This window comes from Loxodonta africana, chromosome 24 (assembly GCF_030014295.1).
Source record: "Loxodonta africana isolate mLoxAfr1 chromosome 24, mLoxAfr1.hap2, whole genome shotgun sequence".
NCBI classification, from domain to species: Eukaryota; Metazoa; Chordata; class Mammalia; order Proboscidea; family Elephantidae; genus Loxodonta; species Loxodonta africana.
The window spans coordinates 58464721-58533584 of NC_087365.1; the positions used below are offsets into that span (position 1 = coordinate 58464721).

Here is a 68864-nt window from a genome sequence, read left to right on the forward strand (position 1 = left end):
AGCCACCCGTGTCTTTACACAGGTAACTAAGAATAAGTTGTGGTCGCTACCTACCCCCAAGACTAAGCAGGAGGCCCAAGGTTTGGTTGGTTTATCTGAGTTTTGGAGAATGCATATTTCAGATCTGGGAATATTGTTGGCCTCCATCCATAAAATCACTCGGAAGAAAACTGCATCGAAATGGGGGCCAGAGCAACAGCAGGTTATGTCTGAATTACAAAAAGTGGTTTCACTCTCCTTGCCTTAAGCCTTTATGATCCATATTCAGACATGATTTTGGAGGTGTCTGCCACATGTGCTTATGCAAACTGGAGCTTACAGCAAAAACCTGGGAATGCTGCCCTATGGCAACCACTGGGATTCTGGACTAGAAAGTTTCCAGATGCTGCAGCATGATACACGCCATTTGAAAGGCAATTACTCTGCTGAAATTGGGCCTTGATTGAGACTGCCTCAATGACAGAGGGACATAAAATCATCATGAGACCTGAAATACACATAATGTCATGAGCGATGTCAAAAAAGAAAAAAAAACACTCTCTAAGGAAGGCAGTGCCCAAAATAGTTCCATAATAAAATGGGAATGGTTCAGATAAGAACAAGCTACTTGGGGAATGCAGGGAGGTGCCCACCAATTCCACTAGCAGGTAGCCTCTTTTCCCACAGGTCCTATGCTGGAACCACCTGAGAAGCTGCCAGGGCACATTGCTACATGGACAGTGCCCTGTGAACAGTTTTCTGCTGACTAGCAGAAGGCTGTTTGGTTCACAGATGGCAGTTCCAGGATACATGAAAAACATGTGATGTGGAAAGCTATTACAGATGGAAAGACTCTAATTGAAGGAGGTAAGAACAGGTCAGTCCAATGGGCTGAACTGCGTGCTGTCTTCCTAGCTGTGATGGGAGAATTGCGCAATGATGAGAGCCCATATGTTTGGATTTTTACTGATTCATGGGCAGTTGTCAATGGCCTGGCTATTATATGGTTAGGCAAATGGGCAAAGAAAAATTGGACTATTAAGGGGGCACCTGTGTGGGGCATGAACCTATGGAAAGCACTCTGGGAACTTAGAGGGTGCATCAGAGTAGGACACGTAAATGCCCTTCAGAAAAACTCCCTTCCCGGATCAGAAGGCGACTGGAATCAGCAAGTGGGCCTGTTGGTACACTCACTTCAGTTGGCTAATTGGGTCCATGAAATGAGCAGACATGGGGGTGCTAAAGCAATGCAGAGATGAGTTGAATCTAGACACATCCCCTTCGTACCCTCTGAGGTATAAAATGACAACAAGGATTGCTCTGTCTGCCAGCAAGAAAGACAGAGGTTGCAGATGGCTATGGGACAGACTCTTTAGGGCGAGGACCCTGCACATAGCTGGCAAGTTGATTATATTGGACCAATGATGCTGGTGGCACCAGGTGGCTACCAATGTGTCCTCACAGGAATAGATATTTACACTAGACTGGGGTTTGCATATCCCATGATAGATACAAAAGCTAAAAACACCGTTAAGGGATTGGATCAAAAGATACTGTACCAATTTGGGCCACCAAGTTATATTTCATCAGACCAAGGAACACATTTTACAGCCCACAGGGTTCAGCAATGGGCCAAGAAACATCATATTAAATGGACATACCATGTTGCATACCACCCTCAGAGTAACGGTTTGACAGAGAATTGGAATGGGCAAATGAAACATTTGTTATCTAAAAAGGGGGGAGATAAAGACATGAAGGGCTGGCTCACATGTCTTCGTGAGTGTGTGCTCACACTCAACATGAGGGGGACAAAGGGAGAATCACCATCGGACAGACTTCTATGGGGTATCTGGGGAACAGGAGGTGGGGGAAGATGCTGGTGCCACTGTACAGTTCTTTCCCACATCACCTAAAATTACTTTTTTCCTGCTGGATGCTGCAGTTCCAGGACCAGGGATGCAGCTGTGGGTGCCAGAAGCAGGGGTAATCCCTAAACGAGAGATGATAACTATATACCTCAACATGTGTGCCAGAATCCCCAAGGGCCTGATGGGATGAATTGTACCTTTCCCCCATCTGGCAAAATTGGGATTGACAGTGAATACTGCTGTATTGCCTAGTGAGCATGATAGCCCACTAGTGTTGTACTTATGTAACCCTACCCAACATGAATAAGAGTGGACTGAGAGGGAAGCACTTGCTAAAGCTGAACCTGTTGTCCTTTCCCAAGGTAGAAAAGTTTGGGTGAAAATAAATGACAAACAGAAGGAAAGAAAAGTAATAGCTGAAGGTTAAGGAGTAAATAAATGCGTTACGCAGCTGGGGAAACCTAACTTTATGCTGATAACTCAAGAGAGACTCAGAGCACGGGAATAATCTTCTCTCAGTTAAATTTTATCAGAGGCCAGAAAGGATGAAGATGAGACGAACTATTGGAGAACCTGACCAAATCAGGTGGATACCTGCCACAGACCTGAATGGCTAGTATCCAAGTAACTTCACCCTTAGGACTCGGGACTAATTGTTAATAACTATTTTGGCCTGGTAAAATGATTGGGAGGGGAAAGTCAATCTTTCAAGTATGAAAGTTTCAATGGCTAAAAGAGCCAGGGGGTGGCCTGCAGCGTAATGAACTGCTTAATATGGCCCTTTTAACCATGGTCTCTGTGACTTACACACAATGATTGAGTGCGACAATGCACTATTCATGCCTCTGTCAGTTCGTTATACTGTTGGGGCTTGTGTGAGGTGCTGTGATGATGGAAGCTAAGCCACTGGTATTTCAAATACCAGCAGGGTCACCCATGATGGACAGGTTTCAGCTGAACTTCCAGAATAAGATAGATTAAGAAGAAAGATTCAGTGGTCTACTTCTGAAAAGAATTAGCCAGTGAAAACATGAATAGCAGCAGAATGTTGATATAGTGCTGGATAATGAGTACCTCAGGTTGGAAGGCACTCAAGACATGACTGGGGAAGAGCTGCCTCCTCCAAGTAGACTCAACCTTAATGACGGATGGAGTCAAGCTTTTGGTATCTTCATTTGCTGATGTGGCACAACTCAAAATGAGAAGAAACAGCTGCAAACATCCATTAATAATTGGAACCTGGAATGTCAAAATATGAATCTAGGAAAATTGGAAATCTTCAAAAATGAAATGGAATGCATAAACATCGATATCCTAGGCATTAGTGAGCTGAAATGGACTGGTATTGGTCATTTTGAATCGGGCAATCATATGGTCTACTATGCTGGGAATGACAATTTGAAGATGCATGGTGTTGCATTCATCCTCAAAAAGAACATTTCAAGATCTATCCTAAAGTACAACACTGTCCGTGATAGGATAATATCCATATGCCTACAAGAAAGATCAGTTAATATGACTATTATTCAAATTTATTCACCAACCACTAAAGCCAAAGATGAAGAAATTGGAGATTTTTACCAACTTCTGCAGTCTGAAATTGATCATACATGCAATCAAGACACACTGATAATTACTAGTGGTTGGAATGCAAAAGTTGGAAACAAAGAAGGATTGGTAGTTGGAAAATATGGTATTGGTGATAGAAACCATGCTGGAGATCACATGACTGAATTTTGCAAGACCAAAAATTCTTCATTGCAAATACCTTTTTCACCAACATAAACGGGGACTATGCACATGGACCTTGCCAGATGGAATACAGAGGAATCAAATTGACTACATCTGTGGAAAGACACAATGGAAAAGGTCAATATCATCAGTCAGAACAAGGCCGGGGACTGCCTGCAGATCAGATCATCAACTACTCATATGCAAGTGCACATTGAAACTGAACAAAATTAGAACAAGTCTACGAGAGCCAAAGTACGATCTTGAGTATATCCCACCTGAATTTAGAGACCATCTCAAGAATAGATTTGACGTGTTCAACACTAATGATCAAAGACCAGACGAGTTGTGGAAGGACATCATACGTGAAGAAAGCAAGAGGTCATTAAAAAGACAGTAGAGAAAGAAAAGGCCTAAATGGATGACAGAAGAGACTGAAACTTGCTCTTGAACTCCGAATAGCTAAAGCAAAAGGAAAAAATGGTGAAGTAAAAGAGATGAACAGAAGATTTCAAAGGGCGGCTTGAAAAGACAAAGTACTATGATGACATGTCCAAACACCTGGAGATAGACAACCAAAAGGGAAGAACACACTTAGCATTTCTCAAGCTGAAAGAACTGAAGAAAAATTCAAGCCTCAAGCTACAGTACTGAAGAGTTCTACAGGGAAAATATTAAACAAAGTAGGAGGCACCAAAAGAAGATGGAAGGAATACACACAATCACTATACCAAGAAGAATTGGTCTATGTTCAAACATTTCAGGAGGTAACATATGATCAAGGATCGGTGGTACTGAATAAGTCCAAGCTGCACTGAAGGCATTGGTGAAAAACAAGGCTCCAGGAATTGACGGAATATCAATTGAGATGTTTCAACAAATGGATGCAGTGCTAGAAGTGCTCACTTGTCTATGCCAAGAAACTTGGAAGACAGCTACGTGGCCAACTGACTGGAAGAGATCCATATTTATGCCACTTCCCAAGACAGGTGATCCAACAAAATGCATAAATTGTTGAACAAAATCATTAATATCACATGCAAGCAAAATTTTGCTGAAGATCATTCAAAAGTGACTATAGCAGTATATTAATAGGGAACTGCCAGAAATTCAAGCCAGATTTAGAAGAGGATGGGCAACTAGGGATATCATTGATGTTAGATGGATCTTGGCTGAAAGCAGAGAATACCAGAAAGATGTTTACCTGTGTTTTATTGACTATGCAAAGGCATTCAACTGTGTGGATCATAACAAATTATGGATAACATTGTGGAGAATGGGAATTGTGCTTAATTGTGCTTGTGAGGAATCTATATATGGATGAAGAGGCAGTCTTTTGAACAGAACAGGGGATACTGCATGGTTTAAAGTCAGGAAAGGTGTGCGTCAGGGTTGTATACTTTCACCATACCTATTTGATCTGTATGCTAAGCAAATAATCCAAGAAGCTGGACTATATGAAGAAGAATGGGAGATCAGGATTGGAGGAAGACTCGTGAACAACCTAGGTTATGTAGCTGACACAACCTTGCTTGCTGAATGTGAAGCGGACTTGAAGCACTTATTGATGGAGCTCAAGGACCACAGTCTTTAGTATGGATTACACCTCAACATAAAGAAAAAAAAAAAAATCCTCACAACTGGACCAATAAGCAACATCATGATAAACGGAGAAAAGATTGAAGTTGTCAAGGATTTCATTTTACCTGGATCCACAATCAACACCCATGGGAGCAGCAGTCAAGAAATTAAAAGATGCGTTGCATCATGCAACTCTGCTGCAAAAGACCTCTTTAAAGTGTTGAAAAGGAAAGACTCACCTTTAGGACTAAGCTGCGCCTGACCCAAGCCATGGTGTTTTCAATTGTTTCATATGCATGCAAAAGCTGGACAATGAATAAGGAAGACTGAAGAAGAATTGATGCCTTTGAATTGTGGTGTTAGGCAAGAATATTTGGACTGCCAAAAGAACGAACAAATCTCTCTTAAAAGAAGTACAACCAGAATGCTCCTTAGAAGCAAGGATGGTGCGACTGCCACATGGGTTGAGAGAAGCCTATACCTAACCCATGGATTTGGGACTTGTCAGCCTCCAAAACCATGTGAGCCATTTTCTTTATACAGTTCGTGAATTCTGTGAGACTTTGCAGCAAATTAAGGAGCTCAAAGACAGGAGGGAGAGTATTGAGGGGACAGGAAGTAGTTGATATTAGAGATGAAGGAGTGGTACAGCAGTTTGGAAAAGCTGGACATTTGGGACATCTTTAACTTCTGCCTCACAGGAACCAGCTTTGTGCTGATCCTTCTAAAAGAAATTATTCATTTAGCAGCTAAGCAAGAAATCCAAGAGAGTGAGGTAGAAGCTGCAGGGCTTTCATGACCCTGTCCGCTGAAGTCCCACACTGTCACTTCCTCATTAGAAAGGAGTCACAAAAATCCAACCCACACTCAGTGGAGGGAAATTAGGCTCCACCTCCTCAAGGGGGGAGTATTAAAGAACTTGAGGGCATATTTTAAAACCATCACACTCAACATGTGGCATGGCTTTATTTTTGCCCTGAAATATCCAGCTGCAACTGAGTTCCAGAATTTTATCAGTTTGACATTTTGTTCTTTACCGTCTGCTTTTCACTTCTTAAAGACCCTAGCCCTCCCTTGGTTCCCTCTTGGCTGGTGATTTTTCATCATTAAAAATCTCCTTTAGTCAAAGAAAGACAAACTGGCCCCTGGTATTTCTGCCTTTCTGGAGGGGGGAAAAAAAAAGTTCCAACTCATGGCAACCACGTGTTTTAGAGTAGAACTGTGCTCCATGTGGTTTTCAATGGCTGATTTTTAGGAAGTAGATCGCCAGTCTTTTCTTCTGAGGCACCTCTGTATGGACTCAAACCTCCAACCTTTCGATTAGCAGCTGAGTTCATCAACTGTTTGTAGCACCCAAGGACTCCTTCCTGAAAGACACCACGTTTTTTAGAAGCTTAACCTATTTAAAGATTAATTTGGAAGCCTTGAGTCAACTTTAATAGAACAAATTATTAGAAATACGAAAAATTGAGAGCCATCGATAAAGATCTAGAAAGCTCTAACACTTTACGTGGACTGAAAATTGTTTTAGAAAGGAACTGAAAGGAGAAAAGATTCTCAGCTTTTAGAAGAAGTTGAGCTGATGGCTGACAATATGAGAAAGATCTAGTCTTTAAACGATGCTTCAGAACACATCCAATTTCAAGTAGCTGTAACCAAAACAACCTTCAAATTCCATCAGAAGAAAGAACAGCTACTTCAGATACAGCACTAAGAGATGTTTCGGAGGAAAATTTCCATGTCCAGGGAAGGATAAAGTTGCTCTCACAAGAAGCAGAAGGGTGGAAAGGGAAAAATGAGAAAACTCATTATACAGAAAAAAAATGTTAGAAAACTCTGAAGAGAGCCAAATTGAGTCTCTGAGTTGACACTTGCTAAAGATGAGAGATTGGGCTGCATGCTGTTCAAGGAGAAAATAAGAATGTTGGTGGGAAATTGGAGTTGGATATAATGCATGCATCAGGAAGTGGACATCCTGGAAGATGAATCAAAAGGAATTTTGAAAAAGCTGATTGATGTGGCTGAGTTAAATATTTATTTTTAAACTCTTGAAGAAGAAAGAAACGGTGTGTACATTAAATTAACTGAGGAAGATACAATAACTGATGCACCAAAAGATCATATTAAAAGTTTTCAAACTGAGAAAACCTCCCTGCAGTCAGATAAAACACTGTTAAAATGGGAGAGGGAATGGGTCCAGTGCAAACTTCAAGTCATTCCTGAGCTGCATCATGAAAATGGAATGAGTTTTCACCAAATATCTAACTTAGAGTGAATTTACCCTGAAAAGGTAAAAAATGATCTTTCCAAAGAAAGTGACAAGATCAGCCACGCATATGAAGAGCTGGATACCTATAAAATATAAGCCGAAACTTCTAGAGTTAATAGAGGAATTTAGCAAATTTTCAGGGTACGAGGCTAACAAAAATCAGTTGGGTTTCTATACATCAGGAATGAGAAATGAGAAATAGAAATTAGGGAAATAATTGCATTTACAAGAGCATTAAAGAGAACAAACTGCCTAGGAATAAATCTAACTAGAGATGTGAAGGATTTATACAACGAAAACTATAAAACATTGCTGGAAGAGATTAAAGAAAACTTAAATAAATGGAAAGATGTTCAATGTTCATGGATTGGAAGAATCAATATTGATAAGACTTCAATATTACCCAAAACAATCTATAGATTCAAAGCAATCCCAATCAAAACTCCAACAGCCTTCTTTACAGAAATAGAAAAACAAATCCTCAGTTTTATAAGGAATGGCAAGAGGTCCCAAATAGCTAAAGCAATGTTGAAAGAGAAGAACAAAGTAGGAGAACTCACACTTCCTGATTTTAAAACATACTATACAGTTACAGTAACCGAAAAGCCTGGTACAGGTATAACAATAGACACATAGACCAATGGAATAGAATAGAGAATTCAGAAATAAATCCACACATCTATGGTCAACTGATTTTTTTTTTTTATTGTGCTTTAGATGAAGGTTTATAGAGCAAATTAGTTTCTCATTAAACAATTGATACACATATTGTTTTGTGACATTGGTTGCCAACCTTGTGATGTGTCAACACTCTCCCCTTCTCTACGTTGGGTTCCCCATTTCCATTCGCCCAACTTTCCTGTCCCCTCATGCCTTCTCGTTCTTGCCCCTGATCTGGTGTGCCTATTTAGTCTTGTATTCATGGTTGAGATACGTGTATAATTGTTTTTTTTATGGGCCTGTCTAATCTTTGGCTGACGGGTGAACCTCAGGAGTGACCTCAGCACTGGGTTAAAAGGATGGCTGCTCACAAGCTTTTAAGACCCAGACGCTACTCACCAAAGTAGGATGTAGAACATTTTCCCTATAAACTATGTCATGCCAATTGAGCTAGATATCCCCTGAGACTATGGTCCCCAGCCTTCAACCCAGTAATTTGGTCACTATGGTCAACTGATTTTTGACAAGGGTGCTAAGGCCATTTGATGGGGGAAAGAAGAGTTTCTCTGAAAAATTGTATTGGGAAAATTGGATTTCCACTTGCAGAAAAATGAAACAGGATCCATGTTGCACACTATACACACAAAAAAATTCAAAGTGGATTAAAAACCTAAATGTGTAAACTAAAACCATAAAATTCTTAGAAGAAAAATCAGGAGCAGCACTGTCAGGCCTAGATTTTAACAATGGATTGTCTAATATAATAACAAAAGCACAAACAGCAAAAGACAAAATAAATAAATAAAAATTAAACACTTTTGTTCAACAAAATACATTACAAAAAAAGTGAAAAGACTATTATCATGGATTGAGCTGTGTCCTCCAAAAATATCTGTCAGCTTGGCTGAGTCATGATTCCCAGTGTTGTGTGATTGTCTACCATTTTGTCATTTGATATTATTTCCCTATGTGGCGTAGGTCCTATCACTGTGATGTCCATGGGATGGATTGGCGGCAATTGTGTTGATGGGATCTACAAGATTGGATGGTGTCTTGGGCCAGTCTCTTTTGGGATATGGAACAGGAGGGTGAGCACAGAGACATGGGGACCTTATGCCACCAAGAGGGCAGTGCAGGGAGCAGAGTACGTCCTTTGGACCTGAGGTTCCTGTGCTGAGATACTCCTGGACCAGGGGAAGACTCAAGATGGGGAGCTTCCTCTAGAGCCAACAGAGAAAGTCTTCCCCTGGTGCTAACACCCTGAATTGGGACTTCTAGCCTACTAGACTGTGAGAAAATAAATTTCTCTTTGTTAAAGCCATTCATTCATGGTATTTCTGTTACAGCAGCACTAGATGACTAAGACAGAATTTGGTACCCAGAATGGGGTGCTGCTCTAACAGAAACCTAAAATGTGGAAGCGGTTTTGAAACTGTGAATGGATAGAGGACCGGCAGCAGCAGAGCACCAGCAATAGCAGAGGACTGGCAACTTCAGAGAAGCAGCAGCAGCAGAGAACAGACAGCAGCAGAGAACTGACAGCATCAGAACCAGGAGACTGATGCAAAAAGGTACTGGAGCCAACCAACGGAGGGAGAGAGCTCAGTGCCTGTGCGCAGGAGGCTTCCTGGCAGAGTGGGGTGCCTCCAGGCACTTATTGGTGGAGCTACTGAGCTTTGGAACACTAGCCCCAGCAGGGCAGATGTGGGCGTAAGGCCCAAGGGCCTAGAGGCCAAGGAACTAGGAAGCTGAGCTGCCTCAGTCTCAAAAGTTATGGCCACAACCTCTGGGGCTTCAAAGGGTGGAGCCATGGCCTCTGGTGTTTCTAAGGGTGGAGTCACCACTCAGATGGGCTAGGAGGATGGTGCACCTAAAGCCGAGGGAACAGAGTTCCCATCCTAGTGGGCCTGGAAGGTGGAGCTGAAGCCCGTAAACAAGGGGCCTCCTCTCAGAATCTGGAAAGTGTGGCCCGTACCTGAGTCTGGAGGTCAGGGCTGTTGTGTGAATGGTCTCAGAGAACAAAGGATTATTTTCAAGCTTTGAGGGCTAATGTAATGTGCTCTGTTACCTTGCTTGGTGCCTGTTATGCCTTCCTTCCCTCCAGTTTCTCCCATTTGTAATGGAAATGTCTAGCTTGTGACTCCCTGTTGCACCGTTGTACCTTTGGAAGAAGAAAACTTGTATTCTAGATTTCACAGATGAGGAAGAATTTTTTTTTTTTAATTTTTATTGTGCTTTAAGTGAAACTTTACAAATCAAGTCAGTCTCTCATACAAAAATTTATGTACACCTTGCTATGTACTCCTAGTTGCTCTCCCCCTAATGAGACAGCACACTCCTTTCCTCCTCTCTATTTTCGTGTCCATTCAGCCAGCTTCTGCCCTCTCATCTCCCCTCCAGAAAGGAGCTGCCCACATAGTCTCATGTGCCTACTTGATCCAAGAAGCTCACTCTTCACCAGTATCATTTTCTATCCCGTAGTCCAGTCCAATCCCTGTCTGAAGAGTTGGCTTTGGGAATGGTTTCTGTGTTGGGCTAACGGAAGGACCCCTCTGGGGTCCTTCTAGTCTCAGTCAGACCATTAAGTCTGGTGTTTTTACGAGAATTTGTGGTCTGCATCCCACTGCTCTCCTGCTTCCTCAGGGGTTCTCTGTGATGAGGAAGAATTTTTGGATTTTGGACTTGGAGTTGATTTAAGACTTTTGCTTTGATATTATGGGGTGAATATGTTTTACATGTGGCAAGGACATGAATTTTGGGGGACCAAGTTTTTTTTTTTTTTTTTAAGGAGTAGAATGTCATGGATTAGTTGTGTCCCCCAAAAATATCCATTGGCTTGGCTGGGTCATGATTCCCAGTGTTGTATGATTGACTAACATTTTGTCATCTGATGTTACTTCCCTACATGTTGTAGGTCCTAACACTGTGATGTGATGGGATGGATTGGCAGCAGCTGTGTTGATGGGATCTACAAGATTGGATGGTGTCTTGGGCCAGTCTCTTTTAGGATATGGAAGAGAGGGGTGAGCACAGAGACATGGGGGCCTCATGCCACCAAAAGAGCAGCACTGGGAGCAGAGCATGTCCTTTGAACCTGAAGTTCCTGCGCTGAGATATTCCCAGACCAGGGGAAGACTGATGACAGGGAACTTCCTCCAGAGCTGACAGAGAAAGAAAGCATTCCCCCCGTGCTCACACCCAGAATTTGGACTTCTAGTCTACCAGGCTGTGAGAAAATAAGTTTCTCTTTGTTAAAGCCATTCACTTGTTGTATTTATGTTATAGCAGCACTAGATGACTAAGACAACAAGCTACCAACTAGAAGAATATATCTGGCAACCATATATCCAGCAAGAATCTAATAAGCAAAATATAAATAAAACTTCAACAACTTAACAACAAAAAGACAAATAACTCAATCATAAAATGGCAAAGGACTTAAATAGATGTTTCACCAAAAAGAACACTGAAATAGCCAACACACGTGAAAAGATGCTCAACATCATTAGCCATCAGCAAGATGCAGATCGAAACCACAATGACATACAATTTTACTCCAAATAGGATGGCTAGGAGCCCTGGTGGTGTAGTGGTTAAGAGCTTACAACAAGCTATAGCTGCTAACCAAAAGGTCGGCAGTTTGAATCCACCAGCCACTCCTTGGAAACTCTATAGAACAGTTCTACTCTGTCCTATAGGGTCGCTATGAGTCAGAATCAACTCGACAGCAATGGGTTTGGTTTGGTTTGGTTTAAGATGGCTAAGGTAAAAAAACAGAAAATGACAAATGTTGATGAGGATGTGAGGAAATAGGAACCTTTATCCATTGCTGGTGGGAATGCAAAATGGTACAGCCGTTGTGGAAAGCAGTGTGGCAGTTCCTCAAAAACTAAAAATAGAACTACCATAAAAATATGACCCAGCAATTCCACTTTTCGGTATATACACAAAAGACTTGAAAGCATAGACTCAAACAGATACTTGTACAAGATGATCATTGCAGCACTATTCACAATAGCCAAAAGGTAGAAACAACCTAAATGTCCATCAATAGATGAATGGATAAAATAAATTTGATACAAACAAACAATGGAATATTACTTAGTAGGAGAAATGAAGTCTGATACATGCTGCAATATGGGTGGCGTCTGAGTGAAATAACTCAGTTACAAAAGGACAAATATTGTATGACATCACTTACATAAAAAGACAAGAAAAGTCAAATGTATAGAGACCAAAGTTTATTAGTGGTTACCAGGGGTGGGAGGGAGAGGGAAAAGGGGGATTAACAGTGATGGGAAAATTGCATTGATTAAGGGTAGGATTGCACAGCAGATCATTTTAGCTGATGTCAATAAATTGTACTCCTGTAAAAAGTTGAATTGGTAAAAGTTGTGTGATAGATATATTTACAACAACAACAAAATAAAAACAAGTAGCTGCTGAGGTTGCTTATATACAACCCAAAACCAGTGGGATTTGGTTCCTTGGTTTGGAGGTTTAGGGTCATGGTTTCATGAGACATCCCAGTTAACTGGCCTGTTAACATGTTCAGTGCTTCTGTTCTACCCCCTAGTTCAATGGGTAGTGACTGAGATCTTGAAAGCTCGCAAGCAGCCATCTAAGGCACAACAATTGGTCTCTAGTCACCTGGAACAAAAAAGAAGGAGAGTCAGGAATAGGAGGAGGATATGGAATGTGTGGTTAACTGCCTCCAGGAATAATTGCCTGATTTTCCATAAGACCAGAAGAAGTGGATGGTGCCTGGCTACAATTCTGAACATTTTGATCAAAGATTCCATAGAAAAATCCTAATCAAAGTGGGTGGGGGGGGGGGAACTGTAGAAAAGAATTTCAAATGCTCATGGATTCCAGACATCCTAGAGCTATGAAAGTTGGATGAACCCTTGAAACTATTGCCTTGAGATAATCTTTAAAATTTACACCAAAAAATCCCTGAAAGTCTTCTCAAAACCAAACAATATTTTAGCTTCCCCCATGCGTCTGTCAGTTTGTCGTACTGTGGGGGCTTGCCTGTGGCTGTGATGCTGGAAAATATGTCACCGGTATTCAAATACCAGCAGGGTCACCCATGGCAGACAGGTTTCAGCTGAGCTTCCAGATTAAGACAGACTAGGAAGAAGGACCTGGAGGTCTACCTCTGAAAAACATTAGCCAGTGAAAACCTTATGGCTCTTGGCCTATGTACAGGTGCCACATGAGCACAATTAAGTGTGCTGGAGTTCCCATTCTTCTCAATGTTATTCGTAATTTGCTATCATCCACACTGTCGAATGTCTTTGCAGAGTCAATAAAACAGGTAAATATCTTTCTGGTATTTTCTCTCAGCCAAGCCCATCTGACATCAGCAATGATATCCCTCCTTCCACGTCCCCTTCTGAACCCAGCTTGAATTTCTGGCGGTTCCCTGTCAATGTACTGCTGCAACTGCTTTTGAATGATCTTCAGCAAAATTTTACTTGCCTGTGATATTAATGATATTGTTTGATAGTTTCCACATTCTGTTGGACCATCTTTCTTTGGAATGGGCACAAATATGGATCTCTTCCAGTCGCTTGGCCAGATAACTGTCTTCCAAATTTCTTGGCACAGATAAGTGAGCACTTCTAGCTTTGCATCCATTTGTTGAAACATCTCAATCAGTATTCCATCAATTCCTGGACCCTTGTTTTTTGCCAATGTCTTCAGTGTAGCTTGAACTTCTTCAATACCGTCAGTTCTTGGTAATATGCTACCTCCTGAAGTGACTGAATGTTGACAAATTCTTTTTGGTATAGTGACTCTGTATACTCTTTCCATCTTCTTTTGATGCCTTCTGCATGGTTGAATATTTTGCCCATAGAACCCTTCAAAATCGCAACTCAAGGCTTGAATTTTTTCTTCAGTTCTTTCAACTTGAGAAATGCCAAGAGTGTTCCTCCCTTTTGGTTTTCTATCTCCAGGTCTTTACACTTGTCATTATAATATTTTACTTTGTCTTCTCGAGCCACCCTATGAAATCTCCTGTTCAGTTCTTTTACTTCATCATTTTTTCCATTGCTTTCTCTATTCTACATTCAACAGCAAGTTTCAGAGTCTCTTCTGATATCAATTTTGGTCTTTTCTTTCTTTCTTGTCTTTTTACCGACCTTTTTCTTTCTTCTTGTGTGATGTCCTTAAGGTCATCCCACAACTTATCTGGTCTTCAGTCATTAGTTCTCAAATCTATGCTTGAGATGGTCTCCAAATTCAGTTGGGATATATTCAAGTTTGTATTTTGGCTTATTGTTACACAACTCAAAGAATGTAATCAATGTCATTGAATTGCACATGTAGGAACAGTGAAAAATATATATATAAGGCAAAATTCTTTCAGAAAAATTTTTAAGAATCATGGCTGTTCTCAAAGCCCATTTGTTGCCATGAAAGGAGAGGTCATGATAATGGGTTGAGAGCTGTGTTGGCTGAGAAGTACTCTGATAACTCAAGAGGTACTCTAATAACTCTCTCTCTCTCTATATATATATATGGAGAATTTAAACATTTTGGAAGTATCTTTATGTCTCTGATATCCTGAATGAAGCATTTGACAGAGGACCGCCAGGCATCCTCTGGTTGACCAGATGCCCGGGGAAGGAAGCATGTTTGGCTATAAATTGTGCTGGGATCCTGGGTCTGGTACCAGTGTAGACCAGATGCCACCCCAGGGTCAGGACCACAGGAGAAAGAGCCACTTATAGGCCACCACATCCTGATGTAACAATTCCTTCAGGAGAGCAAGAGCGAATATCCTGGTGCTTCTCACACAGGCTAACCTTGAGGACCTTCTCTGGAGTCAGCCTGAATGTTCCTCCACCTCATCCTCCCATCAGAGGCTGGATGTTACCAAGGCGCCCCAGTGTGCAGCTCCTGAGCAGAGGATACCTGTCCTTCACCCTATTCTGGAAAGTGAGGACATATCTCCCCAGGAATCTTTCTCACCAAGGGACTTTCCTGGCTTAGCATATCCTCCACAGGGGGCATTGTTGGCTTAGTGGTAGAATTCTCACCTTCCGTACAGGAGGCCTGCTTTTGATTCCTGGCCTGTGTGCGTGCCAGAGGAGGTTTATGTGTTGCTATGATGCTCTATGGGGTAGTTCTACTCTGGCCTATAGGGTCGCTATGAGTCGGAATCGACTCGACGGCATTGGTTGCATTGGGTTTATGATGCTGAACAGGTTTCAACAGAGCTTCTGGACTAAAATGGACTAGGAAGGATTGGCCATTTAATTCTGAAAATCAGTCAACAAAAAAACCCTATGAATCACAATGGTTCGATCTGCAACTGATCATAGTGATGGGCAGGACCAGGCAGTATTTCATTCATTGCACATGGGGTTACCATGAGTCAGGGGCCAACAATCAACAACAGCAACATATCCTGCACTGGTCTCCAGAAATGTCTACACCATGTGCTACATTCAATCTTCTGTCCACACAATCTTCCAAGTCGATCTAACCCTCCAATGAGTCTGCTTCTGATGGTCCACGACCATAGTGAGATGCCTTTTATCTTTGTACTAAAGAAATTTCGATTTTTTGCTCTTTTATTTTAGAGTTGCTATGAGTTGGAATCAACTCAATGGCAACTGGCTTATTTTTACTTTATCGTTATTAAGGGATTATACAAGAAGCCCTGGTGGTGCAAACAGTTAAGCACTTGGCTGCTGTCATGGATTGAATTGTGTCCTCCCCCCCACCCCCAAAATATCTGTCAACTTGGCTAGGTCGTGAGTCCCAGTATTGTATGATCATCTACCATTTTGTCATCTTATGTGATTTCCCTGTGTGTTGTAGATCCTATCACTATGATGTAATGAGACAGACCAGTGGCACATATGTTGATAAGATCTACAAGATTAGATAGTGTCTTAAGCCAATCTCTTTTGAGATGTAAATGAGAGAAGCGAGCAGAGAGACATGGGGACCTCATACCACCAAGAAAGCTGTGCCAGGAGCAGAGTGCGCCCTTTGGACCTGAGGTTCCTGCGCTGAGTTGCTCCCAGACCAAGGGAAGACTGATGCATCACAAGGACATTCCTCCAGAGCCCACAGAGAGAGAAAGCCTTCCCATGGAGCCAGCACCTTGAATTCAGACTTCTAGCTTACTGGACTGTGAGAGAATAAATTTATCTTTGTTAAAGCCATCCACTCGTGGTATTTCTGTTATAACAGCACTAGATGACCAAGACAGCTGCTAACCGACAGGTTGGTGGTTCGAACCCACCTAGCAGCTCTGTGGGAGAAAGACCTGGTGATCTGCTTCTGTAAAGATTGTTGTTGTTGTGTGCTGTTGAGTCAATTCCAACTCACAGCCAACAAAATCCTATGGGGCAGTTCTACTCTGTCACACGGAGTAACTGAGTCAAAAACAACTTGATGGCATCTAATAACAAGGGATTATACAATCGCTCGGTGGAAGATTGATAAGATCATAATTCTTAGGGTAATGTTATATTAACTGCAGATAATTTACATGTGACTTTTATAAGTTAATTGCTTCCATTTTACTCTATTTTTAGGTTACGGTAATTATAGTATTTTTGTTAGAGTTACCAGATGCACAAAAATAATCCAGAACCACCACAAGAATATTTTTATCCTTCTAAAATGATCTTGAATTTTTCCTCTTTTGGTTTTATTGCTGTTTTTAAGTAATCATCCAATAGTTCAAATGGAAGCTTAAAAGGATGTTTTATAAATACACATTATATAAATATGAATCTGAATAGAAAATTTTACCCTTCTTATTTGATTTCTAAATAGTGTCGATTTGTTGTTGCTATATAACAAATCTCTTCCATTGATCCAGAAACATGGCAATTTTTTTTCTCTGTCTTCTAAACAAATTTCGAATTTTCTATCATTTAATTTCACTTCTGTGGTTAAGTGATTATACAACTGCTCAAATGGAGGCCCAGTAGAATTATAATTCTTAGGGTAGTGTTTTATAAATGTGGGTTATTTAACAGTAAATTTCATGAGCAAACTTTTTCTTTTCTTCCATTTCTAGGTAGTGTGAGGCTAGTATTTTTTGTTGTTGTTGCCATTAAAACATCACCTGCAACATGAAGTTGAGTAAGAAACTCAACATTTATTTCGCTACAATAAGGGTTGAATTTGCTCTGGGTAAAAGACAAATAAGTTGAACTAAATAAATGTTGGTTTGAAAATATTAAACTACCCATACATGCAGACCCTTGACTCAGTCTCTGCTTTTTTTTTTTTTTTTTTGTATCCAGGGAAGAGAACTCAAGCCAAGACCGTGACCAGTTATTTTTTAGATATCATTATGAACTCATGGACTTTAATATGATGCAATTCAATCCATGGCAGATCTTCAACTATTATTGCTGAATTGTCTATTTTTCCTTTCAATTTAGTCAGTCAGTTTGGGCTTCATAAATTTTAAGGCTCTGTTGTTGGGTGTGCATACATTTATAACTGTTTTGTCTGGCTGATGTATTGACCCTAAAGTCTATTTTGTCTGATATTAATATAGAAACTCCAGATCTCTTATGGTCACTGCTTGTATGTTGTTGCTGTTAGGTTCCAAGTCTTAGAGGCCCTGCCATCTTCACAATTACTATGCTTGAGCCCATTTTTGCAGCCACTGTGTCAATTCATCTTGTTGAAGGTCTTCCTCTTTTTCATTGACCTCCACCTTACCAAGCATGATATCCTTCTCCAGGGATTGATCTCTCCTGATATGTCCAAAGTAAGCAAGATGAAGTCTTGCCATTTTTGCTTCTAGGGAGCGTTCTGGCTGTACTTTTTCCAAGACAGATTTGTTTGTTCTCCTGGAAGTCCATGGTACATTCAATATTCTTCGCCAACACCACAATTCAAATGCATCAATGGCTTGGATCAGGTGCATCTTAGTCACCAAAGTGACATCTTTTTTTTTTTTTTTTTAACACTTTAAAGAAGTCTTTTACAGTAGATTTGCACAGTATAATACATCATTTGATTTCCTGACTGCTGTTTCTATGGGCATCGATTACTGATCCAAGTAAAATGAAATGCGGAACCTATACATAGACCAAGACGCAGTCATTCTAAAAAACTGATTGCGTAATATATCTTTTTCCATCCCTTTACTTTCAACCTATTTGTGCCTTTGAATCGAAGGTGTTTCTGCTGTAAACATTATATAATTGTGTCTTGCCTTTTCGTCCAGTCTGACAATCTGTGCCTTTTGACTTATTTAGAATATTCACATTTAATGGAATTTTTGATATGATTGAATTTATGCCTGTCATTTTGCTACTTGTTTTCTATTTATCTCATGACTCTTGTTCTCCTTTACTGCCTCCTTCTTTGTGAACCATTTCGGTTCACCTTTTGAATCTTTTTCTTTTGCTATTTAGAGTTATGTTATTAGTGATTGTGCCAGGGTTTGCAATATGCATCTTAATTTAGCACAATCTACTTCAGGAAAATACTAACTTTAAGTAAAATATGGAAACTTTGCTCCAATATATCCCCTTTTCCTCTTTCAACCTTTGTGCTAATACAAACTCAATAATCCAACCCACTAGTGTTAAATTATCAGTGTTTGTTTTCCGTTTATTTCACCATCACTTTTGAAGGATAGTTTTGCTGGATATAAAATCCTTGAGTGAGTGTTTTATTTCAGCATTTTGAGCATGTCATTTGACTGCCTTTGGCCTTCCTTGTTTCTGATGAGAAATTAGTCATTAATCGTATTTCCCTTGTTGTTTTCAAGAATAGGAGCATACACAGGTTCTCACCTGAAGTTTAATGATACACATTAATAAGTGCTTCTCAGCTAAAAAAAAAATTTTTTTTTTTCTCAGCGGTTATTTTTGACAATTTTGTCCAGCTTGTTAGTTGCTTTTGGGGAGAAGGTTTTTTGACCTCAATCTGTCATCATGCCAAGTAGGAGAAAATGGATTGTTTTTTCCCAGGTGAAGTGGGAAGCCACTGAAGGACATGATCTGACTTGCATCTTTAAAAGAGCACCCTGGATACTTGTATTAGTTAATTATTGCTGCAAAAGAAATTACTTCCAATTTATTGGCTTAAAACAACAAAATATTTATTATCTTACAGTTTCTGTAGGTCACACATTTGGAATCAGCTTAGATGGGTAGTTCTGATTCAGGGTTTCTCACAAGGTTGCAATCAAGATATCACCTGGGATTTGACCAGGAGCAGAGAACCCACTTCCAAGCCCACTTACTTGCTGTTAGTAAAAAGCCTCAGTTCCTCTCCACATGGGTCTCTCCATAGGGTTTCTTTTGACATGGTGTCTTAGACTGGGCTCTCTAGAGAAGCAAAACTACACACATATATATATATAGGGTTGCTATGAGTCGGAATTGACTCGACAGCACTGGGTTTGGTTGGTTTGGTATAGAGAGAAAGAGAGAGAGAGAGATTTATCTCAAGGAAATTGCTCACACAGTTGTAGAGGCTGGCAAGTCCCAAGTCCAAGAGTCATGCATCAGGCTGGAGGTTCCTCCTGACTCAATTAGCTACAGAGGCTGATGAACCTAAGATGGGCAGGTCAGACGGCAGGCCACCAGCTCATTGGGTGTGGAGGCTGATGAATCCCAAGACTGGCAGGCAATACAGCCGGCTGCTGGCTCAAGTCCCAAGAACCAGGGGTCAGATGGTGATGAGCTAGATGCAGGATCCACAGCAAATGAAAGCCAGTAAGCTTTGCCAGAATGTCCATATGTATTGGGTGCAGGCTACACCCCCGAGGAAACCTCTTACGACTGATTGGCTGCTCATAGTAGAGCTCATCATGGAGGTGATTACATTATGGAAGAGCAATCAGTCCAACGTTTGCCAAATTACATCATTACATAACTGCCAAACCACTGAGAATCATGGCCCAGCCAAGGTGACACATAACCTTAGCTGTCACACATGCTATCTGTCTTCTTCCAAAGTGGCTGATCCAAAAGAGAGAGCAACCAAGATGGAAGTGCCATGTCTTTTTATGACCTGTCTACGCAGTCTTGCACTGTCACCACTGCAATATTCTATTGCTTAGAAGCGAGGCATCGAGTTCAGCCCACAGTCGAGAAGGAGAATTAAGCTCTACCTCCTGAAGATACAGTTATAAAAAAAAATTGTGGATATATTTTTTAAACTGCTGCATTGCTGTTTGGAGAATGGACTGTAATAGGGCAAGGATAAATGGAGTCAGATGTTTGAGACTATTGCATGTGTTCAGGTGAAAACTGGTAGAACCTGGACTAAGATAGTGGCCGTGAGGATGGAGACAAATGCATAGATTTGGAACTGATGCAGAAGTTGCCTTTGGATTGGTTGGGAGGTGGAGGCAGAAGTTAGGAGTGACTTCCAGGTGTCTGGTATTGGCAACTGCAGAGCTGACGGCCCCATTTTCTGAGACAGGAAGAGTGCAAAAGGAGCGTGAGCACTGTGCTTGTGTGCTCATGGAGAGTTTTGAGATAGATACCCATGGGGAAACCCAATGGTGAGATCAAGAGGCAGTTAGGTCAGTTAGACACAGAAGTGTGGAGATCAGAGACACCAAGGCTGGAGATACAAATTGGAGAGTTCTCAGCATATAGATGTGGGATAGATGAGCTCCTCTGGGTAGAAAGTGGAAGTAGGGAAGAGGTCCAAGCCTGAATCGTGAAGAAACTACAATATCTAAAGGCCACGTAGAAGAAGAACAAGGTAAGAAGTCTGAAAACAAAAGCCGATTAGGTGGTAGGAAAACGGGGAGAGGATGGTGCTGTGGATGCAGAGGAAGGACAGTATTTCAAACAGGATGGAGCTCTCATCTGTGTTAGTAACCTCTAAGAGATCAAATAGGATAAAGGCAGATATGAAAAATGGGCATGGATTTCATATAGGTGTGAACAAGTGGTAACACTGGCAGGTGTAGTTCAGTGGTGTGAAAGGGAGCAACGGTAGATGGGGGTGGGCTGAGGCGTGAACGTATAAGATGAAGAAGTTAAATATTTTTGTGCTTATTATACCCTTACTGGGTAAGCCTCTTTAAGCTCCATCTGACTGGCCTCCTGACCACTCCCAAATGTGTCCACTTCATCCTCATGTCACTGCCTTAATCTCGGTCACCATCTGTTTCACCTGGATGTCTCACCAACAGCATGCTAACTGGTCTCCCGACCTCTGCTTTCCTCCCTCACCTTTCTGCACATGGCAGCCAGAAAGGCCTTCTGGAAACCCCTTATCTGATCACATCCCTCTTGTATTTAAAAGCCCTCAGTGGTTCCCGAGACTACTGCCCTGAGATACTCTTTGTCTTAGTTATCTAGTGTTGCTATAATAGGAATACCACAAGTGGATGGCTTTAACAAAGACTAATTTATTTCCTCACAGTAAAGTAGGCTAAGTATCTAAATTCAGGGCGCCAGCACCAGGGGAAGGCTTTCTCTCTCTGTAGGCCTTCTCAACAATCTTTCTCAGACTAGGAACTTTTTTCCTCAGGGACCCCAGGTCCAGAGGATGTGCTGTGCTCCTGGTGCTGCTTTCTTCGTGGTATGAGGTCCCTCTGTCTCTCTGCTTGCTTCTCTCTTTTATATCTCAAGAGATTGCCTCAAAATACAATCCAATCTTGTAGGTTGAGTCCTGCCTCACTAACACAACTGCCGCCCATCCTCCCTACAACATATAGGAAAATCACAGAATACCAGGAATCATGGCCCAGCCCAATTGATAACACACATTTTTGGCAGGACATAATTCAGTCCATGACAGTCTTTAAGTCTTGAACGGAAACTGTCCCCTCAAGTCATCTTTTACCTAAATAACAGGTTAGCCCATAAAGTAGTGACTATCACCCTTGAATGCTGCGCTCTTTTAAAAAATCATCTATTTAGACCAAACAGTCAACAAATACTCTAAAGCATGAATGAGAAGGTTGGGGGGCTGTGAGACTGGGTTTATGGGAACAACTAGAATGTAAATAATGAGAACGCTGGCACAATGTGAAGAATGTAACCAGTGTTACTGGACAATACGTGTAGAAATTGTTGCATGGGAACCAATTTTGCTGTGTACACTTCCACCGAAAATACAATAAAATATTATTAAAAAAAAAAAAAAAACAACCTTCAATGGCTACCCATCACCCTGGGAATACAGTTCAAATCCCATGCAAGTTTCTAGGCTGCCTGGCTCCTGCGTACCTGTCTGGCACTTTCTCTCTCTCTCTCTTATTTTGCTCTCTGCCCTCCAGCCATTTTATTGTATTGTTATCTTTTATTTTCCCCACTGGGCCCAATTGTCATTGGTCTCCAGGTTTCTGTCTGTCTCGGCTTAAACATCATTTCCCTGGCAAGGCCTTCCTTGACCTCTCTTTTAGGTCAAGCCCCTCCTTGCATTTTCTCTATCGTCAGAGACGTTTTTCTTCTTTCTCTCCTGTGGTTAGCGCTAGATTGACTGTCTCCAGCTCAGGTCTGATTCCCAGCCCGTGATATTCAGTAAATATCTCCAGAAAGGATTAAATAAATGGAATTTTCTTAAACAGGAACATATTTTAACTGAGTATAGGGTGTTTATTTTAAGTAATGCAAGCTAATTTGGACATTCTATATAGGGTTTTTCAAAAATAATAGGTCAACAGTATCTCAGGAGGCAAGGCCAATAGACCCAATTATTCTAAATTGTTGTGACTTACAGCCTGAATGGAACACTTTCATGACGGGTTGTTTATTAATGCATTTAAATAATCAGTAAGCTTTTGGTTGGGGGACAGGTGAGTTAAGTAATCCCCAACTCTGTAGGAGCAATTAGTTATACATATATTCATTTGCCTGCTTTCAATTCAGACACATTTTTTTTTTAAATCTGAGTAGTAGGAGTTTAACAGCCATCCATTCTTTCAACATTTTCAGAAAGCACATGAAAACGAACTGTGAAACAAGCCAACAGCGGGGAAGTCATTAACTTAATACACTTGAATCTTGTGAATAGGAGCTGGAGCTCATTGCATCTGGAACCACAGACTTCCGCCTCCAACCACCTGTGAGGCTCCTCCGTCTGGGCCTTCTGTCAGCACCTCTGATGCAGCACATCCCAATCTGAAGTCCTTACCGTCCCCTGTGGGAACCTGCCCCTCTCCTAGGTCTCCTAACTCAGCAGTGCACCAGCCCCGATGTTAAGGACTAAATTGTATCCCCCCTCAAAAGTCATGTGGCGTCCCCCAAAAAGTTATGTTGAAGTCCAAGCCCCTGGACCTGTAAATATGACCCTGTTTGGCAATAGGGGATTTCTTTTGTTCTGTTAATGAGGTTATACCTGAGCACAGTGAGTCCTAAGCCTAATCCCTTCTGAGTGGTGTCTCATAAAAAGCAGGACAGACACAGAGATGCACACCTAGGAGAAGACAAAGGCTGTGTCAGAACAGGTCTGAAAGCAAAGGAGCACCAAGGATTGCTGGCAAATGCCAGAAACTAGGAGAGAGGGCCACAGAAGGAATTGACACAGCCAAGACTCAGATTTGGACTCACAGCCTCCAGAAGTGTGAGAAAATAAATTTTGTTCTTTAAAGCCACTACTCGTGGTATTTTTTGTTATGGCAGGCCTAGCTGACTCAGACACCTAGGTTTGCAGGCTGAAAGTCTCAGCAGTACCTTCCCCCCAAGGCCGCCACATCCTGCAGACTTGACCCCAATCTCACAGCCCCTTTCCAGCCCCCGTGAACTCTCACCGAGGCCCCTGAACTTGCGTTCCTGGCTCCTAGCTCTCCTCTGTCAGGCCTCCTGTGTCACCTATGGGAAGAGAAGCAGCTTCAAATAATCCATGTATGATCCTGTCATCCCCTTAAAGCAAGCAAACCAAATGCTTCATTGCCGTTCTAATAACTAATACTTACTGAGCACCTACTATGTGCAAGGAGCCCTGGTGGCACAGTGGTTAAGCACTTGGCTGATAACCAGCCGAAAGGTCGGCAGTTCGAACCCACCCAGCCACTCTGGGGGAGAAAGGCCTGGGTATCTGCTTCCGTAAAGATTACAATCTAGGAAAGCCCATGGTGCTGTTCTAGCCTGCCCTGTAGGGTGGCTATGAGTTGGAATCATAAAGATTACCATCCAGGAAATCCTATGGCGCAGTTCTAGCCTGCCCTATAGGGTCACTATGAATCGGAATCTACTCAACAGCAATGGGCTCGGTTTGGTTTTTTCACTACATGAATGCTTGGTGCTTTACACAGTTATTGTGCTTAAATCCTTCCTCCCCACCATCTGGCCCCGCCTGCCTCTCCCAGCTCAACCAAGCTTCTTGCTGCCCTAGCAGGTGCCAGTGCCTTTCTGTTCCAAGGACATACACCAAGCCTTTTCCCTGGCAGCTCCCCTCCTAAAAATACTCTCTCCTTGGCCCTAGCTTGCTTGAGTCTCTTTCACTGTGTGGACCTCAGATCAAATGTAGTTCCCAGAGAGGCCTTCTCTGACTGCCCCAAGTAGCCAACCAACTACTGGTTGCCGTTGAGTCAGTTCTGACTCATGGAGACCCCACATGTCACAGTAGAACTCTGCTTCATAGGGTTTTCAAGGGCCAAGTTTTCAGAAGTGGATCATCAGGAATTTCTTCTGAGGCACCTTTGGGTGGACTCAAACTGCCAATATCTCGGTTAACAGCTGAGCACATTGACCATTTCTCTCCTGCTAGCCCAGAATACTAGCACTGGTCACCGTCTGTCATTATTTTGTCGGTTTGTTTCCCATTCATCTCCATCGGTAGATTGTCGGTTCCACCAGGGCAAGGACCGTGTCCAGTTTTCTCACCACTGAGTTCCAGTGGGCAGAACAGTGCCAGCACCTAGGGGACTCTCAATAAACACTCGATGAAGGAACAAGGGGAGGAATGCAGGAAAGCACAGAGAAGCCCTCACAAATGGTAGCTATGATCAATGTTTTAGGGCTCCTCTCTGAAGCCCATTCCTTGCTGCCGTGGCTTCACCTGTCAAAGCATGCACATCTGATGCTGTTGGCCTCCCTGCTCAAAAACTCTCCCTGAGCATCCTGGCGGCTATGAGTTTTTGACCCCCCTACTACTTGGAACCCTGGTGGCAGAGTGGTTAAGAGCTTGGCTGCTAACCAAAAGGTCAGCAGTTCAAATTAACCAGCCACTCCTTGGAAACCCTATGGGGCAGTTTTACTCTGTCCTATAGGGTCACTATGAGTTGGAATTGACTCCATGGCAATGGGTTTGGTTTTGGGTTTACTACGTGTAGGAACTGTGCTGAGGGCTTTAAAAGCATCATCTCTTTTGTCTTTTCACAGACCTCCTACGAAGAAGCAGGTCCTCTCTTCCAGGACTGTGTTATGACTTTTGTGGGACCTAGGGTGGCACCCCCACCTGTCTGTTAGTTCGTCGTACTGTGGGGGCTTGCATGTTGCTGTGATGCTGGAAGCTATGCCACCGGTATTCAGATACCAGCAGGGTCACCCATGAAGGACAAGTTTCAGCTGAGCTTCCAGACTAAGACAGACTAGGAAGAAGTACCCAGCAGCCTACTTCTGAAAAGAATTAGCCAGTGAAAACCCTATGGATAGCAGTGGAGCATTGTCTGATATAGTGCTGGAAGATGAGCTCCCCAAGTTGGAAGGCACTCAAAAGATGACTGGGGAAGAGCCACTGCCTCAAAGTAGAGTTGACCTTAATGACATGGATGGAGTAAAGCTTTTGAGACCTTCATTTGCTGATGTGGCACGACTCAAAAAAAGAAGAAACAGCTGCAAACAACCATTAATAATTGGAACAGGGAATGTATGAAGTATGAATCTAAGAAAATTGGAAATCATCAAAAATGATATGGAACACATAAACATTGATATCCTAGGCGTTAGTGAGCTGAAATGGACTGGCATTGGCCATCTTGAATTGGATAATCATATAGTCTACTACGCCGGGAATAACAACTTGAAGAGGATGGTGTTGCATTCATCGTCAAAAAGAACATTTCAAGATCTATCCTGAAGTACAAAGCTGTCAGTGATAGGATAATATTAATACGACTATTATTCAAATTTACACACCAATCACTAAGGCCCAAGATGAAGACATTGAAGATTTTTATCAGTTTCTGCAGTATGAAACTGATCGAACATGCAATCAGGATGCATTGATAATTACTGGTGGTTGGAATGTGCAAGTTGGAAACAAAGAAGAAAGATGGGTAGTTGGAAAATATGGCCTTGGTGACAGAAACAATGCTGGTGATCGAATGATAGAATTTTGCAAGACCAATGGCTTCTTCATTGCAAATACCTTTTTTCACTAACATAAATGGTGACTATACACATGGACCTCACCAGATTGAACACATAGGAATCAAATCGACTACATCTGTGGGAACAGATGATGGAAAAGCTTGATATCATCAGTCAGAACAAGGCCAGGGGCCAACTGTGGAACAGGCCATCAATTGCTCATAAGCAAGTTCAAGCTGAAACTGAAGAAAATCAGAGAAAGTCCACGAGAGCCAAAATATGACCTTGAGTATATCCCACCTGAATTTAGAGACCGTCTGAAGAACAGATTTGACGTGTTGAACACTAGGGACCGAAGACCAGATGAGCTGTGGAATGACATCAAGCACATCATACATGAAGAAAGCAAGAGGTTGCTGAAAAGACAGGAAAGAAAGAAAAGACCAAGATGGATGGCAGAGGAGACTCTGAAACTTGCTCACGAACGTTCAGCAGCTAAAAAGCAAAAGGAAGAAACGATGAAGTAAAAGAACTGAACAGAAGATTTCAAAGGGTGGCTCGAGAAGACAAAGTAAGTATTATACTGACACGCACAAAGAGCTGGAGATAGAAAACCAAAAGGGAAGAAGTTCGGCGTTTCTCAAGCTGAAAGAACTGAAGAAAAAATTCAAGCCTTGAGTTGCAATAGCGAAGGATTCTACAGGGAAGATATTAAATGACACAAGAAGTATCAAGAGAAGTTGGAAGGAATACACAGAGTCACAATACCAAAAAGAATTAGTCGGTGTTCAACCATTTCAAAAGGTTGCATATGATCAGGAACTGACGTGAGAGAGCTGAGTGCCTGTGCGCAGGAGGCTTCCCGGCAGAGTGGGGTGCCTCCGGGCACTTACTGGTGGAGCTACTAAGCTTTGGAACACTTGCCCCAGCAGAGCAGATGTGGGTGTGAGGCCCAAAGAGCGGAGAAGCCAAGAAACCAGGAAACAGAAGCTCAAGAGACAAGGAACACAAGAAGCTGAGCTGCCTCAGTCTCAAAAGGTATGGCCATGACCTCAGGGGTTTCAAAGGGTGGAGCCATGGCCTCCGGTGTTTCTAAGGGTGGAGTTGCCACTCAGATGGACTAGGAGAATGGTGTGCCTAAAGCCGGGGCAGCAGAGTTGCTGTCCCAGTGTGCCTGGAAGGCAGAGCTGAAGCACAGGGCCAAGAGGCCTCCACTCAGAATCCAGAGACTGTGGCCAATACCTAGAGGCTGGAGGGCAGGGTTATTGTGTAAATCGTGTCAGAGAACGGAGGATTACTTTCAAAGCTTTGAGGGCTAATGTAATGTGTTCTGCTGACTTGCTTGGTGCTTGTTATCCCTTCTTTCCTCCAGTTTCTCCCATTTGTAATAGAAATGTCTAGCTTGTTCCTTGTATTTTGGAAGCAGATGATTTGTATTCCAGATTTTACAGATGAAGATGAATTTTCAGATTTTCGATTTGGAACTAAGACTTTTGCTATGATATGAGATGAGTATGTTTTGCATGTTGCAAGAATGTGATTTTTGGGGGACCTCCAGGAGGAATGTCATAGATTATGTGCCCCTCCCCCCACCCAAATCTGTGTATCAACTTGGTTAGGTCATGTGTGGTTGTTCTCCATTTTGTGATTGTAATTTTATGTTGAGAGGATTAAGGTGGGATTGTAACACCACCCTTACTCAGGTCACCTCCCTGATCCAAGGTAAAGGGAGTTTCCCCGGGCTGGGGCCTGCACCACCTTTTATCTTTCAGGACATAAAAGGAAAGGGAAGCAAGCAGTGAGTTGGGGACCTCATACCACCAAGAAAGCAGCACCAGGAGCAGAGCATATCCTTTGGACCTGGGGTCCCTGTGCCTGAAAATCTCCTCTACCATGGGAAGATTGAGGACAAGGACGTTCCTCCAGAGCCGACAGAGAAAGAAAGCCTCCCCCAGGAGGTGACACCTTGAATTTGGACTTTTAACCAACTTCACTGTGAGAGAATAAATTTCTCTTTGTTAAAGCCATCCACTTATGGTATTTCTGTTATGGCAGCACTAGACTAAGACACATACTTTGGACATGTTGTCAGGAGGGATCAGTCCCTGGAGAAGGACATCATGCTTAGTAAAGTACAGGGTCAGCAGAAAAGAGGAAGACCCTCAATGAGGTGGATTGACACAGGGGCTGCAACAATGGGCTCAAGCAAAACGATTGTAAGGATGGCACAGGACTGGGGAGTGTTTCGTTCTGTTGTACATACGATCACTGAGTCGGAACCGACTTGACGGCACCTAACAGCAACAACAGGGTGTCACAGACGGTTAAGCGCTCCACTACTAACCTATAGATTGGTGGTGTGAACCCACTCAGTGAAGGCCTCATGATCTGCTTCCCTAAACATAGTCACAGAGTAGAACTGCGCCATAGGGTTTTCTAGGCTGTAAGCTTTATGGGAGCAAATCACCAGGTCTTCTTCCCTTGGAGCAGCTGGCTGGGTTTGAACTGCCAAGCTTTCAGTTAGCAGCAGAGGGCTTAACCACTGCGTCACCAAGGCCCCTCCTATAAAGCTTACAGGCAAGAAAACTTTATGGAGCTTTCTACTCTTTCTGACACATGGGATCCACTCCAGGGCCAAACGGCTTGGTTTTTTTTTTTTTTAGGCCCTTTTGCCTTGTAGGCCTTTCTTCCATTATAAAAAAAACTGTATTTTATGACTTGTTGATATCCTCATACCAATTATATTTACACAATCTATGGTAGATTATTATATTACTCGTTTTTTCTTCCGATTTTATAAAAAATTAAAATATTTTCGTGGGCTCCACACGTGACAGGAAGAGCCCTGGCAGCTCTTGCCTACCCAGAAAAGTCAGCAATTTGAACCAACCAACGGTTCCACAGGAGAAAGACCTAGCGATCTGCCTAGATTACAGCCTAGGAAACCGTATGGGGCAGTTCTACTCTGTCCTATAGGGTCCCTATGAGTCGGAATTGACTCCCCTGCAATGGATTTTGATACTGGAAGGATAATGGCCCTGCGCTTGCTGTCCCTAGTAGTCAGACGACAAAACTGCCGTTGCAAGGGTCAAAACCAAAAAACCAAACCCGTTGCTGTCGAGGACACATAGGACTGGCCAAAGGCGCAGTGAAGAAGGGGCAGAGCTGGGAGTGAACCCACGCCAGACTGAGCTTAGTTCTAAACTTCTACCGGAGCCAAAGCTCCTGGAACCCCGTCAGGTTCCATTCGGACGTCCCCTTATCCCGTGCCCCGCCCCAAGCCAGCCTGAGCACGTGGAGCCACAAGTGACCGGTAGCCCTAGGTCCGGACGGAAGCTCGTTGACCCCACCCCCTCCGCCTAGAGCCTGGCGCGCGGCTGCGGTGGGCGGGGACGCAGGCCGCGCTTGCGCAGTCCGTCCGCCCCGCGCGCGCGCATGCGCCGTGCTCGCTCGCGAAGAGGGTGGCGGGGGCCGCGCCGGGAGCCATCATGGATGAGGACTACTTCGGAAACGCGGCCGAGTGGGGCGACGAGGCGGACGGCGGCCAGGTGAGGGGGGGCACCCCCCGACGAGGACTTCCGGTCTCCGTCGCCGGCGGGTCGGCCCGCGTGGTCACCGAGTGGTTCAAGCACAACCTGCCCCGCCCGGGAGACCGCGGCCCCGACCACACCCCCTACTCACACCCCCTCCGGCCGAATTGGTCCGGCTGCCCCCCGCACGCCGCTGTCCGCCCAAGGGCCCTTCGTTCCCTCACTTTACTATAGGGATGGGGGACCAAATGGGACCCACCCTGGCTTGCCGAGGAGGCCCGGGAGGTCCCTGACCGTTGGTGCCTCAGTTTCCCGTGCCCGGTGAGGGTCTGGGTCTCTGACTGGAGAGGTGCTGGTTACTCATGGGGACATGACCTGACCTATTGACCACTCACCTGGGGCCCGCGCACTTCTAGCCCCCAAGGCGGCTAGGCTACAAACTCCGGACGGTTAGGCTGGAAGCTGCACGGAACCAAACCCGTTGCCGTCGAGTGGATTCCGACTCATAGCGACCCTAAAGGACGGAGTAGAGGTGCTCCATGGGGTTTCCAAAGTGTGGCTGGTGGATCTGAACTGCTGACCTTTGGGTTCGCAGCCTAGCATGCCGCTCTTAACCGCTGTACCACCAGGGTCTCCAGAACCGCAGAGGTTCTTAAAATAATTTACTCTTTCAGAAAACTCCAAGTCAGCATCATGTGGGAAAAGTAGAGCTTTGGGCACTCTTGGAGCCCTGGTGGTGCAGTGGTTAAAAGCTTGGCTGGATACCAAAAGGTTGGCAGTTCGAATCCACCAGCCGCTCCGTGGAAACCCTCTAGGGCAGTTTTATTCTGTCCTGTAGGGTTGCTATGAGTGAGCATCGACTCCACGGCAACGGCTTTGGGTACTTTTACATGTGTGTTACTGTTTGTGAACTATAAGCTTTTCAGGGTTTGGGGCAGATTTAATTTATACTTTGGGCTAAATGGCTTTGAAAGGCTCTTCCAGCAGTGGCCTTCCAGGGTTTGGTGTGAGAACAGGGCAGCAACCGTTCTGCTCTTCCCTGAATATGTTGTTGGGTGCCCTCCAGTAGATTCCACTCATATACTCATAGTGGCCCCAGATGATAAAGTAGAGCCAGGCTGTGGGGTTTTCTAGACTATAATTTTTACGGGAGCAGATCACCAGGTATTATCTTCCTCAGAGCCACTGAGTGGGTTCGAACCACTGACCTTTTGGTTAGCAGCCAAATGCTTAACCATTGTGCCACCAGGGTCACCATCCCCTGAAGATAGGGGTTGGAAAGCATACAGCCTTATTCTAATGGTAAGACTCAGCTGAGTTCCATGTGTCAAGCTTCTTGGGCCCCTCACTTAGAGACGGTGATCCAGTCAGTCTGGAATGGAGCCTGGGAATTTGCCTTGTTCACATGAGTTTAAGATTAGTTACCTTTGGGAAATACAGGTAGTCCCTGACTTATGATGTACTCAAGTTAGGACCGTGCATCTTGTCATGAGTAATACGTACTACATACAGTGTTGCTGCATGTAATTTGGTGATGTCATTTTCATGCCAACCCCCAAAGACAAAGATTGGATTTATAAAGATACTGATAAAAGGCAATGATAATTTTTTAAAAAATGAAATATTCAATTTATGTCAGAACCGACTTATGATAGAGTCATTGGACCAGAACCCCATCATAAATTGGGGACTACCTGTACTGGGCTAATACTTTGAAGGAAGAAAGGATGAAATGGGGTTCACCTCATTGAAAGGGGATGGTGGTGAGAAGAGGGCACCACAGCCAAGGTACAAAGATAGAGGTGTATTTCTGGGACTGAAAAGTCCTGTGTGGTTAGTTGCCTTGTGGAGGCAGTGGCATGAGGTACGGTAGGGAACAGGTTCTGAAGGACCCCTGAAAGCTGCTGAAAAATGACATGTTGGAAAGTTAAGGGCAGGGGCGACACAAGTGGATTTGCATGTTGGATTGTTGTGCAGTGTTGGAAGATTACAGTGGTGTGGGTAAAGAGTCAGAGTTAGCTCATTGCGAGCCTGTGCTAGGTGCTTTCATGCATTATCTCACTCCACCCTCAAGTTTGGAGTTGGGTGTCACTTTGCACATTTTGTAAATGATGACAGTGAGGCACAAAGACTTGGTTATCTGCCCAAGGTCCCAGAACTCGTAAATAGGGGAGTGGGGCTCCAAACCCAGATCCTCTGTCTCCATTGCCACTTTTAACCCACTGCTGACCACCGAGATGGTCCAAATGAGAGAAACTTAGGGTCTTAGTGCTGGATTGGTGTTTGGGATATCCTGTTCAAAATATCATAGTACTTGTCACATTGAACCTTTGGGTCATAGAATGTTAGAACTGGGGTATGTCTTTAGGGTCATCTAGTCCAAAACCCAGAAAACCAAACCTGTTGTCGTGGAGTTGATTCTGACTCATAGCGACCCTATAGGACAGAGTAAAACTGCCCTATAGGATTTCCAAGGAGTGGCTGGTGGATTCAAATAGATGACCTTTTGACTAGCAGCTGGGCTCTTAACCACTGCACCACCAGGGCAGCAATGCCCTCATTTTAAAGACTGAACAGACAAGTTAGTTGCCCTAGCTTACCCAAGTGGGAATGGCAGAGCCAGGTCTGGGCCCCACTGATGGAGAACTTTAATCATGATTCTAATTTGGCTCAGTGATCCTAGTGGGCTGTCATTGATGAGAGGGATGGCCCAGATGTTCAGTTCACGTTCATTCTAACCGTGACTGCTTGGAGGAGCAAGAGAGTGTCAGGGGAGGTGACAGAGAAGGAGTGGCATGATCTGGATTTTGAAAGATAGTGATAGATCAGTCGTGTGTCAAATTCTGTGCAGTTGACTCCATGTTAGATGGCTTCTTGGAGGCAGGAAGATGTATAAAGAGACTGCTGTGAAGTTAAGCTCAGAAACCAAGAGCAACTGAAATGCAAGTAATTCAGTCTGGCTGCAGGTTGCGTATGGGGAGCAGCAAGAATGACACTGGACCAGTGAACAGTGGGAAGGACAAGGGTAAAGAGCTAGGATTTTTTTTTTCCTGAGGGAGATAGGAAACTTTAAGCAGGAAGAGTGGCATCAGATTTGTGGCTTCTGAAGATAACTGTGGCATCACCATGAAAGAAGATTGAAAGGAAGGCTGGAGGCCCTAGGGCACGGTTGCTACTGCTGCAGAAATGCAGAAGATGATCTGTGGAGGCAAATTTGGAGAAGGGGCCAAAGTGCGTGGATGTGTGGGAAGGAGAACTGATGGGTGTTCGTGACAAGATGTGGGGTGGGGAGAGGGAAGAACTAAGGACGGCGCCCAGGTTTCTGATTTGGAGTAGCAGGTATACGATGGGCTCCTTTACTGAAATAGGGACTCTAGGAAGAAGATCTGTTTTCAGGGACTAGATGATGTTGGTTTTGGATCTAATGAGTTTGGGGTACTAGCAGAACATTCAAATGGAATTGAGAACAGACTGTTGAGTATTTGATTCTGGAGCTTAGGAGAGAGACCTGGGGTAAATTCTAGGTTTATGAGCGGAGGGGGGGTGACATGACCCAAGAGAAGATGTGGTAATAGCAGCCGGAGAGTACAGACACGGAAGGATGAGCCTCTGGGTGAAGCCTCGCTCAAGGCTTCCCACCAGTGTGGTCTGGGAAGAGACTCCCAGTCTCCCCTTGAAGACATCATGTGCCATCTGCTCCCAAAGCACTACTTTCAGAATGTTAGTCTAGACCAGGAGCAGGCAAGCTTTTCTGAAAAGGACCAGAGTGTAAATATCTTAAGCCGTGCAGGTCTCTGTGGCAACTGCTCTTACTCTGCCATAGTAAAGGGGAAGCAGACGTTGTCACTGTTGTTGTTAGGCGCTTTCAAGTTGGTTTCGATTCACAGTGGCCCTGTGTACAACAGAACAAAACACTGCCAGGTCCTGCACCGTTTTCAGTCGCTGCAATGTTTGAGGCCATTGTTACAGCTGCTGTGTCAGTCCGTCTTGTTGAGGGTCTTCTTTTTTGCTGACTCTCCCAAGCATGATGTCCTCCTCCAGCCTCTGGTCCCTGCTGATAACATGTTTAAAATACGTGAGACAAAGTCATACCATCCTTGCTCCTAAGGAGCATCCTGGCTGTACTTCTTCCAAGACCGATTTGTTCATCCTTCGAGTAGTCCTTTTATATTCATTGTTCTCTTTATTGGTGTATAGGAATCCAGCTGATTTTCGTATGCCCCTATCTTTTATCTTATATCCTGCTCCTCTGCTGAATCTGTTTGTTATGGAGTCTTTGGGGTTTCTATGTATAGTATCATTTCATCTGCAAATAGGGACAGTTTTATTTTTTCATTACCATTTGGGTGCCGGTTATTTCTTTTCCTTGCCCTGTTGCTCTAGCTAGGACTTCCAGCACAGTGTTCAATAGGAGTGGTGGCAAAGGGCACCCTTGTCTTGTTCCTGTTCTCAAAGGGAATGTTTTCAGCCTCTCTACATTAAGAGCGATGTTTGCAGTTGGCTTTATATAGATGCCCTTTATTATGTGGAGTAATTTCCCTTCTGTACCTATTTTATTGAGAGTTTTTACCAGGAATGGGTATTGGACTTTGTCGAATACCTTTTCTGCATCGATTGAGATGATCATGTGGTTCTTTTGTTTTATTTATGTGGCGGATTATGTTGGTTTTCTAATGTTGAATCATCCTTGCATACCTGGTATGAATCCCACTTAGTCGTGGTGTATTATTCTTTTGATAAGATGCTGAATTCTGTTGGCTAGAATTTTGTTGAGAATTTTTGCATCTATATTCATGAGAGATACTGGTCTGTAATTTCTCTTTTTGTGGTGTCTTTGCCTGGTTTTGGCATCAGGGTTATGCTGGCTTCATAGAATGAATTTGGAAGTATCCCTTCCCTTTCTGTGTTCTGAAATAGTTTGAGTAATACTGGTGTAAGCTCTTTTCTGAATGTTTGATAGAATTCTCCAGTGAAGCCATCTGGGCCAGGGCTTTTTTTTGTTGTTGTTGGAATCTTTTTTTTTTTTTTTAATTACCTTTTTAATCTCTTCTTCTGTTACGGTCAGATTTTCAACTTCAGTTTGTGTTAGTTTGGGTAGGTAATGTGTTTCTAGAAATTTGTCCGTTTCCTCTAGGTTTTCAAATTTGTTGGAGTATAGTTTTTCATAGTACTGTGTTATGATCCTTTTTATTTCAGTTGGGCCTATTGTAATGTCCCCCATTTCATTTCTTATTTGGGTTATTTGCATCCTCTCCTGTTTTTCTTTTGTCAATTTGACCAGTGGTTTGTCGATTTTGTTGATACTTTCAGAGAACCAACTTTTGGTTTTGTTGATTCTTTCTATTGTTTTTCTAGTCTCTGTTTCATTTATTTCTGTTCTTATCTTTATTAGTTCCTTTCTTCTGATAGCTATGGGCTTCTTTTGCTGTTCTCTTTCTATTTGTTCCAGTTGTGTAGCTAATGTTTGGATTTTGTTCCTTCTTTTTTGATGTGTGCATCTCTTGCTATGTATAAATTGACCTCTGAGTACTACCTTTGCTGTGTCCCAAAGGTTTTTGGTATGATGTGTTTTCATTCTTGTTTGAGTCTAGGAAATCTTTTTATTCCGTCTTTGATTTCTTGTATTACCCAATGATTTTTAAGCAGGGTGTTGTTCAATTTCCATGTATTCGATTTTTGTTCCCTTGCTCTTTCTGTTGTTTAGTTTCTACTTTGATGGCATTGTGATCAGAGCATATACTTTGTATTATCTCAGTGTTTTGGATTTTCATGAAGGTTACTTTGTGGCCTAAGGATGTGGACTGTTCAGGAGAATGTTCCATGTGCATTGGACAAGAATGTATACTTTGCACCTGTTGGGTGGAGTGTTCTGCATATGTCTGTGAGGTCAAGTTGGCTGATTGTGGCCCTTAGATCTTCTGTATCTTTGTTGAGTTCATTTCTAGATGTTATGCCCTTTACGGAGAGCAGTGTGTTGAAGTCTCCAGCTGTTATTGTGGAGCTGTCAGTTTCTCTCTTCAGTGCTGTTAGAGTTTGTTTTCTGTATTCTGGAGCCCTGTCATTGGGTGCGTAGATGTTTATTATGGTTGTGTCTTCATGATGAATTGTCCCTTTAATCATTATATAATGCTCTTCTTTGTCTTTCATAGTGGATTTTGTTTTAAAGTTTATTTTATCTGAGATTCGTGTTGCCACTCCTGCCCTTTTTTCTATTTGCTTAATATATTTTTTCCATCCTTTGATTTTTAATAAATTTATCTTGTAGACAGTATGCTGATGAGTCCTGTTTTTTAAATCCATTGTATTACTCTGTCTTATGGTGGACGCATTTAGGCTGTTTGCATTCAGTGTAATTATTGATAGTTGTGAGTCTGTTGCTGTCGTTTTGTAGTGCCTTTTTTTTTTTTAATGTGGTGCTAACGTTTTCTTTGTTCCTCTTATTCTCCTGTGCTGAATTCCTTTTGTTTGTGGGTTTTTTTCCGTCATTTCTTTAGTTTTTGTAGATTTTGTGTTTAGTGGGACTTTGTTTTTCTTTATTTTGGTAAGTAGGTTTAATTTTCTTTGTGGTTACTTGAAATTTACCCTTATTTTTCAAAGTTTGAACCAGTTTTGTATTACTTGGTATCGCCTTGACTTCCTCTCCATTTGAAAGTTCTCTACCTACACTGTTTATTCCCTCTCTTATTGTTCTCACATTGTTGTCATTTACAGATTAACTTCTCTGGTTTTCTGTTGTAAATCTTTTAGTTTTGTTTTATCTTTGAGAGTTCATTACCTAGGTTGCTATCTGTCTGATGCGGTCTTGTGTCCTAGATTCAAGCTGTCGTCTGATGTCATTGGCTCTCTAACCAAAGAACTCCGTTTAATAATTCTTGTAAGTTTGTTTTGTTTTTTTCATATTCCCTTAATTTCTGCTTATCTGGAAATGACCTAATTTCACCATCATACTTGAACAAGTTTTGCAGGATACATCATTCTTGGTCAGCAGTTTTTTTCTTTCAAGGTTTTGTATATGTCATTCCATTGCCTTCTTGCCTGCGTGGTTTCTACGGAGTAAACAGAGCTTAGTCTTATTGTTTCCCTTCTGTATGTGACTTTTCATTTTTCTTGAGCTGCTCTCAGGATTCTTTCTTTGTCTTTGGTTTTGGCGAGTATGATTATGATATGCCTTGGTGATTTTCTTTTGGGGTCTCTCCTATATGGGGTTCATTGAGCTTCCTCCATGGTCAGCTTTTTATCTTTCATGATATTAGGGAGGTTTTCTGTCAGCAATCTTTCAGTGATCCTCTCTGTGGTTTCTGTTTTCTCCCCCTGTTCTGGAACTCCGAACACTTGTAAATTTTAGCTTTTGATTGTATCCCACATTGTTCTCAAGGTTTCTTCATTCTTTTCTGATTTTTCCTCAAAGTGATATCCAAGGGTTTATCTTCGATTTCACTTATCCTGTCTTTTATTGTTTCAAACTGCTCCTAAAACCTTCTGTGACACTGTCCATTTCTGAACTCTTGTTGTTTATCTTTGGGATTTCTAATTGCTGTTTTTATATGATTTCTAATTGTGAGTTTATTTTGACATTTTGTTCCTGTATTATTTTCCTGAATTCTTCCGTTGTTTTGTTTGTCTTTTCCATGATTTTGTCTGTATTTTCTATGATTCTATTTTTTCTTCATTTTTGTCTGTGTTTTCCTTCATCTCTTGTATCCCCTCGAATATTAGAGGTTTGAATTCCTTATCAGGTAGTTCCAGTGCCGTTTGTTCTACTGGAAGGCCATCTAGTGTTTTATTTTGGATGCCTACTGGAACCGTCCTGTCCTGTTTTTTCATATGTTTCAGTACTGTCTGCTGTCTTCGGGACGTTCGTTATTTTCTTTATTTATTGATTGTAGATTTGTTTCATCCTGCTCTTTTTGTTTTATTTGGTTATGTCTGAGCAGATGGGCTGGGCATTTGTTTTTACCTCATCTGTGTGTACAGTGCTTCTCACCACCTTGTCCAATGGGCAGGGCCAGTCGCTCAGCTATGGTGCAGCAGGGCAGGTCCAGTGGACGGGGAGGGTTTGGGATAGGTCGTTTGCAGCATGTACTGGGAACAATAGGGTGGGGCCTGGGGCCAGTGCGGGGCAGGTTCTGGTAGACTGTGCCTGTGCTGCTCTGGGATGTGATGCTCAGTGGACAGTGCAGATAGGCAGGAGGGAGTGGGAAGGATGTGATGTGTGGAGCTAAGTGGGTGTGGGAAAGAAGGTACAGAGAGACAAGAAACCAAGAAAAAAAAGATGACAGGTGGTTGGGAAAAAGGAAGACAGAGACAAGGAACTGAGGGGGAAAAAAAATGCCCCCAGGGAACCCACTGGGAGTGAGTCCCCAGCCGAGTGGCGCTGCACAGCCCATCAAGGAGCAGAGATAGCACATGGCGCCCGGTGTTCAGAAGGGTAGGAAGGAAGGTAGAGAGAGACAAGAAACGGAGAAACAAAGAAAAACCAAAAAGAAAAGAAATGCCCCCAGGGAGCCCACGGGTGTGGCAGTGCGGACCAGGGAAGTGGCTCCTCAGCCAGGTGGTGCTACGCAGGCTGTCAAGAAGGGGAGGAGATGGCACGTGGAGCCAGGTGTTTGAGAGAAAGGGAAGGAAGGAGGTGGGAGACAGAGATAAGAAGCCAAAAAAAAAAAAAAAAAGGCAACAAAAAAAAATGGCACTGAAGGATCTGAGTGTCTCCCCAGCTGAATGACCATGACCTGCTGGAAAGCCTCAGAGGCCAAGCAGGGGAAAGAAGGGTAGGAGGTGAGAAAGTGTGTATCCCTGGTTACCAGGTGCTCTGTCTCCTTCTGGAATCTCTGTGAAGCTGCCTTCCTATACTCTCTGTCTGCCATTCTTGGTGGCTGAGGGGTTCCAGGATGTCAAATCCATGCTGCGTTAGCTGATAAGGGACCTGCAGTTCCTATCTCTCCTCACTCTCTGTTCTGTGTCAGTTTCTTATTCCATTTGGTGCTTGGTTGAGTTCTTTATCCTTAGGTTTCCAGGATTGATGTTTGTCTCTGTTTTACATAGTTTTTTGGGTCCTTGCTGTGGAGGGACAGTGTGGTGCTTCTGTCTGTAGTGCCATGTTGGCTCTGCCCCCCAATCCATTCAGTATTCTTTGCCAACACCATAGTTCGGTCTTCCTTATTCATTGTCCAGCTTTTGCATGCATATGAGGTGGTTGAAAACACCATTGCTTGGGCCAGGTGCACCTTAGTCCTCAACGTGACATCTTTGCTTTTTAACACTTCAAAGAGGTCTTTTGCAGCAGATTTGCCCAGTGCAGTGTGTCGTTTGATTCCTTGTCTACTCCTTCCATGGGTGTTGGTTGTGAATGTAAGTACAATGAAATCCTCGACATGTTCGATCTTTTCTCCGTTCATCATGATGTTGCTTATTGGGCCAGCTGTGATGATTTAGACACTAGTAAGAGAATGTTTTTTTGTTGTTGTTGTTGTTTTTTTTAAGAGAATGGATGTGGCTGTGTTCCAGTAAAACTTTATTTACAAAAACTGGGGGTAGGGCTGGATTTGACCCTAGGCCGTAGTTTGCTGATCCCTGGCCCAGCTCTTAACTCCATTCTACTAGAGTAAGTCAGGTTTCTCTTACTAGCGTGTGAACTTTTTGGACAGACAAAGCTGTCTCATAGAGTTTTCTTGTGTTTCCTGGGGTGCTTGGTACAGAGCAGGTGCTCAAAAAGCATCTGCTTGTTAGAATGCCAGCATCAGAGCCGGACAGAACCTGGTGGATTTATAGATGAAGAAGCCTACCTGGCCCTTAGGTTCGGGGACTCGCCTAAGATTATTCAGTTGCCTATAAGCAGATTGGGACAAGAATCAGCCAGGCATGCTGAGTCAAGGCAAGCCAGCGATGTTTTGCTTTCTGATAGTAAACTTATGGCTGTGCCTTCAAGAATCACTTTGTAAGAATTTGATTACACATTGCTGTAATGTTAGTCCATTCTGACTCATAGTGACCCTATAGGACCCTATGGGACAGAGTAGAACTGCCCCATGGGGTTTCCAAGGCTGTAATCGTTACAGAAGCAGACTGCCACGTCTTTTTCCCATAGAGTGGCTGGTGGGTTCGAACTGCTGACCTTCCAGTTGGCAGCTGAGTGCTTAACCACTGCACCACCAAGGCTCCTTAAGAAGTTGATTAGAAAGTGTTAAAGTACATGTCTGAAATAATAGTAATGAGAACAATAGCTAACGTCTTTTGAGCTCTTACAAAATGTCATAGTATGCATAACACTGCCAAAATTTAGCTCACAGACTCCTCACAGCAGCCTAAAGGGAGTAGGTACTGTTGTTATGTGTTTGTTTAGCAGAGGAGGGAATGGATGTACAGAGAGGGAATGGATGCTGCTCCCAGCTTGCCCACTTGGAGTAATTCCAGAGGTATTTTCTTAGCCACTCAGTCCTTGCTCTGCCCACTTCATGAGATTGTTGTGAAAGACAGATAAGTAACGTGTGTGGAATACTTTAGGAACAGTGTTACACAGATTGAAGGTAAGATTAAGGAGCCCTGGTGGCACAATGGAAACCCTGGTAGCGTAGTGGTTAAGCGCTATGGCTGCTAACCAAAAGGTCAGCAGTTCGAATCTGCCAGGCGCCCCTTGGAAACCCTGTGGGGCAGTTCCGCTCTGTCCTGTAGGGTCGCTATGAGTCAGAATTGACTCGACAGCAGTGGGTTTTGGTTTGGTGGCACTGGCTGCTAACCAAAAGGTTGGTGGTTTGAACACACACTAGTGGCTCTGCTGGAGTAAAGACCTGGCAATCTGCTCCCTTAAAGATTATAGCCTAGGAAACCCTAAGGGGCAGTTCTCTGGCCTATAGGGTCGCTATGAGTCAGGATTAAATCTACAGCAGGCAACAACAGCAAGGTGAGGTTATTACATGATATTTATATTAACAAGAAATTGCATGGCTCATGGCATTTCCCAGCAGCAGGATGACGACTATGGAGAAGGAGAAGACGATGCAGAGGTGCAGCAGGAATGCCTGCATAAATTCTCTACCCGAGATTATATCATGGAACCTTCCATTTTTAACACTCTCAAGAGGTATGCGGGTATGCTTGTTTGTATTGGGAGGAAGGTCAGGGGGACGATTTAGGGAAAACTTTGTAACAGAGCCAGAAGAGAATATGTAAAAATAAAAGTAATGTGATATTGGGGTGCAGGGCATCTAGGGGGTTCTCCCTTTTAAAAACCTTAAGCACCCACCTGTCTCCCTCCCTGTCCCTCTTGTCAGCCAGCCTCATGCCCACCTGTGTTCACTGCAGTTTAATAGCTGCTCTCTTACTTTCTCTAGGTATTTTCAGGCAGGAGGGTCTCCAGAGAATGTTATCCAGCTCCTATCAGAGAACTACACCGCTGTGGCCCAGACAGTGAACCTGCTGGCCGAGTGGCTCATCCAGACAGGTGCTGGGGGGCCCCGCCCTCACTTGTCCCCCTTCCCACTTTTTAATAGACTGTTGGATCTTCGTAATGCTGATAAATTGGGAAGGCCTTCTCTGTTTCCCTGCTGTGTAAGACTTGTATACGTAGAGACTGAATTTCTTACCTGTCTTCCTTTGTCTGCTTGATTCTTATCTTGATTCAATAATTGAGGTTTAGAGAGCGCCTGCAAACTGATTCTCATTGAGCTGTTTTCCGTGATGTTGGAGAATTACAGGATTAGACAGTGGATGTTCAGTATGTCATTCTCAAGCAGTAAATGATGGATAGTTTAGGACCTGGGTACAATTATGGCTTTGACCTAATATGATCAAAGTAGAGCCTTACTGTAAAGCCACTGAGCAGGTACAGATGACATCACCGAGGCAAGGACTGCCTGGAAATGAGCCGGTTCACTGCTTTGCAAAACTGTCACACTTACTAGATACGAGGGGGCCGCTCCTGGCTGGCCTCTTCTCACCGCCTCTCTATGGGGGATATTTTTCCACCCTGTCACCTGCCTGTTTGGACCATTTGTCCTTAGCGAGATTTGAAGATGGCACTGTCTTTTCTGTGTAGACAAGGGTAGAGCATCCTGGGTCTTATCACTGAGGATAATGCGTACACATTCCCTTTTGTAAGCACTGCAAAGGCCTAAACAGAGGCAATGTTGTGACACTTGATTCACATACACAATTGTGACCCTTTTTCTGGAACAATGTGTGGAGTTGCGAGATGGCCGTTTTCCGTCTTGTTTGTACTTCCTCTCAGGTGTTGAGCCAGTGCAGGTTCAGGAGACTGTGGAGAATCACTTGAAGAGTTTACTCATCAAACATTTCGACCCCCGCAAAGCAGACTCTATTTTTACTGAAGAAGGCGAGGTGAGGAAAACCTTTACTTTTTCTAGTGCTAGTTCCTAGGTGTGGCGTGTTACATAGGTAATGGATGGCGTGGTACTGCCAGCAGGGTGGGAGACAGAAGCTGAACCTGGTCGGATTGGCCCTTCCCTCACGGTGGTCAGGAAGTGAGAGGCCCGCATGCAGAGGTGGGCTGGAGGAGCAGCAGGGTCACTGTCCTGTCTCCTGCTGACTCGAGGGTACGGGCTCAGTGAGGGTCATTCTGAGAAGCAGGTGTAAGATGGGCAAGAGGTTATTGAGGAGACACCTGTGAGGGCAAGTGGGGAGGGGCTGGCAGAGGCCAGAGTTGCTTTCAGACAGTGCTGCAGGTCTGTCCCAGGAAGGCGATGGGAGGGAAGGAAGGTGGGTGGGTGGAAAAGGTCTTAGATGCAGTGCAGTCCTAGGACAGGTGAGCAGGGCAGTGGGGGTCTTCACGTCACAGCCGCCCATCTCAGGACTCCGCGTCTCAGAGGAATAGGCCTGCCTTTCAGAGGAACAGGCCTGCCTCAGTGTCCCTGCTGTGCTCGGTCAGTGGCAGGGAGCAGCCCATGGAAGCCTGGCCTTGGCAGAGGTGGGACAGTGGGTTCAGAGTGCTGCCCTGGTCCAGGCACACGGTGGGGGGTTGAGAGAGACGTTTTCATCACTGTCACATGTGTTGATGGGAAAATCACCTGCACTATTTGAATTACCCTTTTCTCATGGAATATGTGTCCGGTTACCTCTGTGAACAACAGCGTCCTTTGCCATGAGACCAGAACTGGATGGTCCCTAGCTACCATTACTGACCGTTTTGATCAAAGATTCTATAGAAGATCAAAATGGGGAAATTATAGAACAGAATTTCAGAGTCTTATGGAATCCAGACTTTCTGGAGCCATGGGGGCTGGATGAACCCCTGAAACGATTGTTCTAAGGTAATCTCTAAACCTTAAACCAAAAATATCCCCTGAAGTCTTCTTAAAACCATACAAAATTTAGCTTAATTAGTGAAAAAAAGGCTGCCTCTAGCATTGTGCTCTTTTAAGAATTATCTATATGGGATTAAATTGACAACAAGAACTGGAAAAATAGGAAGCTTAGCGGGCAATGAGCTTATGTTATTGGGTGAGGAACAATTTGGAAAAGGAGAGAGAATGGTTGTGCAATTTGAAGAATGTAATCATTGGTCACAGAATTGTACACGTAGGAATTGTTGAATTGGTGTATGTTCTGCTGTGTATATTTTCAACAACAAATAAATTTAAAAAATTAAAAAATTACCCTTTTCTCTTTGGCCAAGGGCGTACAGCTGGTTGTGGGTGAGCTCTCTGTGTGTGGTGTGCCCCCACTGTGTGCAGGCTACTTGGGACTCTGGAATACTCCTAGAAGCATCTCTCAGTCCCACTTGTGTTGAGTCAGATCTTCTGAAAGCTGTGAGGGGCGTTCGGGCACTCTAGCTCTGCCACTCAGCTAACTTGCAGCCATGACCAGCTCTGGGGTCTCCAGGGACAGAGCTGGAGGCTCCGGGGGGGCCCTTCCACCTGCCATATCCGCTGGTTGTTGATACAATGTTGTCTTCAGCTCAGCAAAGCGAGGGCTCTGCTCTTACTGTGTGTTTGTTGGCAGACCCCAGCATGGCTTGAACAGATGATCGCACACACCACGTGGAGAGATCTCTTCTACAAGCTGGCAGAAGCCCATCCCGACTGTTTGATGCTCAACTTCACGGTGAAGGTGGGACACACGCTGGGCTTGGAGAAGAGATGACAGTGTTTGTGAGCAAGGGTGATTTTTGGTTGGTTGGTGTTTTTTCCTTTGAAGTATATTTGCATCTTGGTAACAGTCTTCACCACTTATCTTCGGAAGCCTTAAATTTGAGAAAGGCAAGGCATAGAATTTGTGCCTGTGTTTTTGGCTCAACGTTGACTGTGCTTTAGGATTTGGCAGGTACGTAGCGATGGAGGGATTTGTGTTCTGAGAGGACCCTTTGAAGAGTGCCAGGTCTGGCCCCTCCATCTCACACAGGAAGAAACCAAGAGAGGAATGGCTAGACTGGGTCACTCGTCCATTGAGTGGGAACCAGGCTCAGAATAAAAGCTTTGAGGCCCCTGGAGCGGTACTTGCTGGCTCTCCCTCACCACAAACACTGATGACAGGCCAGCTTTCTGTGGACTCTGTGGTCCCTGCACATTGGCGCTTTGTCTGACTTCTTCTCTCTGGGCCGTAGCTCATTTCTGATGCAGGATACCAAGGGGAGATCACCAGCGTGTCCACAGCTTGCCAGCAGTTAGAAGTGTTTTCCAGGGTGCTCCGTACCTCTCTAGCTACAATTTTAGATGGAGGAGAAGAAAACCTGGAAAAAAATCTCCCTGAGTTTGCTGTGAGTTCTTTACCTTCCATGAGGAAGCTGGTTGGGAGATGCAGTCTTGTCTTTGCCTGTCAGCGCTGCCACGGGGCGACCCAAAGCCTCTCTCCCTGTGTTTTTCAGAAGATGGTGTGTCACGGGGAGCACACCTACCTGTTTGCCCAGGCCATGATGTCCGTGCTGGCCCAGGAGGAGCAGGGCGGCTCAGCCGTGCGCAGGATCGCCCAGGAGGTCCAGCGCTTTGCCCAGGAGAAGTAAGAGTGGCGCTTCTGCCCACCTGTCCCTCCCTTGTGCTCCCCAAGGAGCTCCCCACTGCCCAAACGTCTGGGGCCTCCTGTGCTGACAAGGGAAGTGGACTTCCTTTTATCCAGTAGATCTGGGAGAGTCAGGCTAATTTTAAATACTTGTGGAGAGCTTGCTCGTTAGCGTGTTGCTTTGGTGAACCTTTTGTTAGGGTGCTCGATTATTCTTCAGTTCATTGGATTCAGGAATCTCTAGTTTCATATAGGGATTCATCAATAGGAAATAACAACAGTTCTTAAATAATTATTCAGTAATCTGATATATTGTGGTTCAAACCTTACAGAACAAAATTAGCTCTTGGTAGTTTTGTTTTCTAATCCTGTTGTTGTTGGGTGCCGTTAAGTTGATTCCCACTCATAGTGACTCCATCTGACAGTAGAACTGCCCCATACGCTTTCCTAGGCTGTAGTCTTTACAGGAGCGTATCGCTAGGTCTTTCTCCCTCGGGGCCATGGGGTGGTTTGAACTGCTAACTTTCAGTTAGCTGCTGAGCGCTTAACCGTTGTGTCACCAGGACTCCTTTTTCTACTACTAATGGAGTCTTAAGTTATTTAAAAAGTGTGTGGTTCCTTCGATCAAGTCTGCAAGCTCTGTTTGAATCGTTCTTTCCCAGTTGGCCCTAAATGTTGTTTTATGGGTCAGCTAGTCAGTATACCAGCAGGCGACAGAAACACAAACAACAAACAGACCTTGGCAATTCAAGTACAAAGTACAGAAAAGAAAAGGGAAAATTTCCTTCATTCGTAACGGTGTCTGTGACCATCTCAGGGGCCACGACGCGAGTCAGATCACACTGGCCTTAGGCACGGCCGCTTCCTACCCCCGTGCGTGCCAGGCTCTGGGAGCAATGCTGTCCAAAGGTGCCCTGAACCCTGCCGACATCACGGTCCTGTTCAAGATGTTTACAAGCATGGACCCACCTCCTGTGGAGCTAGTAAGTTGTCTCTCTCTCTCTCTCTGTCTTTATTGTGGTAAGTGCCATTACTGTTCAGTGATGTTAATCGTGTCCACCACATTGTTCAGCCATCACCATGAGCTGCTCCTGAGTTTTTCCATCACCCTTAATAGAAGCTCAGTGCCCCCTAAGTATCCTGTCTTCCTTCCCCCAAGTTGTTCCTCATTTTAATAAATGATAACAATTGTTATCGCTGGAAGGCTTGTTTTGGAACATCCACGCTTCTCTAGTTCTCTCTGTCACTGAGTGCAGTTCCTGTTAAAACGCTGCTGTTGTTTCCTGGCTACCTCCCCATCACACTTTCAGCCCTCAGCCATGTTTGAGAGCACTACCAAGGCCGTCCGTCCGTCTGTTGTTCATAAGTGCACATGGACTCACCTGCCGTCTCTGTCCCAGATCCCTTTAAAGGAGCTGTTTGTGTCTCTGCAGATCCGGGTGCCGGCCTTCCTGGACCTGTTCATGCAGTCACTATTTAAACCTGGGGCCAGGATCAACCAGGACCACAAACACAAGTACATCCACATACTGGCCTATGCAGCAAGCGTGGTGGAGACCTGGAAGAAGGTACGAGCGGTGTGGAGAGTTCCGGGACTTTCAGGGAGATAAATGTCCTGCTCTGCTTTGGTGGTATATGGGAATTTGGGCTGCAAGAAATCTTGAGACGATCTAGTGTTATTTCTGTTGTTTGTTCATGGAATAGTCAAAGTGCTAAACATCTTAAGGAAAATGTGTGCAGTATCTCTAATACTTCCGCAAACTGTAATGTGAAGTGTGACTAAAGAAATGAACCGATTTTGTAAGCCACAGCCAAACACCCATCTTACTGGGTGCTCATTCCTATACCCTGTGGGACTGTGACGTTTGACCATTCAGTTAACTCCTAGCATCAGAGGCAGGGAGGTGGGTTTGCAGAGAGAGGGGCCAATCCCCAATAACTGGATTGTAGGGTCTGCTCTGCCTGGGTTGTCCGTCGACTTCTGTGTGTGTTTCAGAACAAGCGAGTCAGCATCAATAAAGATGAGCTGAAGTCAACATCGAAAGCTGTTGAAACTGTTCACAACTTATGTTGCAATGAGAACAAAGGGGCCTCTGAACTGGTGGCAGAGCTGAGCACACTGTATCAGTGTATCCGGTGAGCAGAGGACACCCTTATCCTTTGGGGAGAAGGTGGCTTGAATTTTCATAGTGAAAGCTCAAAAAAAAAAAAACTAAAGCTTCAGAGATACTTACTCCTTTTACTTGGTTTTTACATTTCAAAAGTATGTAGAGAACTGTGAACAGTTTTAGCAGCATGAGTAATTTTCAGGTGTTTACTTGCTAGAAGGACATTCAGTAAACCCTCACAAATTGGACTCAGTAAGTAAAAGGAAGACCAGCCAGAGTTAGGAAGATTAATTCGAAGAAAGAGGATTGTTCATGGTAAAAGTTCGACCAACAAAGCACTGCTGAGCTAGGATGACTTGTGACGCTTCCAGTTATGTCTGTAGGCGTTCCCCAGAAACGCCGGGGCACGTCCTCTCAGCTGTCTGAACCTTCCTCCTATTTATTTATACTCTGGACCGAGAAAATAAAGGTAAACTTCAGCCGGGTCCCCCAGGTCAGCTGCGTGTGTCGCATTAATCTGTTCCTTTCAAGCCGATGAAGTGGTTGCAGGTGAACAGAGAGTTGAATTCAGGTTCTTGCACCGCACGGTTGAGGGAACACGCATGTCATCTGACTCTCCCCTGGTTGGCTCCCCACTGGAAAGCCAGAGCGAAGAGTGAATTGTCAGAGCAGCTTGGGGGCGTGTGTTTGTGTCATACCCTTCCTACCCCTCAGGGCTTTTCTAGCATGTGTTGGTGTTTAAGTATTTGTTTAAAGGAAGCATTCTCCCTGGTTCACGTGTAGGTTTCCTGTGGTGGCAATGGGTGTCCTGAAGTGGGTAGATTGGACCGTCTCAGAACCACGGTACTTTCAGCTGCAGACTGACCACACCCCAGTCCACCTGGCATTACTGGATGAGGTAGGCGCGGTGGAGGGGCACTCCCACTGCCGGTGTATCTGTGCTGTGCTTTTCAGCCTGGTACTGCAGTGTCGTCATTCTGTGACTCAGAAGATGTCCTCTGCAAAGCTAGTCATTTCCATCCTAAATGAGGATTTTCCTCTTAAAGAACTAGTTTCACTGAGTCTGTAGGTGTCTCGTTGTTCACTGAGTGTTACTGCAAGGATGAGGAATGGCCTGGAGGCTGACCAGTCCCGGGCTGGGGTGGCAGGGCCGTCCTTGTCAGCAGTGGTGGCGGTAACAGTGACAGCTGCTCTCTGCGCTGAGTTGAGCGTGGGCCCATAGTGCGGCCACCTGCTCAGGGAGGCTTCCGGCCTATTTGCAGATCAGCACCTGCCACCAGCTCCTGCACCCCCAGGTCCTGCAGCTACTGGTCAAGCTCTTTGAGACCGAGCACTCGCAGCTGGATGTGATGGAGCAGGTGAGCCGGTGACTGCTGGGGCTTCTCGTGGGGACTGAGACGGGAGGCAGGGTCCCCTTCTAACAGGCTCCCCTGCCCCACGCCTATAGCTGGAGTTGAAGAAGACCCTGCTGGACAGGATGGTTCACCTGCTGAGTCGAGGCTATGTACTTCCTGTGGTCAGTTACATCCGAAAGTGCCTGGAGAAGCTGGACACTGACATTTCCCTCATTCGTTATTTTGTCACTGAGGTCAGCAGTACACCATCTGTCTCATGCTTTGTACCATTTACTCTGGTGCTGCTCTTTCGCATCTAACAGAGTTGTGCTTTCCGATAACCGTGGGGACAACAATGAGACCCATTTACCCAGCACCCCCACCTCCCGGGAGCTGTAGCACGTGCTTTTACCTACATTGCCACCCTGGGGTCTTAATGCTCGAGGCTGGTATTGCCACCAGGACAGCCAGAGAAAGGCAGGCGGGTGATATCCTCCCCAGCGGCTGCCATCTCCTCAGTGTGTCTGTGCGGTGCCTGCACGTCCTGCTGAGGAAAAGGAGCAGCCCAGCGCTTTCCCTCCTAGGTGCTGGATGTCATCGCCCCCCCGTACACCTCTGACTTTGTGCAGCTCTTCCTCCCCATCCTGGAGAACGACAGCATTGCAGGCACCATTAAAACGGAAGGCGAGCACGACCCTGTCACGGAATTCATTGGTGAGGTGGCATGAGTGTGCCTTCACTGCGATACGAAATGCCGTTTGTACCTCCTGTTTCCAACCCAGTGACTGTTTCCCTTCTGTTAAAGCTCACTGCAAATCTAACTTCATCATGGTGAACTGAGAGCAGCCGCCAGAGCTGAAGCAGAACCTTCCAGAACATCTGCGGAAAAACCCTTCCGAGAAACTTGTTTGGAGTGGCTGGATCAGCACCTTGGAAATGGACCCTGGTGGGAGGGAAACGGCTGTCAAGGATGCCCCCTTCTCGGCTGCGCACCCAGTGCCGGCCCTTCACCCTGTTAGCAGTGTCATTTCCCTGGTGTGCTGGGTTCTTGTTCCTCTCGGGATGACTCCATTCTCGGGTCCGGGGAGGGGAGGAGCTCAGAAACCGAGATACTGATTGCTTCACTTGTGAGAACAGGTGTCAAAATGAACTGTCTTCAAAGCTGACTTTTAAATTTTCTCAAAGGAAGCAAATTAGTGAATTGATATTTTATTGAAATTGCTGTTGGTAAATTAAAGCAAATTTTTAAAAAACAGCCTTTCTGCTGGGTTGAAAGGCGTCAATTCTGCTGTTAACATTGCGGTTCTGTATAAATAAGGCACACTCAGGCTCAGCTCTTGTGTAGAGTCTTGTATTTTATTCGTCACTTGGGCAATTAGAAGTTACTACCCCTCTCTCCATTGATTCCAAGGCAACAAGAACTGGTGACAAATCTGAATTACTTTACAGCGCAAATGCCACGTTACACACCACAGTTGCCAGATAGAAAATTGCAAAGCCATCTGTTGAAGAAAACTGAGGTCAAATAAGCTAATGTCTTTGCAGACCCCCTCCCCCCCGCCCCTCCTGCAGGGGCTAGGTCCTTCTGCCTGAGACTGAGGAACACTGTCAGCTACGTGGTGCTGGCCATACTCGGTCAGTATCCATACATTTGATACTGGGTCACCCCAGTTCCTTCACACCAGGCAGCCCCAGCCTGCTGTGCATGATAGGTCCCCCCTCCTCCCCAGTTACATTCATGGTCCCCTTCCTTAACAAGCTAGTTTTCCAGAGAGCTGCCTTAGACGATGGGGTCCCCGAAAGTGCAGGACTTCTCCAAGGCAAGGTTGTAATGGTCGCCCTTCCCGCCTTTGTAGGTGCTGGTGACAATCCGCATCCAGCCTCTCTCACCCTGTAAGGAACAGCAGGGCTGTTGGTCACCTCCCCACGCCTCCCCTGACAAACCCCTTCAGCTCCTAACATAGGTGGAAGTTTCTATTTGCCTCCCTTATGCAGATCTAAACCACCTGCTCCGCTGCCTCTTCAGCCTTTCCCATGACCCTGAGCCAGAAATATCTTTTGTGAAATATTTTACTTGGCTAATATTTAACAGGAGGGGTACGTGGCCCTGTATGCCAAAAGCTAATTAATGTGACAAAACATGTTGACTTTCTTAGACCAGATGACTTATCTACCTATTAACACCCCGCTCAAAGCCACTCAACGCACAGGATTGGCATTTTGTCTCTCCCACGTTAATCACTCCCCGTTCACAGTACGCGCGTCTGTGCCCAACACTGTTCACGGTTACTGCCAGGCCTTAGAAATGCCACTCTGACAGCTAATTATCTCCCCTGGGCATGGGACCCAACTCAAAAGTGTTTTTGAAAAAACTATTTGACATAGGAGTCTGAAACCATGACAGGAAAAAGGAGGAGTGGTTGTGAAAGAATAGACTGACATCCCTAAAGCTGTGATTCTTGTTCGGGGGTGTTTTGCCTCCCAGGGAGACATTTGGCAAAATCTGGAAATGTTTTTGGTGTCATAATGGGGAGTGAGATGGGGGGACAAGGACTACTGACGTCCAGCAGTGGAGGCCTGGGATGGTGTTAAACCCTCTTCAGTGCACAGGACAGCCCCCAACGGGAGTAGCCAACCCAAAGCTTAACTAGTGCCGTGGTCGAGAGACCCCCATGCTAGAGCAGACACCCCGGTGCTCAGTGCTGCAGTCAGCCACAGGCCAGCAGAGCCCCTGAAGTGAGCACCGGAATCCCTTTCTAGGTGTGTGCTTAAGAAAGTGAGAACAGCTTACCCATGGTTCACCCCACGAATTGCGGACGATCCAGTATTCAGTCCCGTTGCTGACACCCCACCCAGCCACCGAGACAATGTGGTTTATGAAGGCCGCCTCGTTGTACTCCGCATAGATGCCGCCAGTGTACTTATCCATGCTTTCTGTCGCCATGATCCCGCAGCTGAGAGCAAGCAGTTCAAAAAGTACCACTTTAAAGACATGGCCATTGTTAGATGTGATCTGATCCTGTCATTTGTCAGTCCAGTTCAGGTCACATATCAGATGATTCGGGATAAACTTCTCCTATTTTATTTGCTTAGCATCTTTGCTACTGAAACAATACCACTAAATAGTTCCATAGCACTTGGTATACCTCTGGACCCTTTTTCACATATGTACATGTTGTTAGGTGCCACCGAGTGGATTCTGACTCATTGGAACCCCATGTGACAGGGCAGAACTGCCCCACAAGGTTTACTAGATTGTAATCTTTATGGAGGCGGCCTGGTGGCACAGTGGTTAAGGGCTTGGCCGGTAACCGAAAGGTCGGCGGCTCGAACCCACCAGCAGCTCCATGGGAAAAAGATGTGGCACTCTGCTTCTGTAAAGATTACAGCCTTGGAAACCCTATTAGGTAGTTATCTGATCTATAGAATTACTATCAGTTGGAATTGATCGGAAGGCAAGGGGTTAATCTTTATGGGAGCAGATCGCCAGGTCTTTTGTCCTGCAGAGCCACTGGGTGGGCTCAAACCACCACCCTCCCAGTTAGCAGCCAGTTGAGTTGCTCACCAGGGCTCCAAATTTATACATATATGTATATATACAGGAGCCCTGGTGGTGTAGTAGTTGAGAACTCAGCTGCTAACCAGAAGGTCGGCAGTTCGAATGCACTAGCTGCTCCTTGGAAACACTATGGGGTAGTTCTACTCGGTCCTCTAGGGTCACTCTGAGTGAGAATCGACTTGATGGCACAGGGTTGGATTTGGTTTAGTATGGTATATATGTAGATACAGTCTTAAGCTCACCATAATCCTATGAGGGGCGGAATCATTAGTTTAATTCTACTTAAAAGAAAAGAGCTGAGACATGAAGCCCTGTGGCAGCCGTGTGGCAAGACTGAGGAGCAAGCCTGGCCTGTGGCAGAGAAGAGGTGACCTGCCCCGGCCAGCCGCCAGGCCTCCAGCACCTACCTGATGGGGCCGTTAGCGAAGATTTCTGCCATCATCTTCTCCCGCCCGGAGAGGGAGCCGTAGTCGCCGACCTTCCAGAGGGTGTAGTTCTGGATGACATGGCACACTTTGAATTCTGTGCATGTGCCACACTGGTTAAACTTGTCACACTCTGCAGGGGGAGAGGCAAGGCATCAGCCAGGGCCCCAGCCCCCCCCCCCCCCAAACACTGTCCCCCTCTCTAATTTAGCCTCTCGTTCATGAGCTAATAACAGAAATCATCTTGGTATCAGGTGCTGTCTAATGCTTTCCGTTCAGCCGAGAAGGAGTTAGGAAAACGTCCTTCCCCAGGCATTGGTGGAAAAGACAATTGCTAATCAGCACGCAGTAGGCATTCAACAGTTAGCCTTTTTCTTGTCCTTTAAAGACCTTTTCACACTTTATAGCTGAAAATTAAGCGTAATCAAGTTATTAGCACATAAGATGTTTCTATTGCTGGCTAGCGAATAAATAGGATAATACATTTGAAAAAGAAATAAGCCTCTTTTGTTATTCTGGTTTAAGGAGGCATTAAGAATTAAGGGAAAAAAAAGTCTCAGGCTGTGAGGCACTCCCCCTCCACCCCACGTGATTCCCCACCCCGCAGGTCTGCCACCTCTTCTGTCACTGTCACACAACTGTCCCCCTCCCCTGGAGACAGTACCCTCCTTGAGGATGAAACTGTTGGGTTAACTGTCCCTTGGACACTAATGCCTGAGTCCCAGCACAACCAGAAGCAGTGGGCGGGTGGCCACATTGCCAGTGCAAAGACAAAAACCAAAACCAAACCCGTTGCCTGTCAATTCCAACTAATAGCGACCCTATAGGACAGAGTAGAACTACCCCATAGGATTTCCAAGGAGTGTCTGGTGGATTCGAACTGCCAGCCTTTTGGTTAGCTGCCATAGCTCTTAACCACTATGCCACCAGGGTTTCCAGGTCTGCTTACTGCAAACCCTCAGCTCCTGCGCGTCCCACTTGTTCTGTCATGTGAGGGGAGACCAGGGGGGCCAGCCTCTGCTGGGTTAAGACCGGCCTGTGCTGGATAAGACCAGTTCAGGTAGAGCCGGGCAGAGCGGACCCAGCCCCAGGGACCAGCCTGCCTGCCCTCCACCAAAGGACTCACCCAACCAGCCTGGGAGAATTCCTGCTGGGTAACAAGGTCTGGGAGGCAAGGCAGGGGTGCCCGTGGGTGTGGTTCAGAGGGCACAGCCGGGAGCAAACTCTTATGGATGAGGAGGCCGGGGTGGGGGTGGCAGGAGGGCATCCAGGGCTCCTGTGCCTTCTCACCAGCTCCCCAGCTCCCCAGCTTGGCTGTGAGGGAGTTCTGACAGATTTGGGGCATGACCGTTTCCTTGCATTTTTAAGGAGCAGCCTGAGGGGAAGGCACCAACTATAGCAGTCTGGGCCAGTGGGGGCTGCTCCTCCCCACCCCCAGCCCATACACACCTGGGTGCCCAGCCTAGAGGCGCCGGGGAACCAGGCCCAGGCTGGTTCCAGTGCTGCTGGCTTCCAGCTCCAGGGCGCCTGCCTGCTGGCTCTCTCCTCCCCCAGGCCACTGCACCCTACGAGCTCCGTCAGAGGCCCCCCAACACCACCCAGCACCAGCCAAACGCCAGCATGGCAGAGTCCTGACACAGTTTCCAGGTGCCTCCACCTTCTGTCCCCCATGGGGACAGAAGGTCGTGGCACACTATGAGACATGGAGGCTGGGGGCTCCAAGCCTCCCTGCCAGGCCCTCACCTCTGTCTGGCCCCTCTCCGTATCCCAGAAGCAGGGCCCAGCCATCTGGTCCTGCTTTTGCTGTCCCTGCACTGCCCCTGGGGAGGGTGTGGAGGTGGGGGGGCCTACCCTGGTCCTTGGCCTGGTAGTTGTTGCAGGTCTCGTCGGGGATGCCATGATTGTGGGCATAGGCCCACACCAACAGGTGGTCGCCGCCCTCGCAGGAGCCTGCATTGCCGCAGTCAATGACGTTCTGCACAGACAGCAGGGTGGACGGCCACGCGCCCTTTCTCTTGATGTTGATCCGGTCTACAGGGACGGGGCGGGGTCAGGCCAGGCGGCATCCACTCCCACCCGTTGGCCTGGCCCACCACCCCCTCCCTGTGATCCCCGTGCCTCCATGGCCTCTTTGCCGCCAGAGCCCTTTCCAAGTAGACACAGCAGCTCTGACTGACCTCCCCCACTCCAAGGCTGTGTCCTCCTACCTGACTGTAAGCACCATGAGGGCAGGCACCCTGTCCTGGTATCTACAGGGTCCCCAGCACCTTGCCTGCAAGATGGCAGTAAATGCAGGATTACCAGAAGATGACACAGGCTCTGCCCTCGTGGCCCACATGGGGAGAGGGCGGTACAGGAACCCTGGCTTGGGGGCCTGTCTTGTCCAAGAGGAAGGGAAGGCTGGCAGCCCCACCCGAGGGCCCAGCGCCCACAGCTGCCTCGTGCCCAGGCCGCAGCACTGGGGGTGCAAGGGTTCTGTCCCTCACTGCCCGCAGGCCTGGCTCACACATCCCCGGGGGCAGCTGGGGCCACAGGGGGCACCACCGCCCCACACCGGGCCCCACACTGCTGGCCAGTCTGTTTCCGTCTCCACGCACAAATCCAAGAGGTAGATCCACAGCCCCACTGGACAACGGCACCTGGGTTCCCTGGCCACCTTGCTGTCCCCCTCTCACAAGACAATGAGCTCCCAATCACCCCGCCTCAGCTGCTTCCCCTCATCTCATATTCCCACTTCCAAGTCAGCTCCAACCAAATCCCATTTTCTCTGCCCAGCAGCAGCCCCTCCACTGGTCCTTCCCACCCACAGCCCACCCAGCCTCATATCCCTGGGGCCCCTGACCAGCCCCTCTCCTACCCAGCCCTGTGCCTTCTGGAACTCACCATCGCCGTCCACAGCCCCTTCCCCAAACGTTCCCTTCACATTCCCTCTGCCTGGAAGGTTCTTCCCCCAACAGACCAAAAGCTCTACCCACTAATCTCACTGTAGAGCGAGGGTAGTGAGTTGGTACCCCCCAAAATCCATGTCCACCTGGAACCTAAAAAAATGACCTTATCTGGAAAGAGGGTCTTCGCAGAAGTAATTAGCTAAGGATCCTGGGATGAGATCATCCTGAAATCAGGCAGGTCCTGGCTGTAATGACTGGTGGTCTCATAGGAAGAGCAGAGGGCCACGTGAAGACGGAAGCAGAGACTGAATTTCAGTGATACGGCCACAAGCCAAGGGACATCTGGGGCCATCAGACGCTGGAAGAAGCAAGAAGGAGCCTCCTCTATGAGCTTTCAGAGGGAGCACAAGCCTGCCAACACACTGATTTCAGACTTCTGGCCTCCAAAACCGTCAGAGAATAAATTTCTGTTGTTTTTAGCCACCAAGTTTGTGGTAATTAGTTATGGCGGCCATGACCCAACCCATTGCCATTGGGTCAATTCCGACTCATAGAGACCCTAGAGGACAGGACAGAACTGCCCCATAGCGTTTCCAAGGAGCAGCTGGTGGATTTGAACCGCTGGCCATTTGGTTAGCAGCTGAGCTCTTAACTGCTGTGTCACCAGGGCGCCACAGCAGCCACAGGAAACTAATATAGTGGAGGATGCCAGACAACAGAAATATGTAAAGCATAAAGCAGATAAGGCTATCAAGAAAAACAAGGGGGGTTTATCAGTAAGAAAGACCTCTTGGAGGTAAGGTCCAAAGGCGAGAGGGAGGGAGCCGTGAGGATTTGTGGGAAGGAAGGTTCTAGATAGTGTATCTGGCATAAGAAGAACCACGCTTCACCCCTTTGAGAGAGCAGAGAGTTGTGGGGAGATGGGTCCCATAAGTCGTAAGGAGCCAGACCCCAGGCTCTTGTAGGGCAAGTACGGGTTCGGTCCTGAACAAGGGAACCCATTTGAGGGTTTCGGGCAGAGGAGCAACCTGACCTGACCTGGGTTTTAACAGGCTCCCCTATGTGTCTGAGACCAGATGGGAGGGAGGCAAGGGTGGAAGTGGGAAGCCCAACTGAGAAGCTACTGCAAGTGTCCAGGTAGAAGACGACGGTGGCTTGGACCAGGGCAGGGCATTGTAGTGCCAGGAGAGAAGATGAAGTCTGAACGTGTTCTGAAGATAGAACGGGCAAGACTGGCATCAGTGACTGGAAGGCAAACTATGGCCTAACTGTGCTAGGTGACTGATGGGCAGGTGCCCCTTAAAGTCCCCTTCTGGCGGCTTCTATTTTCTCAGGGCCTCCACTGCTGGGGAGATGTTAGAGGCCTAAGAATGGCCAAGGGGTGAAGCGAAGTCCACTAGGAGAGCCCTCACTCCAGAATGCGATGGGGCGGAGCCTCTGGGGCCCGCCCAGCCCCCTCCACCACACCTAAAATCTTTTATACACAGCACTTATTTCAGGCCATCCCCTAAGTTCCCTCGGGGGCCCCACCAGGCCATGAGCAGGGCCCCAGGTGACTTTTCCAGTTCTCCCCTCTCCTCCTTGCCCCCCCCTTGCCCTCTTCCACAAACGCCTTTTTGGTTCCTCAGTGGGTAGTACCCCGGGCCTTTACCCTGATCCCTTGGGCCTCCCACCCTGACACCCACTTGGGATGCAGGCTCTCGTTCAACATTCTCTGAGGCCTGCACATCTGCCCCACCCCAGGCGGAGGGGCCTGCCCAGTAGGCCAAGGCCCCAGTCTCTGAGCACTGGGGCTCGGATACCCTAGAGTGGGCCTCAGCCCACCACTCCCCTTCCTCTGCCTTCTGGAAGGTTCAGAAGTACGCTCCACCCAGGGGCCTCTTTCTCATGGATATCCAAGGGGAGACAGAGTTGGGCCACCCAGCGGACTCTGCCAGATGCCACAGCTAGAGCTGGCTGGCTCAGGGTCCGGAGACAGCTATCTGGTCCTGACCCACCCCAGAGCAGAAATCCCTGGTCCTAAAGACATAGCCCAGAGATAACTGTCTGGTACTGATCCACCCCAAAGCAGAAATCACTGGCCCCAAAGACATAGCCTGGAGATAGTCCATCTGGTCCTAACCCACCCCAGAGCAGAAATCCCTGGTCCTAAAGACACAGCATAGAGATAACTGTCTGGTCCTGACCCACCCCAGAGCAGAAATCCCTGGTCCTAAAAACATAGCCCAGAGATAACAGTCTGGTACTGATCCACCCCAAAGCAGAAATCCCTGGCCCAAAAGACACAGCCTGGAGATAGTCCATCTGGTCCTGACCCACCCCAGAGCAGAAATCCCTGGTTCTAAAGACAGAGCCCACAAGGTCCTGGCCAAAAGCCCAGCTCTACTCCTGCTGTCTCTCACAGTGTGGCCAAGCCCCTGACCTCCATCAGGGAGCCTCAGTTTCCTCATCTGCAAATTGGGGGCCACCAGGGCAGCCAGAAGGCTTCAGTAAGATGAGACACATACAAGGGCTTGTCACCACACCTGGGCAAGGGCCAATGGTCACGCTTGTTACCGATGCCGCTAACACAAGGCCATCTCTACAACAGTCCTGCCTGGGAAGGACCTGGCCAGGGAGGGTCCCCACCAGTGGGGAACCCCAATCACAGGGTTCAGCCACCAGCTCAGGCCTAGGCTGACCACAGCCTCAGGCTGGTTTGAAAATTTCTGCTTTTAGAGAAGGAATAGAAACAGCCTCTCTCCTGAGGCGGGCACAGCAGGCAGCCTGCTCCTTGAGTGGTGGGCCTCCACTTCCCCTGGGTCCCCTTGTGGGCACCCCGACCCGCTGCAGCCAGAAGCTAAGGTTCAGATTAAACCCAAAACCAAACCCAACACTGTCAAGTCAACTTCCACTCATAGCGACCCTATAAGACAGAGTAGAGGTGCCCTGTAGGGTTTCCAAGGCTGTAAATCTTTACAGAAGCTGACTGCTTCATCTTTGTCTGGAGGAGTTTCTGGTGTTTGAATCTCCAGCCTTTTGGTTAGCAGCCAGGCTCTTAACCACTGCGCCACCAGGGCTAAGGTTCAGATTAGAAAGGCTAATGTGTGGGCGGGGCGGGGACAGAGTAGAAGCAGGCTGCAGCCCTCACTCCACCCTCTCCAATATTAACTGCTGCCGGAGAGAGTTTCACTTCCCTGCCCCCAAATGCAGCAGGGGCCTAGGTGACTGGGCATTTCTGCTTCATTCCAGAGTGGCTGGGATCACAGCTTTTGGGGACAGAGGGCATGTAGGAGCTGTTTCTTTCTAGACTTAGTCCTGGTCCTGCCTACCACCCACCTGCCCCTGGAGACCTCCCCAAAACCCAGCTGTGTCCCTTTGGGCCCTCTGCCTCTCAGAAAGCGGAGGGGGCAGGGGCAGGGGTAAAGGCCAGCTCCCTAGGCCAGAGCTCAGGCACACCCTGGCCTGGGGTTACAGGCGCCGGCCCCTGGGCCACTGGCCGGCCACCATGCTGACATGGGGCCGCTGGCCAGCCATCCTACCATCACCCAGCAGGCCTTGGGCTCCTACCTGCCATGGCGCTGGTGCTGCCGTGGGCCCAGCAGGAGCCACAGTACTGGGGGATGTGCTGGTTTCTGGTGATGCTGGCATAGTTGACCCCCTTCACGTTGCGCCAGTCCCAGCTCTGGGGCAGGTCCGACGGGGACAGGTACTCATAAGGCCGGGGGTAGGTTCTGGGAAGAGACCATCACCAACAAAATCAGCGTTGGGGCCCCTGGAGTAGCTGGGCACCCCTGGGGGACCATGGACTAGGGGCCCTCCCTGGTGCTCCTCCTCCTCCAAAATGTGCTGAGTGAGGGCCTCCATCACCCACCAGGGGCCTAAGGCACGAAGAATGAGAAAGAGGCAGGGTGCCCCCAAGTGAGGATGCAAGACCCCCAAAATGAGGGAGCTAGGGGTAAGACCCCCAAAATGAGGAGGCTAGGGGCAAGCCCTCCAAAATGAGGAGGCTGCGGGCAAGGCTCCCAAAATGAGGCAGCTGCGGGTAAGCTCTCCAGTGAGGGAGCTGGGGCAAGACCCCCAAATGAACCCAAATGAGGGAGCTGGGGGTACACTCTCCAAAATGAGGGTGCTGGGGGCTAGCCCCAGGCACCAGGCAGGTGGGAAGCCCAGAGGCCTGGACCCGGGCCGGGCTTTCGGGACAGTTGGGGCCTGCCCAGCCCCGCAAACGCCCCAAAAGCGGGGGTGGATTGAGCCCCCAAGGTCACGGGCAGGGTCTAGGTTCCGGAGCCCGAGCGGGGGGCGCCGCCTTCCCGCGCCCGACCCCCTGACCTGCGGCCCTGCGCGGTCAGTGGGTCCCCACGCCGGGGGCTGTAGCAGCTGTGGCCCGGGCGGAAGTAGAGGCCGGCCCGCGCCGCGCCCGCCAGCAGCACGAGCAGCAGCAGCGCCCGCAGGCGCGCCCTGCACGACGCCATGCCGCGCCACTCCAGGCCCCGGTCCGGGTGGTGCTCGGGGTCCCGCTCTGGGTCCCGCTCCGGGTCCTGCTCCGGGTCCCGCTCCGGTTTCTGCTGCAGATCCCGCTCCGGATCCCGCGCCGGGTCTGCTCTCGCCCCGGCCCAACGCCACAGGCCCTTAAGGCGGCAGCCGCGCCCGGGACACTCCCCCGGGGCGGGGCAGTCCGATGGCGCCCTGGCCCCGGTGACCCCGGCTCCGCCCCGCACCCCGTTCTGCGCCTTGGGCCGTGTAGACGCTGGCCTTGCGCCCAAACTTGGAGCCGAACCCCAGACTTGATCCCAAAAGTAAATGCCACCGCTGGCCTCCGTGGCTTGGTGACTGAGGACGTTATTCAGACTGGATTCACTTTCTTGGTGCCCTGCCTCGGGCATGGGGGGTGCAGAGCCTGAAGGGCTCCCCCACAGCCCTGGATTTTTGGACCCCACCACTTGCCCTGCACCACATGAGGGCCCAGACCTCCCCAGGAATGGGTAGGGATCCCACCAAATCTGGCGAGAAAGCCACTGTCCCCCCAGAATTATGGCTGGCCTGGCTTTCTGTACCCTGGTCCCAAAGCCATCCCCCCCCCCCCCCGCCTTTCTGGGCAGGTGTTTACTCTTCACAGAGAACGAAGGTGGGATCCTTCTAGAAAATGCCTCAGAGGAAAATTCCACTTGCAAGTAAATCATTATTCCCACATTACTGACTTCCAAAGATGCTTGAGGAGGCTTCCTGCTAACAAAATCCAAGTAGTCAAATGGGGAACCAAAAGCAGAAGTGGGACCTCAGGACTTGGTTTCATAACTTTAGAGCTTCTTCCTCCCTCCTGCTCCTTGTGGGTGCCCACCTAGTCAGCAGGCCAGAAAACAGCCTCCTTTGCTTTGTAAGGGATCCCTGGTGGCACAGTGGTTAAGAGCTCAGCTGCTAACCAAAAGGTGGGCAGTTCAAATCCACCAGTCGCTCCTTGGAAATCCTATGGGGCAGGTCTACTGCGTCCTATAGGGTTGCTATGAAAAAAAAATAGGGTTGCTATGAGTCAGAATCAACTCCACAGCAATGGGTTTTTGCTTTGTAAGACAAGGGCCCAGGCATTTGGTTCTTTGGAAGTCTCCCGACTTTTGCTAGAGGGGTCTCCTATGCCTTCACACGGCTCATCCCTGCTACTAAGTGGGCACCCAGGCTTTCTGACGGCCCTTGGCTCTGCGGGCACCACCACAGCACTCAAAAATCAAAATGGCTGCCTCCCAGTCTTCTCCCTTGACGTAAGTGCCCTGGAGGCACTGAGGTAACTAACTGTGGATTCAGGTGGGGCTGGGAACTGGTTGGATCCAGCAGCTCTTGTAAGAGCAGAGAGGTCTGAGAGGCAAAGGTCAGGCCCTTCTTCTTCAGCACAAAAGTTTCAGACTTCGTTCCTGAAGAGTTGTCCCTGAGGCAAAGTGTGGGCCTGGGTTCTATCTTGACTTGTCTGTTGTCTTCTTGGATGTCAGGTTGTGATTGAGGCCCTCATCTGAGCTCTGAGAGGTCAGGCGCGCGCCAGGGTGGGGAGAGGCAAGGGGCAAGGTGAGGGAAAAAGGCTTCCAGAGCTTGTTGTCACAACAGATGTCCTGTGGCCTGGGATGTCAAAGGTGTGGGAAGGGACTTGCCAGCTGAGGCCGGACTGGGGCTTTCCTCCTCCCTCAACTTTCCTTTGCCTCTATGACTAAAGTGGCTTAGGTTGTTCAAGTTGAAAAAGAAACCCAGGCCCAACTGTCTGCCTGATTTCACCAGGTGGGGTCTTCCTATGGGTTGGGATTTGGTCTCCCTCAAAGAAAAAGTGAAAACCTCACTGTTGCTAAAGAACAACCAAAGTGGTCACAATATTGAGGGGCGAAGATAGTGTGGGGACCCCTTGAGCACCCCTAGACAGGGTCACAATGGTGGCTAAGTCCAACCACACATCCTACAACTTGGGGAGATAGGAGCCATGGCGGGAAAGGGCTCCCCAAGGCTGAGACCTCATTGATGGGGCTGTGATGTCTGGGGCTCTGGTCCCTGACATTTGGGTAGAGACGTGCCCCAGTTATGAGGTTATCCACTCAGGTAGTGTTGGGAGGGAGCCCTGGTGGCACAGTGGTTAAGAGTTCAGCTGCTAACCAAAAGATCAGCAGTTCAAATCCACCAGGCACTCCTTAGAAACCCTATGGAGCAGTTCTATTCTGCCCTATAGGGTCACTATGAGTCAGAACCGACTTAACAGCAGTGGGTTTGGTTTTTGATTGTTTAGTGCTGGGAGACCTGGGATGCTCTGAAGAGACCCTGAGATGCTCAGAGAAGGTCCACCACATGTAGAAGGTATAAGACATGCCAGACTGGCTTCCTTGGCCTGTGAGCTGGGCAGACACATGGGGCTCCCTTTGGGAAGCTTCTTTGTTCCCCCGGACCTAAGACCCAGGGTGGGTGCTACAGGCAAAAGGGGTACAAGCCACAACAAGAGGCCCAGTTCAGGATGCCTCTTGGTCACTTGGGCCCAAGACTCGTCTCCCCTACCCAGAGACGCCAGGGCAGGCGGGCAGAACCAACAAAAGGGACACAGCTACAAAAAGTGGCCCACTCTAGACTTCAATAGACGCTTCACCAAAGAAGAAATTCAAATGGCCAACAAGCGGATGGAAAGATGCTTGACATCATTAGTCGTCGTTGTTGTTAGGTGCCGACTCATAGTGACCCTTGCACAACAAAACGAAATGCTGACCAGTCCTGCACCATCCTCACAACTGTTGCTATGTTTCAGTCCATTGTTGCAGCCACTGTGTCAATCCATCCCATTAAGGGTCTTCCTCTTTTTCCCTGATCCTTTACTTTACCAAGCATGATGTCCTTCTCCAGGGACTGGTCCTTCCTGATAACATGTCCAAAGTATGTGAGACAAAGTCTCACCATCCTCGCTTCCAAGGAGCACTCTGGCTGTATTTCTTTCAAGATAGGCTTGTTTGCTCTCCTAGAAGTCCATAGTATATTCAATATTTGATTAGGGAAATGTAAATCAAAACCACAATGAGCTGTCACTTCACATCCACTAGCATGACTGTGATTTTAAAAATGCAAAATAACAAGCATTGGTGAGGATGTGGAGAAACTGGAACACTTATCTGTTGGTGGTGGGAATAGAAAATGGTGCGGCAGCTGCGGACAACTGTCTGGCTGTTCCTCAGAAGGCTAAACATAGAATTACCATATGACTCAGCAATTCCACTCCTAGGTATATACTCAAAAGAATTACAAGGAGAAACACTGGCTACCACCAATGACCACCCTGGCAGGGAACAAAACAGAGAGTCCCTGAGGGCGCAAGAGAAAAAAGTGGGGTGTAGAACTCAAATTCTACTAAAAAGACCAGACTGAGACTGGAGGAAGCCCAGAAGAAATGGCCCCCGGACTCTCTGTTAACCCAGAGCTAAAACCATTCCTGAAGCCAACTCTTCAAAGAATAGACTGGACTATAAGTCATAAAATGATACTCATGAAGAGTTAGTGTGCTTCTTAGTTCAAGTAGATACCTGAGACTAAATGGGCAGCTCCTGTTCAGAGGCGGGATGAGAAGGCAGAAAGGGATATAAGCTGGCTGAATGGGCACGGGAAATACAGGGTGGAAAGGAGGAGCGTGCTGACATGTTATGGGGATAGCAACTAGCGTCACATAACAATGTGTGTATAAATTTTTGTATGAGAAACTAACTTGAGCTGTTAACTTTCACCTAAAGCACAACTAAAAAAAAAAAAAAAAAGAGGAACACAAACAAATACTTGTGCGTCAATGTTCATTGCAGCATTATCCACTATAACCAAAAAGTGAAAACGCCCAAATGTTCATCAACAGATGAATGAATAAACACCATGTGGTCCACCCATACAATGGAATACTACTCGGCCATAAAGAGAAGTGAAGTCCTGATACATGCATGCCACAATGTGAATGAACCTTAAAAACATCATGCTGAGTGAAATAAGTCAGTTACAAAAGGATAAATCCTGAATGATCCAACTTACAGGAAATATCTACAATAGGCAAGTGTATAGAGACCAAAGTTTATTAGCGGATACCAGAGGTGGGTGGGAGGGAGGGAGGAAGGAAGACAGATGCTTAGGGGACACTGAGCTTCTGTTAACGGTGATGGAAAATTTCAGGAATGGTTGATGGCAATGAATGAACAACATGATGAATGTAATGAATGTCACCTAACTGTGCGTGTGGAGACCGTAGAAATGGCAAATGATCTGTTACCTATATACTTAGCAGAATTAAAAAAGGAAGAAAAAAGTGGCCCATTCCGGAAAGCCTCTTTGTCCCTGTGGGCTCAAGACTCGCCTCCTCTTCCCTGGGACATGGGGGCAGCTGCTTAATATCGTGCTCCACTGATTGAGCACCCTGCAGATTAAGACCATAACCGACCTCACCTGCTGATCAGGAGCCCTTCCAAGCCCGGGGCCTCCAGCTGGTCACAATTAACTGGCCAGGGTCACACTGAGGGACGGGAAGGTCACAGAGATCAAGAAGCGTAAGGAGCCTGGTGGCGGAGTGGTTAAGGGCTCGTTTGCTAACTGAAATGTCAGTGTTTGAAGCCACCAGCCACCCCCTGGGAGACAGATGTGTCAGTCTGCTTCCATAAAGATTATGGCCTTGGACGCTCTACGGGGCAGCTCTACTCTTGTCTTACAGGGTCACTGTGAGTGGGGATCAACACGGCAGCAATGGGTTTGGTTTTTCTGGTTTTGGAATTTCTCTGAGGGGTGACTAAGGTGGAATCTCAAAGAGTAGGCTCCTCGGTATCCTATCTAGTGTGGGTAAAGAGGGAGGGTGGTGATGAAGAGGGAGCCCCAGTTGCCAGGTGTGGCTTAGGGATTTCCCCTGAAATGGAAGCAGCTCAAGCTCAGAAAACGATGGGAAAGTAGGGCTGGGGAGGGAGGACGTACATTTGAAACCATAGTTATGGAGCCAAGAAGAAGGAAGTGAAACCAAACATGACTCACTTGCCATCTACTTCTTCAGCACTCGTGACAGGTCAAACGCAGCGAGGCCAGGCGGAACCGGGGCTCTTCAGGACTTGAACTTCCTGGCTCTGGGTAATAGATGTGTGTCCAACTGCTGAACGCTGTTTGAGAAGCTGGCTGGCTAGGCCATTCAGGAGGTCCCTTTCAGCAGAGTCTCCGAAGCGTGTTCCATGGAGGGGTCAGCCAGAAACCTAACCAAACTCTGATTATGAGCCACAGAGTGGTATCACAGAACAGGTCAGCTGCATGGCTGCTAGACACGGGTGTTGGGCTCTCTGACCTCTACAGAGGCCCTGCCAGATAAGGTCATTAAGGGCCTAAGGAAGAGAAGGGGCAGTGGTTCCAGGGTAGAGCTCTCACCTTGTGTGCTCGAGACCCCAGTTGGGTTCCCAGGCAACGCACCTCATGTGCAGCCACCACCCATCTGTTGGTGGAGGCTTGCATGTTGCTCTGGGGCTGGACAGGTTTCAGAGGAGCTTCCAGACTAAGAGGGACTAGGCAGAAAGGCCTGGTGATCTACTTCCAAAATCAGCCAGTGATCTGATCCACAGCCAGTCCAGGGGATGGTGCAGAGCCAGGCAGTGCTTTATTCCCTTGGGTTTGGGGTCACCAGGAGTCAGGGGCTGACTCCATGGCAGCCAACAACAACATGGCAGAAGAAGGTCACATGTGGAGAACAACGTGTTCATTTTACAGTTAGGCCAGGAATGGCCAACTTTCCAATCGAAGGAGGAGAATATAGAGTGAGTGAAGCGTCAGGGTCCCGAATCCTCTCCCTCCTCTTCCTCCTTCCTGTCTGGCCCCTGCCCAGCGAGCTGCACTTGTCTGCTGCGGTGTCACATTTCAGAGCCCAGCCATGTCCTGGACACCAGTGCATCTTGACAGTCATGGAGTGTCGGCGAGGCCACTGGAGTGTGCGGGGCCCAGTGGCTTGTTGAGCTAAATGCAGGGGCCCTTATTCCATGTCCACGTGGCTGTGAGGCAGACACTCAGGCTGAGTCCCGAGGCCTTTGCAGGAAAGGCCTTCCTGTTGGCCCTGCCACTTTCCCAGCTCCCACCATGCCGCTGCTCCTTTCCTGTTGCCAAGCGGCGGCTGCCCACCCTCTCTGTGGAGTGGACGAGGGCCCCTGGGGTCCCCTAGAGCAAGCCAGGTGTCACCTGGCCTGACACTCACGCTGTTCAGCCATGGACAGCCACAAGCTCTTGCAAAGAGCCCAGAGAGCGCATGATGTCCACCATGGATGATCTAGAGCGTGATCATCCACCATCGATTCCACACTAAAGTCTGGTGGTCAGCAAGCCTTTGGGGGCACCTAGTGTGTGCCCAATGCCGTCCTCAGCACGGGGGCACCACAGTGAGCAGGGTTCCTGCCCCAAGGAGCTGACCTTTGAGTGGGAACACACAGGAAAAAGAAAACTCTCAGGGAGCAGAAAGTGCCAGAAAAGAGTAAGCTGGGCCATGTGCTAGTGACCAGAGCACTTTGGAGAGCTAGGTCTGGGCTGAATGTCTCGGGGCTAGGGAGCTGGGTGAATGATGAGGACATAGCATGCTGGAGGAAGGGCCCGCGGGGTGCAGAAGTGTCACAGGGGCTGGGCCACACAACAACCCTAGTGGGCTGGGTGGTCGTGAAAACACAGCTCCACGTCTCCAGGGAGCCAAGTGGACACAGCCCCACTGCTGTACTGTGAAGCCACTAGCATGTGGGCGCCCAGGCCACGCTGCCCGCAGGTGGCCCTTTCCTGCCAGCTGCAGGACTCTCTGGACACTGAAGCTTAGGACCACCCAGTTTGAGACTCTCCCGACCCCCTCTCTCCTCTGCGGCATGGCTGTACCTCCGCTGAAGACGTGTCTGGCTTCCCTGCCCCTCTCGCAGGTGTTGCGCCTGCTTGCTTCAGCAGGTGTCCACATCTTGGAGGAGCTGGGTAGACTGTCAGCTGTGGGAAGCAGCTAGATGTGACCCCGGTTGCCGCTGGCTCACAGGAGGGTGGCGGACATCTGTGTCTGTCTTAGACCATTCCTCTGATGGCTTTGGGTAGTGCGATGAGATGGCAGGAAGTGAGGGGGGTGGTCAGCGGGGGAGAGTGTGGTGGAGGAGGGGAGAGTGAACACGTGGGGTGCATGTCTGAGGGGTGGAGCTGGCAGGTCCCAAGTGTGGGCCAGAGGTGAGGTGACAGGTGACAGAGGATGAAGGCAGGCTCCTGGGACCAACACCCCCCTGGAGGCCTTTAGGTGGGCCTGTCTCAGACACTGCGGATTGCAGCCCTCAATTCAGAGGTTGTTATGGATTGAATTGTGTCCCTCCCTCACTACCACCCCCCAGATATGTGCTGGAATCTGAACCCCTATACCTGTGGAGCTTGGAGCCCTGGTGGCTCAGCGGTTAAGAGCTCAGCTGCTAACCGAAAGATCAGGGTTTGAATCCACCAGCTGCTCCTTGGAAACCTTGGAGCAGTTCTCCTCTGAACTATAGGGTTGCTATGAGTCGAATCCACTGGACAGCAATGAGTGTGTTTTTTTGGGTTTGTACCTGTGAAGGTGATCCAGTTTGGAAAAAGAGTTTTGTTATGTCAATGGAGCCTTATCAGTGTAGGGTGCGTTGCAAGCTTAGTCACTGGTGAGCTACAAAAAGGAGATTAGACACGGAAGCAAACTACTGGGGAAGGCAAATGCCACAGGAGGATCCTCTGTGAGCCAAGGAGTGCTGACAAGGAAGGAATCCACATGGCCTAGACCTCGACTGGGACTTGCAGACTCCAGAACTGTGAGAGAACAACCTTGTGTTCTCAAAAGCCACCACCTGTGGTATCTGTGTTACAGCAGCACTAGGTGACTGAGACAGGTGTCCAAGTCAGGTTCTGGTCCTGCCACAGGATCCTGAGACTTGAGCCATGGTTCCTTCTTCTGTAAGATGGAGAGAACCAACCCTTAGCTCGAAGGTGGTGCCATGAGGGCTAAAGGAGGCAGCGGGTGACAGACGGAGGCAGCGGAATTGGCAACGCCAGCAGAAGGGGAAGTCAGTGCAGCTATCACTCACCCAGTCCCTGGAGGGGGACCCCATGTTTTCTACTGCTCTGAGCCCCTGAACAGTCCTCAGCAGTATTTGTTGGGTAAACGAGGGGATTCCTGAGACTCATCCCAGAGAGATTGCTTGAACACCGGCTGGAAACAGTGTCTGATTGCAGCACCAGGTACAGACCCAAAGCTTATCTCCGGGCATGCCCCAGACCAGGGCTTATCAGTAGTTGCAAGGAGTCCTGGTGGCACAATGGTTAAGCGTTCATACCCACCCAGTGGCTCTGCAGGTGAAAGACTTGGCAATCTGTTCCTGTGAAGATCACAGCCTAGGAAACCCTATGGGGCAGTTCTACTCCGTCAGAAGGGGTCTCTGTGAGTCGGAATTGACTCAACGGCACCCAGCGACATCAGTAGGTCCACATACCTTAGGATTTGAGGAAGAGGACATTGAGAAGGCTCATCTACCTTCAGAATAATGGAAGCCCATCTCAGGGGAAGTGGTGGTGGTGTGGGTGGGTGTGTCTTTGTTCCTTCTGCCAGCCGGAGATGCTGATTACCAATGGTCTCAGTGACACAGCCAGGCAGGCTTGCTCCCTGGGCGTGAAGGCTGGAGGGCTGTGGTGTCCAGTGTGGTGGAGACAGACTGGGGCGTTCCAGTGGTGGCGGGAGAAGCCCAAAGCTGCCCCATGATGTTGGGCCACCTGGCTTCATGGTAAACAGCGGTGCCCTCTTGGTCCCCTTCCGTTGTCATTGCTTATTCACCCTCCAGGAGCTACTTTTACAGTAAGGGAACGAGCTTGAGCTTCGCAGGGGAGTACAAGAGGGAGCGCGTGCATCTGATCGTCGGCCCACACCCAGCTGACTCACGTATAATGGCCCCTCACATGTCATCTTCTTGTGAAGACATTTGGAAAAATTTCTGCTTCTGAATCACAAGCAAACACTGTAATTCAACAATCTTCCCTAAGTTATTCAAGGAACTTCAACACACTCAGAAGTGGAAGCTCAGGGGCGGATGAAATCAATGAATTCTCTGAGTACTCTGTTTTTCTCCTAATTATATTTAATTTGCCAAATGGAAAGGGGGAGGGTGCTCCATCTGACCACCAGGGGACATCTCCCGGGGGGAGTGGGGGGAGTCTGGATGCCGCTGATGTGGGTTTTCTGGGTGACACTGGCTTTCCTTATCTTCTCAGTTTTGCTCCCACAATAGACCCAAGTGTCAAGTAGAAAGAGCCTGGC

At 47.0% G+C, this 68864-nt stretch overlaps 2 protein-coding genes across 4 annotated transcripts; one reads left to right on the top strand and one right to left on the bottom strand.

Annotated features, from left to right (window-relative positions):
- Window positions 1-29764: 29764 nt before the first annotated feature.
- On the top strand, window positions 29765-50114 carry NELFCD (negative elongation factor complex member C/D). 3 transcript variants are annotated; one of them, XM_064276290.1, is made up of 15 exons: window positions 29765-29863; window positions 40804-40922; window positions 41173-41282; window positions 42069-42178; window positions 43799-43906; window positions 44400-44552; window positions 44661-44791; window positions 45609-45774; window positions 46225-46359; window positions 46788-46927; window positions 47683-47797; window positions 48162-48257; window positions 48347-48487; window positions 48818-48947; window positions 49039-50114. In XM_064276290.1, exons 1-15 carry the CDS (start codon window positions 29804-29806, stop codon window positions 49071-49073), a joined length of 1749 nt encoding a protein of 582 aa, XP_064132360.1. In that variant the 5' UTR covers window positions 29765-29803; the 3' UTR covers window positions 49074-50114. The 3 variants fall into 3 exon arrangements, with proteins under 3 accessions (XP_064132360.1, XP_064132361.1, XP_010597773.3); XM_010599471.3 differs by having other exon boundaries at window positions 29769-29863; window positions 40807-40922; XM_064276291.1 differs by lacking the exon at window positions 49039-50114 and having other exon boundaries at window positions 48347-48934.
- CTSZ (cathepsin Z) lies at window positions 49569-59985 on the bottom strand. Its single transcript, XM_003419951.4, has 6 exons — window positions 59417-59985; window positions 58655-58818; window positions 54069-54248; window positions 52200-52350; window positions 51025-51187; window positions 49569-50124 (listed from the first exon to the last, which is right to left on the bottom strand). The coding sequence occupies exons 1-6, from the start codon at window positions 59968-59970 to the stop codon at window positions 50014-50016; spliced, it is 1323 nt and encodes a 440-aa protein (XP_003419999.2). The 5' UTR covers window positions 59971-59985; the 3' UTR covers window positions 49569-50013.
- Between the last annotated feature and the right edge of the window lie 8879 nt (window positions 59986-68864).

What these genes read in the sequence shown, in the direction of transcription:
- NELFCD (XM_064276290.1), top strand. Translation starts at nt 29,804, where the DNA reads ATGGATGAGGACTACTTCGGAAACGCGGCCGAGTGGGGCGACGAGGCG. An exon ending in ACGAGGCGGACGGCGGCCAG is followed by an intron (nt 29,864 to 40,803) that starts GTGAGGGGGGGC and finishes GGCATTTCCCAG; the next exon opens with CAGCAGGATGACGACTATGG. An exon ending in CCCTGTCACGGAATTCATTG is followed by an intron (nt 48,948 to 49,038) that starts GTGAGGTGGCAT and finishes CTTCTGTTAAAG; the next exon opens with CTCACTGCAAATCTAACTTC.
- CTSZ (XM_003419951.4), bottom strand. Translation starts at nt 59,970, where the DNA reads ATGCCCGAGGCAGGGCACCAAGAAAGTGAATCCAGTCTGAATAACGTC. An exon ending in CTACCAGGCCAAGGACCAGG is followed by an intron (nt 52,351 to 54,068) that starts GTAGGCCCCCCC and finishes CTCCCCCTGCAG; the next exon opens with AGTGTGACAAGTTTAACCAG. An exon ending in ATTCGTGGGGTGAACCATGG is followed by an intron (nt 50,125 to 51,024) that starts GTAAGCTGTTCT and finishes TGTTCCTTACAG; the next exon opens with GGTGAGAGAGGCTGGATGCG.